Here is a 71,315-nt window from a genome sequence, read left to right as displayed (position 1 = left end):
CTAAAACAAGCAACAGCAACAAAAATATCCTAATTCTAGGATTCACTGCCCAAACTATGATGTGTTATTTAAAGCTAATATCTCAATTTCCTTGGCAAGTTAAACCTTGCTTTGAAGAGCCTTGCAAGCCTCCCAAGTGTCCACGTTTACATTTTAGTGCCACGTAGATATAACTTCTGGGAGACCAGCGCTCTGGGATTGCTTCTTTATTCAGAGATTTAACAGCTTTTTAAAAAATGTCCCATACTTCCTGAGAAGGAACAAGCTGTTGTCTTCTCTTCATGTCAGCTTCAGTACTCTGACGCCACTTCCCCCTCGTGAAGGCTGACCCACATGTGTGAGGTAGCAGCAACCTGCCTCTGCCTCATCTGAGGCTGTTCACCCAGCAAGATGGAATAAAAATGCAGCCATAGTCTCTCTGGCACATGTCCTTCCATGTGTTGGACATTCTAGAGCCACTTGTGGTGAGTATGAAATCACACCTCACTGTCCACACCTTTAAGATGGTCAGTGGGTAGTTCTGACTCATAGTTCTCATTGGTCTGCTGGATGTAGGTCTCTGTCTTGTCTTAAGATGTTACTTTGCCATAACATTTTGATCAGTTTAGCTGAGTCAAAGTCACAGTACTGACTCTCAGGTAGATTGCACAGCCCACAGCGCTCATGATATTTTAGCTGTTTGCTTCTTTACAAAACCTTGAATGTTTCACCTACATGCATGTATGTGACCATGTGTGTGCCTGTCAAACCCCCTGGAACTGGGTTATTGCTAGTCGTGAGCTATCATATGGGGTTTGGGAATTGAACCTGGGACCTTCAAGAGCAACAGATGTTCTCGGTCTCTGTGCCACCTCTCCAGCCCTGATAGCATGCTTCTTTATCACACTGTAACTATGGCTGTGGGAAAAGTTCCAGGTATATTGGCAAACCTGAACAATACTGCATGACCATGTTTTTGTTCTAATTTAGCCAAGAACCTAATTTTGGGGGGCTTCTCTAAAGCAGTTTAGATGATGTGTGGTGGTGGGACACCCAAAATTTGTTAGCCGGGTTTCCTCAGACAGGGGCTGCAGTGTGTTTACTGCCTGGAAGAAGCGGAAGCCCAGGAGACACACCGTGGCCAGTGTGTTTTCTTTGCTGTTTTAGCCTCTGTTGCAGGACAGATTCCCACTTTCCTGTTTTATGTCTGCTGCTTCATTACTAAGTTGCTAAGATGTGTCTGTATTCCTTACCTTCCCTGTTACCCTGAATTTACACCATGACAAAGCAACTTAACCAAGAGGATGAACTTAAGGCTGCTTCTAGTCAGGAAGCAGAGAAGAATGGAAGGTGTGGCTCAGCCCCTTTCTCTCTTACATAGTCAGACTCTCAGCCAGAGAATGGTGTCCCCCACTGTGGCTAGGTCTTCCCACCTCAAAGAAAGGAACCAGGACAATTCACCCCTCCCCTCTGTCCATTCACCCATTCCAGAGGCCCACCTTCCAGGAGATTCTAGATTCTATTAAGTCAGTGGTTAATACTAACCTCCAGAGTCCATCTCTGTATTCAAAACCAGCTCTTGGATTTCTTAGTTTTCTTCTTTGTCTTTTCATTGATTTCCTTTGTTGCTGGCTTTGTTTTGAGACCTGATCTCACTTTGGAACTCAGACTGGCCTGGAACTGACTCTGCTGCCCAGGCTGCACTTGAACTAGCAGTCATTCCTCCTGCGTTGTTCTCTTGAGTACTGGGTTGTAAGGTATGAGCCAACATGCTCACCACTTTTCATTAGTTTATATGATTCTCACTTATTCATTTCTTTCTCCTCGAGTTTGTTCTATTCTTTTTAATATACAAAGTATTTTAGATAGTTTTTTTTTTGCAATACTAGAAATTGAACTTGGGGTTTTGTGCATGCTAGGCAAGTGTTATTCCATTGTTAAACTACATCCCTAGCCCTTATTTTACTTTTTAATTTTCAGACAGGGTCTCATTATGTGCTGCCCAGCCTGGCCTTGAACTCCTGAGTGCAATTAATCCTCCCTATCTCAGCTCCCAAGTGGCTGAATAACTAGGACTACAGATGTGGCAAGAGGCCTGGCTTGCGTATCCAACAGTGTGTAATTGTTCCTGCTAACTGTGACCCCACTCAGGCAGTTCATGCCATCCTGGGATTTCTGTTGTGCTTGGGTTTAGCAAGTGAGGATGAGGGAGAAGGAGGAGGGGTGTCCTGTCCCAAGTCTTCTTAACCGAGTCTTAGCAGATGACTTTTCTCTATCCAGAAGTCACCAGCAGCTGTAGCAGGAGGAAGGGCTCTGAGTTGCTTGTTCCCAGCAGAACTCACATTTGCACATGTATGTGCATCAAGTGTGTGCAGAGCCCACGAGGTCAGAAGAGGCATTAGATCCTCTGGGATGGTTATGAGCTGCTTCATGGATGCCAGTAACCTAACGTGGGTCCTCTGGAGCAGCAGACAGTGCTCTTAACTGCTGAGCCTCTCTCTCCATTCCTTTGTGTTTGTATTTCATTGATGACAATTAGAAAGGATGGGGGACTTTGATCCTCTCCTGCAGGAGAAGATAGATACACGCTGGCACACGGCCTGTGATGATAACACTGGCTGTTCCAAACACTATCCTTTCTCCCCCTCAGCTAGGTTCTTCTGCATGTTAGTCTTTTAATCTCAGAAGATAAGTTGATGGCATAGGCCTATAATGCTTATATTCAATGTCAAATATCTTAAGTCTCAAAATTGGCCATTTATTCTCTGTACTAGGAGAATAGGGCGCTGGCTTCCTTTCTGTGACCAGGGAACTTTCTTGGTGGCTCTGCCTGCCATTACATCTCCTGTTGCAGTTAGGTTGCCATTTAACTTTTTTTTGTTGTTGTTGTTAATTTTCGGACGGACGAAGTATCCCTTTGATGTTGCCGCTATTTGAGCTGAGGCAGGGTCTCATTTATCTGGGAGCTGGCCTCAAATTTGCTATGTGGCGCTGGATGACCTTGAACTCTGATCTTTAGTCTTTACCTCCCAAATGGTGTGATTCCAGGCTTGTCCAGCACACTGGTTTACATGATGCTGCGGCAGGAACCTATTTCTTTGTTTAATACCTTCTAGGTCAAGGCTGGGGATGGCTTGCAAAGAAGGTGGAAACTCCCTGTATTCATATTTAGAGGCAAAAAACAAACCAATAAACAAAACCCCCTTAAACCAAAAAACATTGTCAAAACGAAAACCTCACTCTCTCCCGTTATACAGTACTTTTTCTAGAACGAAAGCAGCATTAATGAAGTGTTTGTTTTTGCATTTGGCTCAGCTGTGTGCTGAAATTCTTACTGTAATGTCAGTATTCACTATGCGTCTTGCTAAGCAGTCTGTCAGTTGTCTGACTTTGTCCTGTGACAATGGAGACAATGGGAGTGCCTTTTAGGTCTATTAATCCTCACTGTCCCCTTCCCCCAAGCTGTATAAGCCTTGAAGGACTGAGAAGCATATTAATGTGGTCAATTATCGGTGAATTTATTTTCCCTCCTGATTTTCCAGTGTGGGTTTATATACACGTCCCAACACTAAGTTATCTGATATATAATTATTCAATTTTTGTTACTGGATTTATTTTCTTTGGGGGGCAGGGTTACACTTTGTCACACAACAGTCCTCTGCCTCAGCCTCCTTATTCCAGGGATTAGAGGTACGACCCATATGGCTCTTTTGTCTTTTTAGAGAGAGAATTCTGCTGTCTATTCCAGACTGGCTTTGAACTAACTATTGCTATTCCTCCTGATTGATGGGAAGACAGGCCTGTGCCACCATGTCCAACCAATGCTGTAGCTCAGACTTTAGCTTCGCATTCATCCAGCTGATCATTTGTAATCACATGCTCTGACTTCTCTGTGCTCGCTGTGGGCTTTGCCTCTCACACCCTCCGTGTCATGGGCCCTTCTCATGAATACCTTCAAAGCTGCAGCTGCAGTACCGCCTTGGAGGCCCCAGCTCCACTGCTGTCCTGGCGAGGAAGGGGTGTGAGAGGACACGGCAGAAAACGCTCTGGCCTTTTGATGAGTGGCTGCCTCATCATGGCGGGAAGGTGGCTGAGGGAAGAGGACGGTTCTCCCTTCTGCTCAGGAGCTGTGTCTTCGCTGAGTGAAGAAAGATGAATGTTCTCTCAGATGCTGTTCCTGCCCCTCTTTCCATCTCTGTGTCTTGTGGTAGGATCTTCTGTTTGTCGTTTGGCTCTAAGGTAAAGACCAGCCCTTACTCTTGGAGTTTTGATGAGTTGTGCTCTCAGTGGGTTTTGACTGAAAAATTTATGCAAAGGGGGTGGGTCATGGACTGTCATGCAGAACCCATCCTACCTGGAATTTCTTGGACCATTTGAGAGATTCTATCTCTGTGTTCTCACAAATTGGAAGGGTCTCTAAGCAATGCTTATTTTGTTTTTAATTTTTTATTTTATTTTATTTTATTTCTAGTTACACGTACATCTATGTGTGGGTATGTGCACATGTGTCTTGGTGCAGCTGGAGGTCAGAGCTGTCATATTCACCTGGAGCTGGAGTCACAAGTTATTTTTCAGCCACCTGACATGGATGCTGGGAATTGAACTTGGATCCTCTGCAAGAATGTTCAAGCTCTTAACCACTGAGCCATCTCTCCACCCCCTGTAGTGCTTACCCTTTTAAAAGTTAAGTTACAGAAACATCTGGAATCAGAGACCAAGCTTTGCACTTGGATGTGTCAGCCCCCGGGGTTCAGCACTGCCACTTCCTGGCTATGCACCTGATTGAGCTTTTGAAAGTCTGGGCATGGGCCTTAGTTTCCTTGAGTTCCATTCAAAGACCTCTATTCCAGCAAAGCTGGGATTCTTGACTTTGCCACAGAAGAAAATTTCAGGGTGAACCATTTTTAGTAGAGTTGGAGTTTCTTAAGAGATTCTCAACATGAACTTAATTACAAGTGTGATGGGGAGAGAGGTCCTTAGGAAAAGGACAATACACACCCGGCTGTGGGTGTGGGCTTCTCAAAAGACCGTCTTAGCAGTAACTGCAGGATTTCGGAGGTTTTGGGAATTACATTGTTCAAAGGGTTTCTAAGGTCCTCATCCTAATTTTATCTCCTTTTCTACCCTTTCAATAAGTGAGGCTTTAGAGTGACCCTGGAGATCCCTTGGATAAGACTGCAATTTGATAAGACAAAACCATGGGTCACAGGTCTGGAGATGAGTCTCAGTGGTTAGAGCATGTACTGCTCTTGTAGAGGACCTGAATTCAGCTCCCAGGACTCACGTTGGGCAGCTCACAACTGCCTGTAACCTCAGTTTCAGGGAGATTGGAAGCCTCTGGCCTCCATGGGCATCTACTCACATACACATGCCATCCCTTCCACATACACAAAGTTTAAAATAAAATGAATCTTTAAAAAAAAAAAAAGAATTAATGGGTCACATGGGATGCACGGAGGAGGGGGTAAGATATGTCATTGACTGTAAACTGATTCCTCTGATACTAACATGGAGGGGATACTACCGGAAGATCATGTATACTTAGGCCTTAAGTATATGGTTCATGGATGAACATTCTTTGAATGAAGCATCTGCACGAGAAGGCATTTTGTCTCCAGCAACCTTTGCAGCATATGTTGATGGTGCTGGAGTTTTTGACTCTCAATTGGAGACTGAGGGGCCCTTTTCCCTTCTTCTGCTCCCCTTAATACTCTCCCCCTCTTTCTCTCTGAACATAGCTGTCTAAACACAAAGGGAAACATGAAGGAACAATAAAGACTGGCAGTAAGGATAGAGACAACCTTGGACTGGCTAGCTGGGACCTGATATCTTTGGGCCTGGAGAAGTTAGGAGCTGTAGCCAGGATCCTCAGGGAGATAGAGTCAGAGCAGGAGACTTTGGGGAGTGTGACTATTTCAAGCCAGAACAAGATATGGTATCATGGGCCTCTCTCTCTCTCTCTCCTGAATTAATTATATATAGTACTATATTATAGTATATTATATATGCTTATGTTTATAAGCATCTGCCTTGGGTAGTTTTATAGTTTTATGTCAACTTAACACAAGTTAAAGTAATCCAAGAGGAAGGAACCTTGATTAAGAAAATGTCTCCCAGAGATCAGGTTGTACACAAGCCTGAAAGGTGTTTTCTTAATTTGTGACTGACGGGACAGAGCCTAGCCCTTTGGGTTCTGCCATTCCTGAACTGGTGGTCCTGGATTCTACAAGGAAGCAGGGTAAGCGAGCCATATAGAACAAGCCCATAAGCAGCATCCCTCCATGGCCTCTGCGTCAGCTCCTGCCTCCAGGTTCCTGCCCTCAGTGCTTTTGATGATGAACAGCGATGTGGAGCTGAGAATGAAATATAAACTCTTTGCTCCCAAGTTGCTTTTGGTCATGGTGTTTCATTACAGCAATAGTAGCCCTAAGTAGGACAGCCATCCTAGGAGACTATTGACCCTGTGCATCTTCAAAGTCATGTTAAGTAGTCGTGTGTGTGTGTGTGTGTGTGTGTGTGTTTGTGTGTGTGTGTGTGTCTAGACCAGGAGTCTTGCTCAATCAGTCTCCACTTTTTATTTATTGTGGCAGGGTCTGCGACTGAACCTGGAGCTCACAGTTGCAGCTGGCCTAGCTGGCTGGTTTGCCCAGGGCTGGATGCCCGTTCCTGTTTCCCAAGTTCTGAGATCTCAAGTCCAGGCCTCGTGCTTGCAGTGCCAATGCTCATCTACAGAGACATTCCTCAGCCCTCACTTGTTTTAAAAAATAAAGAATATAGCAAAGTAGATTTTTGAAAATAAAGACTGCATTAATAAGATTTTCATAACTGGTCAACTTGTAGAAGGTATACATTAGGCACAGTGGTCTTTAGAAACGCCATGGGAATGTGGCAGCAGACTTCAGAAAACTGCCATGCTTGCATCATAAAGCCAGAAGGACGTTTTGCAAAGACGCTTAAAGATGCTGGGCTGGCCCAGGCGAGTGGCATTCTCTGTCTTCTTGGCTGGCGCTATATATAACGTAATACGTGAGTGAGCCCCAGGGAAATGGCTGTTGTCTTATTTGTTCAGTCGCTCTGCCCCCCACCAGTCCAGCTGCACCTGGGCCTCTGCCCTCAGACTCTCTGTTCATGATTTCCTACTGTCCACTTCCTTGCCAGCAGAGGCCCTCAGCATCTGTTTGGATATCCTCCATCTCCACTCACTGCCCCTGGCTGTTTGGACACCTACTTGGCTTTACCCCTGTGCCCTGTGCAGGCCCCACCTGCTGGGGGAGGAGGGCCATGCCTGTCTTGTGTGGTGGCAAGTGGGAGAGTGGAGAGAAGACAGGGAGGGGAGGTGGCTAGGGAAAGGAGAAACTGGGTGAGTTCTCAACATCTGCTTCCCTGTGTTGAGGTTGCCAGGATGACCAAGTGAGAGGAGAAGGGAGGTAGGGACAGGCCCCAGGCTGGACACAGGGCTTGGAAGAGGGTAAAGCTGGGGGAAGGCCTGTGGAATAACTCGAGTGAGAAATAAAAAGAGGGTTTTCAAAAGCCCTGCCTGCCTTCTGTTCCTGAGGGTACTGTAACTGTTTTAGCAAAGGATTCAAGTCTTTAAAATTTGGGATTGCAGAAACTGTGTTCCCATGACAACGCCATCCTCTCAGGATTGATCTAGGTGCATGTCTGTCTAATTAAAGTCTAGTCCTACTAGACAAAGAGTCATTTTCTTTTCCATTAATCATTATGTAAATTTCTTCCCAAACCCTGCTGCCAACAGGAAGACCCCTCCTTTCCCTGCTCAGGTGTCTCTCTGACTTCTTGGCACTGACATAAAAAGGTGATTTGTACTGTCCTTATTAGGAAGAAAAACAAAGTAGCTATGGTATGCGACAAATATGCTTGAGATTCCAGAGATGAATCTTCTCTCTCTCTCAGAATCACTTGAAAATTTTGAATCAACTCTCCTCCCTCCCTTTTCTTACTATCTCATGGAACCCCAACAAGCTTTTTTTTTTTTTTTTTTTTTTTTTTTTTGGCTTTTGAGACTGGGTCTTTCTATGTAGCCTTGACAGGACTAGAATTTGATATGTAGACCAAGCTAACCTAGAACTCATAGAGATCCTGCTGCCTGCCTCTACCTAAAAGTCTGGAGAGTTCTGGGATTAGAGGTAAACCCCACCGTGCCAGGATATACCTAAACTTTTTTGATGTAGCGGATAGTGATCTTGAACTTCTGATCTCCTGCCTCCACTTCTCTGGTACTGGGATTATAGGCATGTGCCACCACATAAAATTTGTGTGACATTCTAGGGACTAAACCCAGCACTTCATGGATTTTAGGCGAGCACTCTACTGATCTACTCCCCTAACTCCAAATTCTGAATACTTTTGCAGACAATTTTTCATTGTATAAAATAATATTTGATCCACTCATGGATCCTAGACAAACCCAGTCAGCCCCTAGTTACTAAGCTGTAACAGGCTGTTCTTCCAAGGCTGCATAGTGTGGAAAATGAGTCGGCATGGGATTCTTCAGAGCTCTTGGCCTGAAAAGGAAGATGCAATATGTTTCAAAATGGTCCTGACGCAGGACTGAGGGTCTGGAAGTGAGAGAGACATACATTGACTCTGGCTATTGAGGGTCAAGTACAGATACATGGCACTGAATGATGGAGGAGTGCTGAGTAGCTGTACCTTCTAGACCATGTCTAAGCATGGACCCTACAATCCTGACGCTGGTCACTGATGGAAATGAGCTTAAATGGTATAGCACTGTGGATGCCCCTAGGGTTCATTGTATGAAGCCAAGACCTGACAAGGCAACTCTCACAGCCGCTTTAAGGTCTTTCCTGTGCCTGCTGTCATGAGCACATTCCCGCTCCTGGCTGCCAGCAGCTGGCTGACCCCTGCCTTTCCCTCCACCCTTTCCATTCTGCCCCTCCCTCACTTGTTATTAATGGCATTGGGTTTTCTCTCCTTTCCTCTTATATCTTCCATTTCTCCCGAGTCTCTGAGAATCTCTCATAGGGGAGTGTTTTGATCCCAAAGATCTCTCCCAGCCACACCCTCCCTCCCACACAGCAGTGGGTTCAGCCCACTGGTGGATGCTGTGGCTAAGGCTCCCATTTGGGAAGTGTGAGGCAGGTGTCTGGAGCAAGAGAGCGCTGGGCCAGCACTTCCTGGTAACTCAGGTCAAGCTATTGTCCTTGTTTCCAGACTCTTGCCTTCTGTGTAAAGACATTCGTTTCCCCTGGGCTTATCTGTGTGCAGCCTATGTACATGACTGCTGGTTGGCTCGGGCTCTCACGGGAGCTCCTGTCCCAGCAATATGCCAGGGCTTTGCTAGAGAAAGGATCTCAGAGTACAGGGTGTGTTGGGGAAGAGATGGCGGGCTCCATTGGGAGGGGTAGGCGGCGGCTCTGTGGAGGCCAGGCCCAGGCTTTCTAATTCTAGAGCTAAGAGCAGACTGGTTTCCTTGACAACGGAGCTGAAGTCTGCTCATCTGCTGCTTGTGGTAGGCTTTTGTGTGTCTACTATGGAAAGCTCTGGGACTTGGGGACAAGAAAGGCAATCCTTTCTTATTCGTTCAGTCAGCCATTTCTGGAGATGTGCCAAGCCTTTTGTATTAACAATATTTAAACCCTTCTCAGGTGGCCCAGGGACATCAGTTATATAATCTGCTCATTGGGAGTCGAGGCATAGACTTTTGTTTCTTCCTAGCACATTGCCTCTGATCCTGACTGTTTTGCTTTTGTTTTTGTTTTTTACCATGCCAGCCATACTTTTTGGTACCATGCTTTTCAGTGCCACTCAAATGAACTAACCTCTCCCTGCCATGCTCAAAGCTAAGCCAAAAGCACCGTTCTCTTCCCGGGCTGACAATAGTATGTGTGACCAACATTTGGCAAGCTGGCATAGGCTCACACCTGCACTTGTCAGAGGGTAATCCTCAGACAATGCTTAGGGGGCCAAACCTTCCTTTTGATACAAGCCAGAAGTGCAGGCACAATGCTAACCCATCAGCAGGGCAGCAAGGGGGCCCGCACATCTTGGGTAGTGACTTGGTGTTTAATTCATGGGTGCCTTCCCTTCCTATGCATTATTAAATCCTCTTTCAGAAACATTCAGGGATCACAGGAGGAGGCAGCCAGCGGAGATTTCATATTGCCTACAATAGCAGCATCTGCTTCAGGGAAATATTCCACCAACTGGGAGCCTGTGGCAAGTCTTGAGGAGATGGCCCCAGGCCCCAGGCTCAGACCCTGTTTGTCTATGCATGTCATGTTTCTTTGCATCTGTGTCAGTGTAGTGGATTTCTGAATACCAAATGACACAGATGGGAACTGTGACTGGGAGTGACTGTGACGAAATGGGAAAGTCATTAGTGGGAGACAGTGGCTTCAGACAAATGTATCAACCGCAGTGTGCACACCAGACCAGAACATCAGTCCACTCAGAGAGCTTGCTTCTTGTGACAGTCACAGCTCCAGGGCTCAAGTGTGTTTCACACATTACTAGGGGTTGGATGATAGGCATCTAAAACCCTCACGCATAATTCCTTTGTCTCCCTCACATTCCAGAGAGCTGCTGACTTTCCCAGACAAACACTGGACTTATTAACCTAGAGGAGGCTTTAGTTGGCAGAACTCTCTGTCTGGAGGAGATCTCTCAACCCTGGGGCTCTGCTGCTCTGTCTAGACAGGATTCTGCTCCCTTTCCCTCCTTCACCTCCCCAAGAGCCATCTGAGGATGACTCTATCAGGTAATCAGGGACCTGGTTCCCAGTTGCCTGTATGTCCTATGCTTTTCCCCTTTTGACACAAGCCTCCAGTTGTCTGCTTGGTGCCTGGATCTGTGAGGCACATGTATACCCAGGGACCAGAGAGTGCTTTCGGGTTCATGAGTGTGAGACCTCCACTGGTTCAGCTCCTTGTCAAATCCTATGCCTCTCAGCTAGATTCGTGGTGGTTCTGGAAATTATATAGATTTGTGTGCTAGTGGTCCCTGGATAAACCTGCAAGCAAATGTTTTTGCAAACTGTAAAGACCCAAAGGCTTCACTTTTCATGTGTGTGTATGTACTGGTTCAGAACAAGGTTACACATAACACCCTGCTCTCCTGTCCTACAGAACTGTGATTGCCTTTCTGTGGCCTGCATCTTGTCAACCCTGTGAGACAGAAAGAGGAACAAGACAGAAAATATCAATTCAGGGTATTGGTCTAACAGAATATTAGCAGTTTCATTTGGCCTATGTTGATTCAAAAATGAGGAGTTGAGAACCTTCCAAGAAGGTTTGTGCTGTATCTTCCAGTGTGGAATCTCTGAACCTTAAGGCTGGTGGTGCCTAGGGAAGGTGGTCACACTGCCCACCAGGACACATGTCAACTGGCCATTGATGAGACACTGCCTAATGAAGAGAGCCACTCAGGACAGCAGAATAAGCTCAGCAGATCCTGTCTGGGGGATCTTCCTGCAGAGGCCCATCCATAACTCCAGCAAGAGAGACTACAAATGTGTGAATGCATTGGACGGGTGATCTGGGGAACAGCAATATGATTAGAGGGGCCTCAAGACACCCCTTCCTCATCTGTCCCATCAGGTCATTTCCCAGTGAGCACACTCTGGTGCCAGCAGACCTGAACACACCGTGGGGATCAATGTCAGCTGTGCTCTGCTCCCTGAGAACTTCTAGTCTGAACTCAGTGACAGCCCCTCTCATTCTCAGCTGCTTTAGGACTTTCAGTGCAGATGTTCCAGCCACATTCTCATGTTTGCATCTGTATCCTGCCTTCTGCCCAGATCTCCTCCCACGATGAGGAGCTCTGTTGAAATGAGAGTAGGTGTGTAGGTGTGGGTGGTCGCAGCCTGTCCCAGTAGGTGAAGCAGATGGAACGTTCATCTTTGGTGCTCATCAAATTCTAATGAGCCCATTTTCTCCAGGGTCCCCTGTTCCATTACAGTAAGGAGGCCTCAAAAAAATCAGTAGCCCTCCTATACACAAAGAACAGAGAAGCAGAGAGGGAATTCAGAGAAACTTCACATTTTACGATAGCTTTTGGCTATTAACCCAATTAAAAAAAATGGGGTACTGATCTGAACAGAGAATCTCAACTGAAGAAGTTCAAATGGCCAAAAGACACTTAAGGTCATGCTCAACCTCCTTAGCAATCAGGGAAATGCAAATCAAAACAACTTTGAGATACCATCTTACACCTGTCAGAATGGCTAAAATCAAAAACACCAATGATAACCTTTGCTGGAGAGGATGTGGAGTAAAGGGAACACTCATCCATTGCTGGTGAGAATGCAAACTTGTGCAACCACTTTGGAAATCAGTGTGGCGGTTTCTTAGGAAATTTGGGATCAACCTACCCCAGGATCCAGCAATACCACTCCTGGGAATATACCCAAGAGATGCCCTACCATACTACAAAAGCATTTGTTCAATTTGTTCATAGCAGCATTATTTGTAATATCCAGATCCTGGAAACAACCTAGATGCCCCTCAATGGAAGAATGGATAAAGAAAGTGTGGAATATATACGCATTAGAGTACTACTCAGTGGTAAAAAACAATGACATCTTGAATTTTGCATGCAAATGGAAGGAAATAGAAAACACCATCCTGAGTGAGGTAACCCAGACCCAAAAAGATGAATATGAACCTTCATCTGACGTTGGATGGAGATAGAGACAGAGATCCACATTGGAGCACTGGACTGAGCTCCCAAGGTCCAAATGAGGAGCAGATGGAGGGAGAACATGAGCAAGGAAGTCAGGACTGTGAGGGGTGCGTCCATTCACCAAGACAGTGGGACTGATCTAATGGGAGCTCACCAAGGCCAACTGGACTGGGACTGATGGAGCATATGATCAAACCAGACTCTCTGAACATGGCTGACAAGGAGGGCTGACTGAGAAGCCAAGGACAATGGCACTGGGTTTTGATTCTACTGTATGTACTGGCTTTGTGGGAACCTAGTCTGTTTGGATCCTCACCTTCCTAGACCTGGATGGATTGGGGAGGAACTTGAACTTCCCACAGGGCAGGGAACCCTGACTGCTCCTTGTACTGGAGGGGGGGGGGGGAGGAGAAGGGAAATGGGAGGAGGGGAGGAGGTGAAAATTTGTAAAATTATATAATTTAATTTAAAAAAAGAAAGAAAAAAATATTAAAAAAAAAAACAGTAAGGAGGCCTTTATCCCCTTCCATGTGTCTCCCTAGCTATGACCTGCTCGATATGGGTCTCCTGTCACCCTGACATCATCAGAACCTTAGGAAGAACACTATCTAATTGGGTCACATTGATGTCAGACGGATGAGCAAATGTCTGGCCAAGTCTCCCTAGGGCACTGACTACTATAGCAAGGAGCTGTGTTAGCCAAATAAACCTCTTCATGCTCAAACCTCAGGCAGAGGGGAAGGGGTTGTAGTGACTTCATGATGTGCACAGGAGTAGGGCCTGAGGCAACACAGATTCACGCTTTGCTTGCTGCCTCCTGGGGAGTTTTGTTGAGGGGCTTTCACTCTGGAAACACTTGACCTTGCCCTGCTGCCAGAAAGGAGGAGTCAGCAAACTTGTAGTTCATTAAGAAAAGAATTTAACAGAAATTTAAGTGTGGGGGGTAGAGAGGTGCTCAGGAAAGGATGAGACATACTCCAGTGTGTGGGGCTTCTCAAGAGTCTTCTACAGTAGCCAAACAATATCCCTGGAGATAATTCTGGTGGCTTCCAAAGTTACACTGTTCAATGTATGTCTCAGAAGCTTTTCTCCACCTCCTCCCCTTATGCCTTCCCCTCCTCCTCCACCTCCTCCTTCACCTCTCCTCCACTACCTCCTCCACCTCCTGCTTCACCACCTCCTCCTTCACCACCTCCTCTACTACCACCTCCACCTCCTCCTCCACTACCTCCTCTACCTCCTCCCTCATTACCTCCTCCACTATCTCCTCCACCACTCCTCCCCCTCTTCCTTTACCACCTCCTCTACCTTCTCCAACTCCACCACCTCCTTCACCTCCTCCACCCCTTCTCCATCTCCTCCACCTCCTCCTTTTAGTAAATGATATTACAGGATGATTCCTGAAGTACATTCAATAGGATTAGAATCTGAGAGGGTAAAAACATGGGTCACAGGGGACATTTTTTTTTTACCATAAATAAGGATTCTCATCTTGCTTGTCAGACTCGTTGAAAATTATAGGTTTATGTCTGAGAGAGGAGTAAGCTATACTGAAGGTCACAGATGCTTAGGCCTTAAGCATGCTCGCTGCTGTTTTAATGTTCTTATTTAAAATACCTTCTGTAAAAGGAATACTTTCTCTGTGTAGGAGCCCTTCACAGCAAAGTTTGTTAATCATACTGGGTACTGGGGTCATTGACTCTCTGTGGAGAGATTGTTTCATCCAGATTTTAGCATCAAGAGCTCCTTTCCCTTCCTATATCCCTTCCTTTCCCCGAGTCTTTAATCCTTTCTCTGTGTGGTGGCTTGGATGAGAAAGGTCCGTTCCCCACCGCCACCTCGTAGACAAAGGTATCTGAACACTTGATCCCCTGTTGGTGGTGCTGTTCTTGTCTGTTCAGGAGATGTCACCTTCCAAGAGGAAGTACTTCACTGGGGCTGAGGAGGACTTTGAGAGCCTCATGCTGTTTCCCATTCATTCTCCGCTTCCTGCTTGCATTTGAGGATGCGACTTCTCAGGTTCTCGCTCCAGCCATCATGCCTGCCACACTCCCCTGCCATGGCAGACTCTGGAATTCTACGCCCAAGTAAACCTTTCCTTCTTTATGTGGCCTTTGGTCATGGTGTTTATCACTCCAACAGAAAGTAACCAAGACACTCAATGAGATTTGGAATGATGCTCACTACTGGACCTGTGGTCAGCTTGCCTGTCTGAGCCATGATGCCTTCTGCCCTCAGAGTGTATGTGTGTGCTCCTGTGTGCGTGCATGTGCATGTGCGTGTGTGTACTTGTTCTCATTAGTGGCTGTTTAACTTACACATATTCTTGTGGTTGTCTTGACTATGGTACCACAGTGGGGCCTGCCTTGAAGAGCATCAGTATCCAAAGACCTGATGTGATGTACTTACATGTCACCCACAACTTCGGGGAGTCACACTTGACTTTGAACATCACTTTGTTCACATAATAGGGAACACAGAGTTATTTCACATTTTCCATCCCAGGGCTACTATTCAGAAAAGAAATAGGATTTTTTTGACACTATCTTCCACTGGTTACAAATGGTAGCAATTGCCTGTGGGACTCTTGAGAAATTATGAAGTGTTAATTAGCAGAAGCACTGTGTACTTAAAATGCACGGGATTTTTAAATAACTATGGAATCAAACCTACTTTTCAACGTTCTAAGACCATCTGGTCTGAAAATCTGAGGACTTAAATTCTGCTGCATATATTAAGAAATATATCTGGGGCCTTCTGGAAATGGTTGTTTTATAGCATGTTTTTACTTCTCTGGATGTGGAAACAGGCCTGGCAGCTGGCCATGGACTGGTGATGGTTATGTCCTGGCAAGCTTGGTTTGCTGCTCGTGTCTGGAAGCCTATTTAGAGGACTAAATGACAGGGATCCTGGCTGAGACAGTGCAGGATGGAAGCAAGATGTTGTCATGGGAGGCTCTGTCCCAGGAGGTCACACTGACACCACTGCTGTGGATTTTTGAAGATGGGCATGAGTGACTGGAGAAACTCATGGCAGCGAGTTAAGGTCTTGTCTTTCTTGGATATGAAATGGGAAATGTAGGGTTTCTTATACATCTTTTTTTTATTTTCAAAATGCATTACATGGATAAAATGTATCTTGGTCATATTCACCCCATTTCCTCCCTCCAACTCCCCTCTGCCTCCCAACACATCTCCCTCACAAATTCGTGTCCTTTAAAAAAATACCCGAGTCCTATTTGTTGATGCTTGTATGCACATAGGTATAGACTCATCCACTGGGGCATGGCCAGCCTATCAGTGGACACCCCACTATGAAAGAGAATCTCCCTCTCCTAGCAGCCATCAACTGCCGATAGCCCCTCAGCTAGTGGTGGGGCCCTGGGAGCCCTGCCATGATCAGTGTTGGATTTTTAGCTAGATTGGTCTTGGCCAGGAGGCCACAGCTGCTGTGAACTGATGCCCAACATCAATGTTATTCAACAGTCTCATCCTCAGCAAGTCTGAGGTTTATGAGTCTGCATTAACCACGGCCCACTGGTGAGAGCTGAGTCTGCATTAACCACTGCATACTGCAGGAAGAAGCTTCTCTGACCCAGGTAGAGAGACACATAAATTGTAAATATTTAGAAGATAGTTTGACAGTGAGTATTTAGCAAAAGACATCAATAAGTTCTGTCATAGAGCCCATGACTTCCCTCTGGCCATGGTTTGTTGACCGTATTTGCAATACCAGGCGTAAATTCCCTTTAGGGTGATGGCTCCCAGTGGACCAGAGCTGGCCCTGTTCTGTCGGCTTTGTGGTCATCGTGGCTATGGACGGTGAAACTTTCTAGATGACTTTGTGAAGATTTTAGATATCACCATGTGTGTGGAATGTCCTGGGAGGATGGAGAAAACAGTCCAGGGGAAAGTGAGCCATGCAGGTCTGCACCACTGCCCGTTCCTGTTCCCACTTTCAAGGGGTAAAGCACAAACTATGACAAGGCTGAGGCCGCTCACTCCATCTCAACCTGCAGCCCGTATATCAGTGGCTGTCCTCCCCATCCAGCACGCGTGCCCAGATGCTGAGAGGCCAAGGTACAGTTCTAGTCTTCTTGGATCAACGTCCTTGCTTATTTTTTCTCTTTTTAAAAGTTACATTTGTTTATTTGTGTGTGTTCTTGAAGGTGTGTGGGGGCGTGTGGGATCAGAGGATAACTTGCTGGAGTCAATTCTCTCCTGCCGCCATATGGGTCCTGGGGATTGAATTCAGGTCATCAGGCTCAGGTGGCAGCTGCCTTGACCTGTGAGCCATCTCAGTGGGCCAAGTGCTTTCACTTTTAAAAACATTAAGATAATTGACTTAATAATGTAGGCTCCTAATTCTCCCAGGAATTCCTCAGGCCTCCAAGAACCAGGGACACAGAAGTTCTTTTAAATTTTTTCCTATAAAAACCAAAAACAAGCCTAGTGAGACTATAAAAGCCTAAACAGAGTGTCACAGTTCAGGATGACCGTTCTAACTGTACAGAGTGCCACAGTTAGGATCACTGTTCTAACTGTACAGAGAGCCATGCTTCAGTATAACCATTCTAACTGTACAGAGTGCCATGCTTCAGTATAACTGTTCTAACTGTACAGAGTGCCACAGTTCAGTATAACCGTTCTAACTGTACAGAGTGCCACAGTTAGGATCACTGTTCTAACTGTACAGAGTGCCACAGTTAGGATCACTGTTCTAACTGTACAGAGTGCCATGCTTCAGTATAACTGTTCTAACTGTACAGAGTACTACAGTTCAGGATGACCGTTCTAACTGTACAGAGTACCACACTTCAGGATGACTGATCTAACTGTACAGAGTACCATACTTCAGGATGACTGTTCTAACTATATAGAGTGCCATGCTTCAGGATGGTCGTTCTAACTATATAGATATTTGCTGAGATGTATAGAGTTTGGAACAGGCACATGTTTGAGTGGCTTCCTTCCTCTTGCTGTGTGATGTTTTCATCTGTGAGTTCATTATGGCCAAGTGATTCTATATAAAAGAAAGGAACAGAACAAGCTGGCTCTTGATTGACCTGCTCAAGGGTGATGAACTAGAGCTGTCAGGACCCATTAGCACTGCCTGGGTGAGCTTCTCTTCAGTTCAGAAACACTGACTGAGCCCAGGGACAAATGCCACCAAAGGTCAGCGACTTTCATCCACTGCTAAAGCCAGAGCTTCCATGCACTGAAACCGTGGCCCAGAATCGTGGTTGTTTAGATCCGTAGTGATGCTTAGTCTCCATGTTCTCTGCTGTGGCTGCACTCTGGGTCTGTTTTACTGGCACCAGGAAGTACACCAGCTTTGTGAATGTGCACGCCACAGCAGTACTCTGCCACGGTGTCTGTTACTTTCCTCTTTGCCGTGACAAAAGCCACGAAGAAAAGGTAAGGTTTACTTTGACTCACAGTCTGCCAGGGGCAGGGAAGTCATGTGGCAAGGACCTGAAGCTGCTGGCCATACTGTGTCACAGTCAGGGAGCAGAGAGTGCTGGTGCTCACTCCTCTCTCCTTTTTATACAACCTGGGAGCCCAGGCCATAGAATGGTACCGCTCAGTTAGAGTGGGTCTTCCCAGCTCATTAACATAAGGTGAGACCCACACAGAGGCCTTTCTCCTTAGCAATTCTAAATCCAGTCACATTAGTAATCAATACTGATGATTACAGCCTCCGTGGTCTCATGACCTTTTCCTCTCAGTGTAAAATAGCTCCCCACTAAGGACTTTAGTGATGGTATTTTTAGGGTCCAGCTCAGTAATTAAGGGTAATCTCATCACAAGACCTTTAACTTAATTGCTAAGACTTTACCATATGAGGCAATGTTCACAGGACTGGATGAGCCCACAAAAGCTGTGTACGAATGTAAGAGTCAGGGAGGCAGCAGACACAGGTGCCTTGACTGTGCGCAGCTTTAATGGAAAGCTGACAGCTAATTCTCTTTTTCCTTACGAAGAGGTCACCCAGAAGAATAGGTAAATGTTCCCCCTTCAATAGCCACCATGTGGAAATGAGACCCACAGTGACAGAGGGACTTGTCCAAGGTCCTACAACTGCTGGGTCCCTCACATCCACAGTCCTGGAGAGCTGGAGCAAGACTCAGCTCTTGGTGGAGCAGGCACCAGGGAGAATAAACATGTTTATTCCATTCCAGTAACTTCCACTTCTCACCATGGCACACGTTCCCATGAACAGCAATTGATGGCGTGAAACCATGCAGCTCACACCTGCTACGTGGGCAGCTCACACCTGCTATTGCTGTGAAGAGATACCATGAGCACAGCAACTCTAATAAAGGAGAACTTATAATTGAGACTGACTTACAGTTTCAGAGGTTTAGTCCATTATCGTCGTGGCAGGAAACATGGCGGCATGCAGACAGACACGGTGCAGGAGGAGGTAGTTGAGAGTTCTACATCTTGATCCACAGGCAGCAGAAGGAGACTGTATACCACACTGGGCATAACTTGAACATATGAGGCCTCAAAACCCACCCCCACAGTGACACACTTTCTTCAGCAAGGCCACACCTCCTAATAGTGCCATTCCCTATGGGCTTATGGAGACCATTTTCTTTCAAACCACCACATAGTTAACGTGTGTCTGTCTCTTGGCTAATCCTTTTCCTCTATGCTGTACTTCATACTAACACACTTCATTTGTGTCTACTCCTGTGTGTAACCCCTCCCGAAATTTATCTCACAAGCTCTGCCCTCCTTTTGTATGGTAAGAGATGGGGTTTACTTACCTAGTCCTCTCTTTTTTAATCCCACAAAAGCCTCAGGTTTGTTTGTCATTTACACCTTTGTTTTTCTCATGCTTAAAAATCTCACCCCTCACTTGACTCCAAAGAGCCAGGAGTCCCAGGGCACAAATGTGTCAGGAGCTGGGTGGGCATAGCCTTTTATACCTACAATGTGTCCAGACTATAGGGACAGGGATGAGCTAGAAGCCCCACAGCCCATCCTAGAGTTCACCAGCAAACAGCATTGCCGCTGGCCCCATCTTCAGCTACTCTAGCAGAATTTTAGAGACTGGGTCATTTATGAAGAATAGAGGTTGTAATACTTAATACTGATTGTCAACTTGACAGGATGTAGACAGGCCTTGAGCGTGCCTGTGGAGGCTTATCTGACTGGGTTAACTGAAGTGGGAAGACTCACCTAAAGCCAGAAACAAATATTCCCTAGACTGGGTTTCCTGTACTGCATAAAAAGGAGATAGCAAGCTGGAGCCTAGCACTCATCTCTCTTTGCTTCCTGAGTTTGGATGCCATATGACCAGCTGCCTCAAGCTCCTGCCATCATGCCTTCCCCGCCATTGTGGACTGTACCCTCACATTATGAGCCAAAGTAAGCCCATCCTTTCTTCAGGAGCTTTGGTCAGGGTATTTATCACGGCAACAGGAACTATATAGCTGATGGTTCTAGAGGCAAAGTCTATGGACATCCTACATCAAGGAAGCACACACAGGCAGACAGATCAGCCTCACACATTCTTTGGATCAGAACCAGCTCTGGAGATCATGACCTAAACTAAGCCAGTCATGAGCATCTTGCCTTCCTGACCCAATAATCTCCTGGAGGCCAAGCCTCTTAACGCTATTGCCATGGCAATTAAGTCTTAACACGGGAAAGGGACATTCTGACAACGGCACATCTCAGAAGGGAAGGTGGAAGACCATTAAGATGCACTGCATCCCCAAACCTGTGTCCTTAGTACAGAAGTCTGGGCAGTGATTTGTTTTATATTTTAAATAGTTAAATTGTCAGTAATCTTCACTGGGGATGATTTAACAGTAGCCTCTAGACTTAAGCTTGATTGAGTCCATAGTTGTCAGGCTCTGTGCAAAGCCAGAGCTTTCTGTATAATCGTATGAGGACTGCCCCTGCCCACAGTGTACAAATGAAGAAACTGAGGTTAGGAAAAGTAAGCCATTTGGGCCAGTGAGCTGTCTCAGTGGACAAAAGCATTTGCCACAAATGACCTGACTTTGTCCCACAGAATCCATATGGTGGAAGGAGAGAACTGACTCTCCGACTGACCTCCACACATGGTGCACGTGTGCGAGCGCACACACACACACACACACACACACACACACGCATGCATGCGCATGCACACACATGCACCGGGAAGGATGTAGGAAAGCGATGGAAAGAGAGGAAGAGAAGAACTGAGATTCAATACTGAACTTAGCTACTATTTCCAGAGTTATTAGGGTCAGAGACTAAGCCCCAGGAGCCCTAACAAGTCGGACTCGGCCACGTGGCCTCAGTAAGTCATCAACCTTAGACAAGTTGTAGTCCGTTTCATAAATGACCCATCATAGTCTCTGCCTCAGTTTTTCCTACAAGGTGGTCTGACAAGTTGTAGGCACGGTGCAAACCCCCTTTCCAGAGGATAAACTCCTCTGGCTGACTTCATCCAGGCTTCCCATCTCACAGTGTGCTGTTCTTGGGGACCATTGTTTCAACAGTCTTCTAGCCAAAGAAAAGGTCTCCAGAGTATCCTCAGGATGGTCACGCTGTCACACTGATGCCAACAGGCAGACCCAGCATTTGCAATACTTTAGAATTGTTTACTACCCTCTAGTGCTCATTTTCTTTGCTCTTTCCCCAAAGTTGGAAATATGCAGGCCAGAAATGAATCCCAGAGAAATTTGGAATATTAACTGCCCCTACTGAACATCTGCTACATGCTGGTCTCCCCTCTACCCATCCCCATTTCTCTGGCTATTTCTCCCTCCCTCCCTCCCCCCTCTCGTGTGTGTGTGTGTGTGTGTGTGTGTGTGTGTGTGTGTGTATGAGAAAGAAGAGAAAGAGACAGACACACACACACACACAGAGGGGGGGGAGAGGGGGAGACGGGGAGAGGGGGAGGGGGGAGGGAGGGAGAAAGGAGGAGAGTGGGAGGAGGGAGGGGGGAGGGGGGAGAGGGGGAGGGAGGGAGAGGGGGAGAGGGGGAGCGGGTTAGGGAGGGAGGGAGGGAGAGAGGGAGAGAGGGGAGAGGGGGAGACGGGGAGAGGGGGAGGGGGGAGGAGGAGAGGGGGAGGGAGGGAGAGGGGGATGGAGGGAGGGAGGGAGGGGGAGGGAGGGAGAGGGGGGGAGGGGGGGAGGGGGAAGGGGGAGGGAGGGAGGGAGGGAGAGAGGGGGAGACGGGGAGAGGAGGAGGGCGTTAGGGAGGGAGGGAGGGAGGGGTTTAGGGAGGGAGGGGGAGGGAGGGAGGAGAACCCAGGGCCCTGTGCACTCCAGGTAGCTGTATCTCCAGCTCCTTTAGTGTTTCATCAGGTCATCGAATCAGAGATCAGGTGGTGGTGAAGTCTCCTCTCATCTCGCACTAGGCTCTCCTCACCTGCGACGCTGTGGTGCTGTTTTATAGAAGAGGAAGAGGCTTTCTCATCAGAAAGCAGACAAGCAAAACCTGTGTGGGAGCTGGGACATTAAGCCTGCCCATGCCCTTGACTTCAGGATGCAGTATTAGGCAGAAGCAAGCATTGACAGAGAGGCACCCATGCTTGCTTATAAGGCTGCTCAGGCCTCGTGGGCTGTTTTCTCTTTTGGCATCTCCTAATTTGTTCACCTGGCAAGGACATGCTCCCTACCATGGGGATATGATGACATTAATTTCTTTTTAGTGTATGTATTTGCACATGTGTAGGTATGTGTGGGCATGCTCAAGAGACCCAATATTGATGTTGGAAACCATCCTTAATCGCTCTTCCACCTCATTTATTGAAACAAGATCACTTAGTCAAATGTAGAGCACACTGATATGGCTTCTCACGATAGCCAGCTTGCTTTGGGGAATTTGTCTCTGTCTTTCAAGGCTTGAATTACATGTGGCTGACCACCCCACAAACACTAACATTTACTGGAATCTGGGAGTCTGAACATTGGTCCTCATGCTTGGGAGGTAAGTGCTTTTAACTCCCGAGCCATCTCCACAGCTCCAGCAACACTGACTTATAACTTGGGTTCCCAAACTTTATCTGTTCTAAGACACACTTCCCTTCATTTAAATAATCTGAGAATTGAGATGTGTCTTCTAACCAAAGGTAATTTATAACCCAGGGTGTTTCCTCTTTTAGGCTGTGGTTTAGATGAGCACGGTGGTGTTGATGGTTATTTTTAGAGCTTATCCTAATACCAGATTTGATGCCTCCCCTACATCCCATCCCTACCTCCAACCTCCGCTTCGGAGACTAGCTTCTGTGCCTGCCTGTGTGACTCACTCCTGTGTCATTCTCTGGAACAGGAGGTGTCCTGAGAGCGAGGCTGACTGGATCACAGCATCTGCCACTTGGTCCTCCTATCATGACCTCTCACTTCTTCCTTTTGTCGGTAGTTTTATGGCCTTTGGGGAAGTTAAGATGGAAGATGAGAGATCATATTTTAAGATTTGTGGCTTCAACTGGTTGTTTATTCCCTTGAATCTGCTGCTAGGAGCTCAATCCCCCCCCCATCACTATAAATGAGCTCAGTTTAATTGCAGTTTTTAAGCCAGGAGGGGGTGGGCTAGCTCACTCACACTTATGCTTTAAAGTCTCTAACCCAAGGTGGACTTGTTAGAGTAGAAATTGCCTGAGAGGTGGAAGGTTGAGATAATTGTGAACATCACATTCATTCCCTGAAGGGAAAGGTTGAGATAATTATGTGAATATCACACTCATATTCAGAAGTCATGTGGTTTTCTAGAAGCTATTTTCCCCCAAGGTTGCCTTAGGGGACTTGATTTTTACCTTATCTGAAATTATTGTAAAAGGAAAGCAAAAGTATCTTGAGGGGCATTGAGATGACTAGGAAAATATCAGTACCACAACAAGGAAGAGGACAAACAAGGACAAAGATCCCACACTTTAGTGTCCTAAAGGGACCCCACAGTCAGGCGGTAGTGGTGCATGCCTTTAATCCCAGCACTTGAAAGGCAGAGTCAGACAGATCTTTGAGAGTTTGAGGTCAGCCTGGTCTACAAGAGCTAGTTCCAGGACAGGCTCCAAAGCAACACAGAGAAATCCTGTCTCAGACCCCACAGTCAGTGTAGTGGGATGGAAGTAGAAGCCTAGATTTTACAGGCAATAGTCTCAGAGAAATAAAGGGAATTATGTAAGAGAAGGATGCCTGCTGAAACAGGCTCAGAAACTCTAATCAGTTACTCTGAGGTCTGCCTTCCATTTAGTAGGCTACATCCATTGCCCAGACTGTTTCCTCTGGTCCTCTGCATCCTGCAAGGAAGACTACTTTTGAGAAAGGATAAGGATAACACACCTGGATGCTTCATAAGTGTTAGGCAGGTTGAAAATGAGGACAAATAATTTTGGTCACAGTTGTCAAGGATTTATTCCATGGCTGGATGGACCCATTTCTTTGAGGCTGTGACAGCAGGGTACACCATGGTATGAGCCCATGATGAAGGAGACTGCCCGCCTCATGGCTGGGTGTAAAAAAGAGGACAATCCTCTTTAAGAGCACACCCCCATGATCTTAAAACCTTTCACCTCTTAAAGGTGTTTATATAATTTTCCCTTGTGTCCAATTGGTGAAAGCAAAACACCACCCATAGACACACCCTAATTAAAAAAATAATTTACCTCATGTATTAAATGAGTGTTTATTTCTACCTCTGGTGGCCAAGGGTGTTTGCTGTGTTCATGGTAGAAGACATCACGGGCAGCTGCCCCTGGGAACTCTTGGCTGGGAGCAGGAGGACATGAGACAGGACCTCAAGCAGCACTGTCACCTCAGACCAAACATAAGAATGCTGGGATGTTTGCACTTAGTCAGGTTGAATGTCTTGAAGGTGAACTTCACTGGGCTTTAGCACTCACGCCTGAATGCAAAGGATAGACAGGGTGACTACCTCCTAGGGCCTGGGTGGATGGCCAGACAGCAGAGGTGAGAGATGATGACTCGGAGGACACTGCCTCTGTAGCTATCTGCGTAGTTCCCAAGGTAGCAGAGCTTTTCCCGGGAGGGATCCTGGGTAGAAAGTCAGACCCAGCCAGTCTGCTCATTCCTCCCAGTCTCTGCAAACCCAGAGCTTCCTACAGGCCCCTTTTCCCCCTCATACACACATGAAAGCCTCTTGGTTTGGGGCTCAGTAGCAGTGCTACCTATCATGTGTGTTAAGGGCCAGTGTTGAAGCCTCGGTGTTGGAAATTGCATAGCTTCCATGCTGAGAACTGTTCTCTTCCACACCACCGAGGATGTAATGGCCCTCACCCTGAGAAGGTCTTCTGAGAGCAGGGACTGGGGATTCTGCTACTCATGTCTCCAGCAGTGGGACAGGGTCTGGCACATGGTGGGTATTTTGTGAGAGGAACTGCCTTTGAGTCCAGGTCCAGCAGATCCCAGAGCTACTTTAGTGACCCAGCAGGCACAATAGTATGTGTGGGTGATCTATGGCCACCCTGCAGCCCAGCTTGCCAAAGTGAGTACTAGAGCTGCTTCTCTGACCCCTGCCTCCTAATGGCCACTTCTTCCTAAGCTGGGGCCAGCTCAGTTCTGAGTCTGTTTGCCGGGAGCAGGAATCAGACCCTCCTCCCCAGGCTAGATGCTTCTGTTATGGATACAAGGCCTGGACTTTGGGGCCACTGGCTGATTACCATGTTCCTGTCACACCACCACCACCACTGCCACCACCATTCTAGTTGGCCTGTGGCATCTGCTCACCTTCATTGAGGCGGGGAGTGGGGGAGCAAAGAGACAACAAGTTGTCAATCAGATGTTTGGGAAAACCATGCTCTGTTTTGACCAGCTCAGAGTCCCAAAACTAGTCCCCAAGGCCTCAGTTCCCTGCCTGGAAAACCAAGATGCAGGCTCTTCATTGTGGGGCTGGAGAGAATGCCTGACTCAACCTCAGCAGCTGCTGAATTTCCCAGCTCCGTGCACTAAATGATATTTGTCATTAAAACCCAAGTCAAGACCTCAGCTCTCATAAATGTGAACCCAAAGGTTCCAGCACTCTGTCTCTACAAGCACTGACCAAGGTCTGTGTTCCAGCACTCTGTCTCTACAAGCACTGACCAAGGTCTGTTTCAAGTCAGGCCTGGCCTTCGTTTCCAGGCCTTGAATCAAGATGGCCAGTATGTGTCTGCATTCACATCTGTGTTTCACTGTGTTATATGCACCCTCATCTTCAATGAACAGAGCCTGACGATGGCTCCCTGAGTGGCAGAGAGATATCTCTCTCTCCCAGGTATCTTGTTCTGGTATCAGTTCCAGTTCCTGCTCACCCCGGCCCCTGAAAACTCACAACCAGTCCAAAAGCAGTGAGAAGACACAGAGTGAGTCTGCCCCGTGGCTGTCATTCACAGCAATGGGTGGATGGGAAACTTACCTACTAGCCTCTTAGGGCTGAGGTCCTTGGCCAGAAGCTTTCAACATCTCCTGGGCCTCTCTAGAAAGAGCATGCATCAGGAGTACCCATAAATCAGTACTTGGGTGCACCCACAGCAGGCAGCAGTGAAGAGCTTCTTCCAGTCAGCAGGGTTTCAGGAGACCGACATCAACTTTACCACTTCTTCCCTCCCTCCTCCTTTTCTTCTTCTTAAAGTCCTTTGGTCCTAAGTGGCCACAGTGGTTATTATATGAGGCAGAACATGGAAGAATGTGGAATCATGTGGTGTGAGGCACGGTGATAAGTGTCCCCATGATCCTGCCTTTATCTGAACATGGCAGGCAGGGTGTGGCTGAGTCTCTTGTTTAACTGCCCACATCTATTCTGTATAACAGCAGCAAGGCCACAGCGCTGCCTCTTCTACTTGTGGGATTCAAGGATGGAGGATAGGTGAGTGTGGGCTCTGATGCCATGTGTGAGGCTCGCAGCAAGAGCCTTTGGCTGCCTTGCCCATAACTGACCTGGAAGGGGGGCAGGGCTGAGCTTTCACGTATCTGAGCCTGTGGTAGAGGTGACCAGCCGGGTGAGGGCAGCTCATGGCTATTTAGGTTCTGTGTGCCAAGCCTATGACTGACTGTTCTGACCTGGAGACACCCCACTGAAGTGGCAGGAGACAGTCACCCACCTCTCAAGGCACACAAGGCTTAATCTTTGGATTTTTAGCAATGTCTTGCTATGTGTGTTCTCCCTGTGTCTGTTTTGTTCTTTCCAGCCTCAGGGAGCCAGCGCACCCTCCAGGGACCTCTGGGATTTGCTCTTAGTGAGACAGGGAGAAAAATGCCCTTGGCAGTGACTTGCAACAGAGTTATGACTCCAGCCTCCTAGGGCCTGGAGCTGTGGAGGGCAAAGATCTGGCCACAGCAGGAGGGGCATCCAGGGCTCCAGGGCTTCCCATGCAAACAGCAAGGGTCCAATGGGAGACAAAAGTGGGGTAAGGGGCTGTTGGAAAGTGAGAGGACTGTGGGTTGTGACACAGTGTGTGGTGTGGACATTACCTGCTTCTTGGACCCCTGGGGTCAGTGTTACATGTGAACTTGGGCTTGTTTGGTAGAATTAAGGATATGTTATTGTCAGTTCTGATGTCACACCTGAGACTTTCATCAAGTGCCTGCAGCTGGCCTTGCTCAAAGCTGACCTGGGATTCCAGGCAGCTGGGTCTGTGGCAGGGGTGACCAGCAGGGGAAGGACAGCTCATGACTATTTAGGCCATGTGTACAAAGCATATGACTGACTGACTGTCCTGGTCCAGAGACACCCACTGAAGTGGCAGGAAATCTGCTGAAGTCTGTTTCAGACTAGCCTGAGGGTCACTCTCTGGGCTGTACGTCAAAAGAGCACAGTGTTCCTAAGGTTGTGACTTAGTTCTCAGGATACCTGTCACCTTTCTCTGTAAGGAGCTGCCTGGCTTCTGTCCACTGTGTGCTCTGAGCTCCCTCAGGTCTTCCTTGTCCTTGGGGCCTGGGGGCCTGGATGAACCTGGTGATGCTTTGTTGAACTGATCCTGCTTTCCAGTGCGCCATTAGTCAAATGTTTGCTTAGTCACTTAGCATTTATCCAGCACCTACGTTATATCAGTCCTGTGCAACACCTAGAACAGAGAAACATCAAAAATGCAACGCCTTCCCCCCGCCAGGAACTCTGGGCAATGGCTGCAGCTGTTGGGTTGTGAGATGAATGAGAACAATAAGTGACAGCTGGATTGGACAGATTCCCCAGAAGGAAGACACTGGAGTCTCAGGAGGAGGTAGAGATGTTCCCAGAAGACCCCACAGTCCCCAGGAATTATGAGCAGCTTCAGAGCATGATGGGAATAGAGGGTTTTTGCAGGCATGACTTCTCTGTGTCTGTTGGATGTGTGCAACCCTTTAGATGGTCCACCTGCCCAGTCCTGACTGGCCCCATTTCTCCTTTGCATTCATGTGAAGTTATTTCCAGTCCTAGGCTCCCCCACTTTCCTGGGGTGTGGTATCCTTCAGGCTGTTTCTCCCTCCCCTTAGCATTTGTGACTGTTAGTGGAGCATTTGAGGAGGTCTTGGGCAGGAGTCCTTTCTCCTGGCACTGTACTCTGCTTCTCCCACTCCCAGAGCAATTGTAGTTGCTACCTCCTCTTCCTTCTCCCTCTCCTCCCTCTGCCTCTTCCTTCTCCTTTCTTACCTCTTCCCTTCCTCCTCTTCCAGTCTTCCTTGTCCCCTACTCCTTTTCTCCTTTCTTCTCTCTCCACTCTTCCTCCTCCTCTTTCTTTCTCTCCTCCTCTTTTTAGGCCCTTCTTTCTCCCTTCCTTCTTTCCTGTGCGCGTTGCCTCCTTCCTTTCCTCCCTTCTCCCTTAACATGCACCCAGAAAATAGGGTCTTAAAGAAAGCTTTATTCCAGTTATAAAGGCAACAGAAGCCTTTTAACCTACTGATAGTCGTGCCTAGCTTGAAAACAATCATCTCCAGATCATTTTTACGTGGATCCTAGCATCTGTGGCTTAGTCAGGTGAAGAGCTTCAGTGGCGGTAAGCATGGCATGGTACTGATGTCTGCCCTTTTGTTTGCAGTTCCCACTTGGCTGTGTGACGTGTGGCTGTGCCAGCCCTCCTAGTTGTGAAGACCCGGTACTGAAGACAGACATTGACAGGCCTGGTTCAGCCCACTGGTAAGTGGTCGGTGGCTCTTGACTGAGGGCGACACTCTAGTCTTTCCTCTGAACTCCCCTGTCTGACTAGGAACTACATAGAACATTGTCAGCTCCACACCAGGTCCCATCCCTAGGAGTGCAGAAGCCCTCTGCAGTATCCAGAGACACTAGCTTTGGGGAACCAATGTCAGCCAGTGCCCCCTCCTCCCTTATCAGCTGCTCCTGATGGTGGGACATCCTTTCTCATGCTCCCATGAAAATCTGAGTGTCTGCAGTCTCCCAATGCCCACTGGGGCTTAAACCCCAGCATACAGAGGGAGCTTAGTGCAAAGGGGTGGATCATTTGTCTTTTAATGGGACCCACCCTCTAGGAGGAAGGGAGAACCAGGGGGAGAGAGAATGAGAACATGAATATGAGAATGTGTATGCGTGTTTACGGTGTGGAGCAGAAGCTCTTAACTTCTAATTGTGTTCCATGTCTGTTCTTTCGGGGTGACCAGACTCTCCTGGGAGCTCGCTGAGGGCTCAGGGCACTCACCTTTTTTAAAGCACAAACTCTGGTTTCCTTAAAAGGAGCACATGATGAGTAACAAAAAAAATCTTTGGGACATTTAGCAAATTCCAGAGGAGTTTTGAATCTTGGGGTAGGAACTGGGGCAGCATCCCAGAATCTCACCTCCATCATGGCTAGCCCAGTGATCTCTGGGCTGATGCATCGTTTTCCTTTCTACGTCCCTTGTGTTAATAGAGTTCAAGACTGAATTGGCTTCTTGGGCTGAAACGCATCATTATGGTTACTTAGTGTGCACCTGCTTAGAAATGAATCCCTGCCTGTCCTCAGGAAGTTACTAATGAGAGATTACACCCCCTCAGAGACACCCAGAGTGACTAAAGACTTGATCACAATGGTTATGTACCATGTCTTAAGTGTTCACATAACAAACTTTACTATCCCTTAACTGATGCTCAGTGGTTAGGTGAACTGGCCAAAGTGGCATTGCTGAGATTTGAACCCAGATGGTTTTGTTTCAGCATTGCTACCTTTACCCACTGAGCCATCTTCAGGTAACTGCTCACCACCAGCACTGTGGAAGGGGATTGCAGAAAAGGTGTCCACTTTCACAGAATCCCAGTTCCATGGGGAGAGAGAGACATCCTCATGGGAGCACATCTGGAACCATGGACTGAGCCCTGAGCAGGGAAGATAGCCAGCGAGCTGCCAGATGTGGCAGGGCAGCTGCTCTGCAGTGGAGATGAGAGGACCAGTGTTTTTCTGCTAGACAGAATGGACCAGAGTCTGGAGAGCTTAGGACACACTGTGCTGGGCCACAGCACCCCAAGCCCAGGGAAGCAGGAAGCTTGGTGTTTCTGGAACTTGTAGTCTACAGTCCTAGGAAGGTGTGTTGGGGTATATGTAGTTCACATGTCCATGATCATACCAGAGGTATCCACGGAGCAGAGGTGCTTGCTTCTACTTTGAAAGCACCCAAGGCTCAGGGCTTTGAAAATGCTATGGAGATTGGTTTGCTACCGTGGTACCAGGTAGAGCAGTAGTAGCCAAGTGGGCAGGACCCATGGGAGAACTGGATACAACCCAGAAAATCTGCTGTCCTATGCCAGCCTTCATAACTCGGATGGGATGTGTCCTCTGCACCGGTTTTCCAGTTCTTTCTTACCTGCAAGGCCCAGGGATGAGCTGGATGGGGAGCAGAATGGAGGCACAGTGACCTCCAGGGCTGGGTAGGCAGGAAATTCCCTTGCCCCAGGACATCCAGATCCTCCATCCTTCTGTCTCTTCTACGTGGATCTGGCTCCACCTTCCACAACCATGTATGGTCTGAGCTGGAAGGAGCCCAGTGACCATTCTGTTCTCCCCTCAATGAGAGATGGATAAGGTGAGGCAAAGAGGAAAAGGGACCCCTATGCCCACGCAGGTGTCAAGGGTCAGAGCTGTTCAAAGTATAGGTGTCGGGCTTTAGTCCAGACCTACTCTCCAGAAATGGCTCCAGCCCTGGGACCCTCTCTCCATTTGAAGTATAAATGAGGCTCAGAGCAGCTATGGACAGGCCCAGTACAAAATCATAAACTTATTTAAAACACTGTGAGATTTTATTTTGCTTTTTTGGTGTAACTCAGTTGTGAGATTCTCAAGTTTGAAGTTTGTATATGACTGTGGCTTAGAATAGCCCAAGGTCAGATAGTGCTGATTCAGGTGAAATGGACCAATCTGCTCAGACAGCCCCAAGTTCTCTGCGTGTGACTTGCACCCTGCCAACTCTGTTTTCGAATTTTAAGATTTTTCTCTCCTCTCTCCCTTCCTTCTCCTCTCCATTCTTTCCTAACCCCATCTCTTGTTACCAAACATCTGCCCAGTAGGATCAGTCAGATGGTACCCATTGCAGGGCTTTTTAAAAAACAGGGTCTCATGTATCCCAGGCTGGACTTGAACTCTCTGTATGTAAGTAATGATTACTTTGATGCCTGAGTCTCCTGTTTCCACCTCCTGAATACTGGGATTGTGGAGGTATGTGCCCCCATGCCCTGTTTGTTTGTGGGGAGGGGGAAAAATTCAACTCCTGGAGCATGCTAGGCAAGAAGTCTCCCAACTGATCTATATCCTGATTCCTGGCAGTAGTGTTCTTTTGTGAATTTCTCGACCATAGGTTTTGAAGAGACCTACAAAAAATTATTTATATAATTTGTCCACGATGTTGGGGAGGAGCCCAGCCAGTGCCTAGATGTGCTAGGCAAGTGCTGTTCACTATGAACCACACTCCGGCCCGCTACAGTGAGGTCGGCCTTTTACTGAAGTGCTATGGGTACCACCGCAGCTTCTGCCCTGCTCTAAGGGCTCAGCACAGAGGACTCTGAAAGGTTTGCAGGCTATATTTCCACTCCACCCAGGAAGCTCCTCTAACACTCCCGTGTGACCACTTCAGCTGGACCCTGATTTGCTCAGCACCTGATGGTGCATTAGCAGCCCCTATGGGTCATCATCCCAGGAGGCAGCCTGCCTTCTCACCTGGAACTAGCCACAGGGCATGGTGGGTCACACCCTTTGCCTCTGAAACCAGCTGGCCACTAGGAGTACAGTCTGTGCTCACCCTGTCCCTCTTTTCTGCAGGGTTCCAGAAGTAAGTAGAAGCCCCAGCAGGAACATGAGTGAGGACACAGTCCCTGAGGCGGCCTCGCCCCCACCCTCTCAAGGGCAGCACTACTTTGACCGGTTCTCTGAGGATGACCCTGAATACCTGCGCCTTCGCAACCGTGCAGCTGACCTGCGGCAGGACTTCAACCTGATGGAGCAGAAGAAGAGGGTCACCATGATCCTGCAGAGCCCTGTGAGTGGGCAGGGCCTGGAGAGCTGGTTTTCCCGGTGACTCCTCTTCCCTCATTCAGGGTCTTGCCAGCTTAGGCCTGCTGAACAAGATGGGCCTGGCCATGTGGGTGTTCGATTGCCTCCCTAACCACTGGCCAAGGGCAAACTTGAGGGTATGCATAAACTCTGCTTCAGGACGTAGCAGAGATAAGACCCTTGCCCCAGCTTCCTCTGCCACATCTGAGCTTCTGTTTCCAGTCCTCCTTTCCTGCAACAGGCAGCAGATAGGACTATGTAAACAGAAAGATGGGTTGCCATGGGGCTGGCCTAGGGTGCCCTTGGCTGAGTAGCATAGAGTATCCTGCTCACTGTAGGGAGAGTAGAGTCTGAATGTCCAGCCAGGGTTGAGGAAGGGAGTTAAGAGGAAAAATGGGATAGGAGCCAAGCTGACCTAGACGTCTACAGACCTGGGTGGATTGGTGCCAGGATGCAGGGCCTCAGAGCTCATTCCCCAGGCAGGCAGTACACTGAAAGATGCATGGCTGAGGAGGTAAGAGTGCTGCTGGCCTCGGGATAGGAAAGAAGAGCAGGGGAGGGAGGAGGATAGGACACAGGCTGGGAGGTCCAAGGAGGAAGCTGACTTCTCCAGGGCCTTTTGGAACAGGGCATCCCATAGTCTATGGGCAGTTTTCACCAGGAGCGCACAGATGGCTCAGAGGAATGGGAAGGATTGGGCCTAGGGTCTTTGTGACACTGTCAGGATCCTGGAGGAAGACATCAGGTTCTTAAAGACCTTGGGGTGAGGTGACCCTCAGACATGCAGAGTCACCAGGAGGGATGGTGGAGTAGAGCATCACTAGCCGTGGTTAGTGGGTGAGGCAGGATATGGGGGTGCAGGAGCCTTGCTTCCTGGCCCCTGTTAAGAGGATCCTCAGTATCGTACAGCTTCCTGTTCCTCCCATGTTTCCTCCTACCACCTGGCCAGCAGCTAAGAAGTTCCCAGTGTAGGGAACTGAAAACCTGAGCTTAGCATAGTACATCACAGTGGAGGCACTGCAGACAGAAATCCTCCAGTCCTTCTCTGTCTCCTCCTATCCAAGCACTAAGAATGCCGAGAAACTGAGATATGTGAGGGAGCCCTGGATGTGCTAATGGGGAAGGAGGGTGGTATACTTTCTCGTTCAGTTAATCCTAACTACAGTGAAGTCCTATCATGTCTGGCATGGCCTTGGTCATCACTCATATAGAAGGGAGCTGGAATCTGGACTACCCCCACAGAAAATGGGGGCTTAGATCTACCCCCAGGGCATCCTTAATAACCTATACAGCAAACTGAGGGCCTAGTGAACCTTCTTCTGGGGAACTTTCAGGGTTCTTAGCCCTTACTGAAGAGCTGGAAGACCAGCCCCCTGGAGACCTACAGGAGCTGTTCTCTTGTGAGAAGCTACAGGACGGGAGTGGGTTGAGATCATCCCCTGTGAGGTGTTCAGGGACCAGCCCCCCCCCCCAGGGTTTTCTGTGCTCTCAGCTTCTAGGGATCTGCAGGGTCCTCAGTCCTCCTGTGAGGAGATGGGCACCAATCCCTATGGACCTGCTGGGCCTGCAGCCTCTTGTGAGGACCTGCTGGGCCCTCAGCTCTCCCTGAGGACTGGGCTCCAACCCCTCTGCCTGCTGCAGTCTTTCAGGGAAGAGCTGGAAGGTCTCATCCAGGAACAGATGAAGAAAGGCAACAATTCCTCCAACATCTGGGCGCTTCGACAGATCGCGGACTTCATGGCCAGCACCTCCCACGCAGTCTTCCCAGCTTCTTCCATGAGTATGTGGGTGTCTGGGTATATGCCAGGAGTGGGGGAGGAGGAATGAGGTAGGGAAGGGAGGAGGAAGCACCAGAAGCTGCTTGGTTGCTAGGCAATGGCCAAGCTGTCATTGCATTAGCAGGTCTGGGCAGAGAGATGCTTGGCTCTACTTCTGATGTTCCTGTGAATTAAAGACCCACAGGAGAATCGTCTGTGATGCCAGGAATGGGAAGGGTAGAGGCGACTTCAGGGAATGAGAAGAGATGAGTGGAGCCAGGAGACCAGCCAGAGTGGTGGCTACTGGGCAGTAGAGGAGCTATGGCTATGCGTGGGCTCCCTTCCTGGAATGTGCAGCTCTGTCCACAGCCTCGAAGCTGCCCTCGCTCCTTATGACTCAAATGTATAGGGTGATGGCTGGAGCTAAGGAAAACCCACTCGGCTAAAACCCACTCGGCTGTGTTCTGAGAACTCCAAAATTACTGTTAGCAATATTTTGATGTATCTTTCCAACTTTTTCTTTCAATATAGATAGCTTATTGAAAGAAAGAATGCAATCATATCACACATATAACTTTAATGGCATATCAACTCAATCTTTGCATCATAGATATGGTTCTGCAATATTTTTTTGTGGTTGCAAGCCATTGAGTTGTTCCCTATTAGACTTTTTGATCGTGTTCAGCTTTTTGATATTAGGGACTACAACGTGGTAAACATACTGGTAACTAAATTTGGTGCCATATGCACGACTATCTTTGAAAGATAAATTATAGTGAGAAAGTGATGAGATAGCTGAGCTGTCTTCCAAAGACAAATTTAAAAATTGCTAGAGGAATGCAAATATGTGTTTGAAGACATTATGCATAATGCAGATTGTGTCCCTTTGCCATCCTGGAGAAAGAGGTTGGGCCAACCTTGCTCTCAACAGAATGTGGTGGGCATTGCCCTTCCTCAACCTCTTCTTAGACTGCCACCATTTCCTTTCCCCCGAGGCAGGCTGTACCAAAAACTTCATCTGTAGTTTTTTTATTATAATAAAATGTATATCCATTTTATTTTAATACTTTTTATTTAAATTTTATTTAATACATTTTATTTAAATACTTTTCCAATTTTCCTATTACTATATTTTGTATAAGTTTTCAAATCTTTATAAATTAATGTTGCTTCCCTATGACATTTCAAATATTATTAGTTTTTTTCTAGTTTCTCCTTTGTCTTTTAACTTCGATCACAGCATCTTTCACGTTGTGTAGAGTATTTTCTCACAGAGCAGAACCCTCTGCTTTCCTTTGTGTCTTCTGCTCCTGGCCCCGTGCCTAGACAATAAGACAAAGGGCTGTAATTAGTCACCGATTATCTTAACCTTTTGTACACATGTAGTCTATAAAGTAATTTTGGAGTTATTTTGTCAAGCTCTATTCTCCTATACCTTAAAATGATCCTTTGGTGATTTTGATTGGGATTGATTTGGTAGAGGGATTGAAATTCATAATTTTTATTTTAGAATATAGCCTCCATGGGGGAGATGTGTGTGGTTGGCTCTTAGAACACTGTACCTAGCATGTGGGAGGTAATAACAATATTTTCAAGAATTGGTTTAGGATCTTCAGAAACAAGGTATGTTTTCTTCTTGTTCTATAATATCTACCAGGAAATCTTACTAGTTATTTCTATACGATTTGACTGTGTCTTAAGCCCAACCAGGAAATAATATATAACTTCATTGTCATAAATGACTCTTTATTCAATTTTTTTCTTGAGTACACATACATATTCTCCTGCTTTTAAAAACATGTTATTTATTCATTGTGTGTACACAAACATGTATGTGTGTGAGTATTTATGTGCTATAGCATGAGTATGGAGGTCAGAAGCCCCTACAGGAGTTGGTTCTCTCCTGCTACCATGTGAAGCCCTTGGTGGCAAGCACTTTTACCCTTGAGCCGTCTCACTGGCCCTGCATTTTGGATATAGACAATCAAACAATCGGCAAACATTGTCATTTTGCCTCCCTCTACCAGCATTTTGCCCTTGGTCTTATTTTTTTCTAGTTTTCTGGTTTTATCCCCTCAGGCTTTAGAACGATGTTTAATAATTTAGAGAATGGGCATCTTTGTCTCGCATCTGACTTTACTGGAATTCTTTAACCACAAAGTTTGAGATCATTATTCTTTATCATGTTGAGAAAATGTCTTTTACTTCTAGCCCATCATAGATCTTTCTCAGAAATAGAATTTGAGTTTTATAAAATGCATTTGGTGCATTGATTCCTTTTTATTCTCCCTTGAACAACTGTCACAATGAGTTATAGTGATAGTTCTCTAAATATTGGGCTCTTTTGAAATACACAAAATAAATCATCTCTGGTCTCTGGTGTGTGTGTGTGTGTGTGTGTGTGTGTGTGTGTACACAAGTTCCCATGTAAGCAAACAAGCACACATGCCTGTGAAGATCAGAGTTTAACCTTAGGATTTAGTCTTCAGGAGTAGCTCACCACATCTTTGAGGCAGAGTTCTCTCATAGCCTAAATCAGCTAGGCTGGCCGCTCTTCTCTAGTGCTCTTCCTGTCTCCACTCCCCAGTGCTGGATTTACAAATGTCTCCCAACATACTTGCCTTTTTTTTTAAGTGGGTTGTAGTGATGAGCAGAGGTCCTCCTGTTTGGGTGGCAAGTGCTTACCTACTAAGCCATCTCCTTGACCCTAATTTCTTCCTCTGATGCATTGTTTTAGAAATACTCTCCTGAGTTTTATTGTCAGAATTCTGTTAAGGATTAGTGTATACACATTCTCATGAGAGGTTGAGCAGTTCACTTCCAGGGCATTTAGCCATGACTTTATAACACAAACCAGGGAGATCCACCTTTGTCCTTCCCTGGTGGAGTTTAAACAAGGCAGGAATATCACCCTTGAAGGTTTGCAGCTCACTTGCAAAGTCGTCCAGATCTGGAAAATTTTCGGAGATTCTTGATGTTTACCTCCAATTTAGGGAATTTTAAATTTTTATTTTGCTGCTTTGTCATTAAATTTTGATCATATATTTTGTATGAAATTATCTATTTCAATGAATTCTCTTTAAAACCAAGTGACTTACAATATTCTTTTCCTTGCTGGCTTTTTGAGATGGCACCTGCTTGGCTCCTGCTGCAGAGTGCTCTCAGTTTGTCTTACTAAGCGACTTACATGTGCTTATTCATAGGTCATATACACTAGTTCTTGGGATTACTTACTGGTCTCAAATGCTTTGTATGTTCTAGGTAATCACTGTACCATCAAGCTATGTCCCAGCCTTTTGTGGGAAGAGGGGGAACAGTGTCTAGTCAAGTAGTTCTGACTGGTCAAGAGCTCTCTCCTCTCGCCTTCACCTCACAAGCACTGGGATTACAGGTGGACATTACCACGTCTGGCATACTTTAGTTTTGTACTTAATATTTCTCAACATTTCTGTCCTGGTTTCTTTCTATTGCTGTGATAAACACCTCAACCAAAAGCATTGGAGAGAAAAGGCTTTGTTTGGCTTACATGTCAGTTCTTCATTGATGGAAGTCAAGGTACGAACTCAAGCAGGGCAGGAACGTAGAAATATGAACTGAAGCAGAGGCCATGAAGGAGTGCTGCTTACTGGCTTGTTCAGCCTGCCTTCTTGAATAACCCAAGTGCACCAGCCCAGGGGTGGTCCCACCCACAATGGGCTGGGCCCTCCCACATCAATTATTAAGCAAGAAAATGTGCCCAAAGATTGCCTGTAGGTCAGTCTAATGGATACAATTCTCCAGATAAGGTTCCCTTTTTTTAGATATGTCTAGATTTGTATCTGGTGGACAAGTGCTAACCAGACCTTTTTCTATGGCTAATTTTTGTGAGTTTTTTCTATGATAAAATTAATTTGGTATATTTTCATATTTAGCTCAGTGCTGAAGACACTTGAGGCTGTGAACTTCTGAGCATCGCTTGGCTTCATGCAATGAACAGTTTGCAGCTGCTGCTTTGGTCCTGTTTACATTTGATAGTGCTTGGCACTGAACCACAGCTGTACACACGTCAAGCACATACCAAGCAGCAGCCCCAACTGACCTGATTTTTATCCCATGAGCTGTCTTTTCTCATTACTAAGAAGCTGAATGCTTGATTGTCTATAGATCTGTTATTGTCAGGCTTCATTGAATTAGAAAACATGTCCTGCTTAAGTTCCATGCCAAGGATTTAGTGAGAGCTTTATGCAACTTAATATAATTATTTTCAAATGATGTATGGGTAAGGGCAATCTCCAAGACACTCTATTTAATCTATATTTCCATTTTCATTAGATTTTGTCAAAAGTGAAGGTTGACTCATCCATTTCACTGCTGTTTGTTTCTCCTTGTACTTCATGTTCTGTTTGTTCTGAGATGGGGGTCTCACTGGGTAGCCTAGGCTGCCCTTAACTGTCCCACCTCAACATCCTGAGATCTGGAATTACAGAAGTGTGTCACCATACCCAACCAGTCTTTGAAAAATAACACTCATAATATAAACATCCACTGTTGCTGTAACTTCACTGTATAACCTTACTTCATAAAAAATGACCTGAAATGGCTGCCTTTGCCCAAGAGAAGATTATTTTTTCCAACTTCTAATTGGATAATAACAATAAGACCTTTACAATTTTTATTTAACCAGTGCATTTTTAAAAAGAAATTTTGATGTGTGTTCATGCTTGTGTGCATGTGTGTACATGTACACACCTAACATGGGTGCTAGGAATTGAGCTCTAGTCCCTGCAAGAGCAGTGTGCTGCCTGCCCTAACAGAAACAGATGTGTGCTTCTGGACACTGCAGCTGTCTGCCAGCCTTGGCTTGGGCCTGGCGAGTTGAGAATATTTCTCGCTGATGTTGATTTCTGTGTGCCCTGTTTCCAAGTCACAGAATAAGTTCTATCACAGGGTCCCTCAAAACAGGGTGGCAACCTTCTGAGTTGTAGCTTCTCTCCTAAAGCTAGCGCTCACATCTCTGCATATTCCCACTCAGAACCTTTATCTTGTGTTTACCCAGTGCCCCTGTTTAGGGTTTATGGCAACTTTGAAATTCCAAGTACACCTTGTTCATGGCTTTGTGGTTTTTTGTTTGTTTTGTTTTTTGTTGTTGTCATTGTTTGCTTGTTTGTTTCCCTGAGACAAAGTTTCATATAGCCCAGGCTGATCTTAAATTTAAACAAGATTTTCCTTGTAGCCCAGGATAATCTTGAGCTTCTGGTCCTCCTGCCTCCAGCTCCTAAGTGAATGCTAAAATTACAGATATGTACCATCATATTTTATGTAGTGCTAGTGATCAAACCTAGAGATGTGTGCATGTCGGGCAAGTGCTGTACCAGCCAAGGTATATTCCCAGTTCTTGGCATGGCTTTCTTCCCAAAGCAGCACCAGCTTCAATCAGCTGAGCAGAAGGCTCTAAGCCACAAATGGCCAATCTACAACCTTTCTTCCTCTAGGTGGGAGTTGAGGGCTGTTTAATCCTCTGGCAGGGAGTGTTTTGTACACAGTGGCAGCATCAGTCAGTGAGATCTAAGGGGGCATGGGACAAGTACCAAGCTGGCTGGTAGCGACTCCTGTCCTCAGGGAAATGTGCTGTCCTTTCCATCCCTGCAGACTTCTCCATGATGACACCCATCAATGACCTCCACACTGCTGACTCCCTGAACCTGGCCAAGGGGGAGAGGCTTATGCGGTGCAAGATCAGCAGTGTCTACCGTCTCCTGGACCTCTATGGCTGGGCGCAGCTCAGCGACACCTATGTCACGGTGAGGAGCAGGTACCCCCACAAAACCTGAAAGGAAGGCTTTTAACCCTCAGCGTGGCCAAGCACTGCTAGTGGCCCTTGAATAAAATCCACTCACTTCTTCCAAGATTGCTCATCACTGTGATCAACAGAATAAGCAACCTGCCCAGTGGGTACCCCTTTGGATGGGAGCCAGCTCCTGTATCCAGGGCTGTCCCTAAGTTTTGTATTTGCACAGCTTTAGTAAAGAGCAGACCTCTTTATCTCTCAGTGGAGGAGGGTTCACTGGAGAAAGTCTTGATGCAGTGAGTTCAGGGAGATGGGGATTTAAGCAGTGTCCTTAGAAGCATCTCTTCTTCCTCTCTGCTGGGCCCTGAGTTTCTTATCTCTCTTCCCCCAGATGAGAGTGAGCAAGGAGCAAGATCACTTCCTGATCAGCCCCAAAGGGGTTTCCTGCAGCGAGGTCACGGCATCCAGCCTGGTAAGTATAGCCAGCATCTCAGTACTGACTCTAACTAAGATGACAGGACCCATGTGACCCTGGAGGGACAGGTTCATCTCTGAATCAGAGCCTACTGTCCTGTTCCTTGTGGAACTCACACTCTCCCTGGGCAGAGAAGACATATAGACACAGTGGGTGCCTCAGGCATGATGGGATGGGGTGCAGGCAACAAACACAGTGGAGGGAGAAGGCAATGGGATGTGACCCGAGTCCTGGGTAGAGGTTAGAGCACATGTCCTGAGGAAAGTGTCCTTGGATGGGAACACATTGGAACAAGAGACTTGCAGTCTGGCTCAGCATTTGGAATCTGAAGGTGGAGGAAAGACAGTCTGTTTCCTTTGTTCATGGATTGCCCTGACAGATGTGGAAGCCAGCAGACATCAGAACAAATGCTCAGTTCTTTTTCTGTGATCTGTGAAAGAAATGTTGTGTGTGCATGCTTAGTGGGCCCGTGATCAGCTGGGCTGGCAACTGGTGTGGAGTATGAGTGTAGTCAGAGCCTGCTCGTTCATTTCCCGCCCACCTAGACCCCAAATAATTACACAGAAACTATATTGATTACAACACTGCTTGGCCAATTAGCTCATGCATATTTCTAGCTAACACTTACAGCTTGAATCAACACATTTCTATTAACCTATGTATTACCACGAGGCTTGTGGTTTACTGGTAGGGTTCTCTGGCATCTGTCCTTCAGCAGCTACATGGCATCTCTTTGACTCTGCCTTCTTTTCCCCTTTGCTTGAAATTCCCCCTTTTCTCTATTCTGCCCTGCCTTAAGTCAAAGCGGCTTTGTTCATTAACCAAAAGCAACAAATATACAGAGGAACTTCCCACACCATGTGAGGTGCTGTGAGAGTGGGCATTGTCTCTGAGGCAGAGGCATTTGGCATTTGGCTGTGGTAGGTTCAGAAGGGGTCTGACCCCAAGATGCAGGTTTGAAGGGGAATCATAGGCAGAAGGTGATCTGGGGTATGGACAGGTTTGTGGGGGTCACCAGCAGGCTGAGGTGATCTGGGGTATAGGTAGGCCACAGGTGACTATGTATGGATGTGCAGCTTATACCTCCAAAGGAGAATGTGGTTGCTGAGGCAGAAAGGAGAGGTAGAATCACCTGAGCTCCACTCCCCACAGCTGGCATCTTTTGTAAATTTGCACAGCAGCAGAATCCAAAGCAAGCCTGTGTCTCTGAAGCAGTCCTCAGAGTCCTTGCTTTTCCAGAGGCACTGGATGGACTACTCACTGGCCTATTATGTTGTGGAGATTCCTGGGACACAAGCCACAGGTCCAGCAATGAGATAAGCAATGAGCCAGAGAGGGGCCTTCCCAGAGAGGAAGTCTGACTGGGCCTCTTTGAGGAACTGGGGAATCAGATTGAGCACAAGCATGAGCTGGGGGAACTACTGTCACACCTAGCCAGCATCAGGCCACTCCAAACCAGTTCCGTTCTGTAAAACTCCCTCCATAGAGAGGTTTGCAGCAGTGGTCTGTTGGATGCTGCTCCTGTGCAGCTAAGCACATGGCACCAATAATGTGCCCGTCCCCACACCAAGATGTCACTGTTCTTTGGTCCCTCTTCTGTCTGTGGACTTTTGGGAATGGAGTATGGGGCCATTTGTGGACCTGCTTTGTGTGTTAGACTTGGGATGTCATGGGTGCTTCTACTGAGAGGGTCAAAGTTACAGTGATTTCTCTTTTTGGTTTTTCAAGACAGGATTTCTCTGTATAGCCCTAGTTGTTCTGGAATTAGCTCTGTAGACCAAGTTAGCTTCGAAGTCACAGAGATCCAATTGCCTCTGTCTCCTGAGTGCTGGGGTTAAATGTGTGCACCACCACTACCTGGTGATTTTTTTTTTAAAGAAACTAAAATCTAGCTTGTTAGTGAACAAGGTATAATTGTAATCAAGTGAACCTAGGGACACAGGGTGCCTGGGGACCAGACCACCAAGGTGTTAGGACTGAGGTTCTCAACCTGTGGGTCACAGCCCCTTTGCGGGGGGGGGGGGGGTCACATATCAGATACCCTGCATATCAGATATTTACATTACAACTCATAACAGTAGCAAAATAATTTTATGGTTGGGGATCACCACAACATGAGAAACTGTATTAAAGGGTGACACAGTGAGGAAGGTTGAGAACCATTATGTTAGAAGACCTTGCCTCAGAATTTGGGTTGTGCTAGGTGATTTGCATCTTTGAGGGGTGGACCTTGCAATGTGCTGGGAGGGTTGGTGGGGGCACTTTGAGGATGAAACATCTTCCCTTTTCTACTCAGGAGGCACTTTGTCTTATCAGTCACAAAAAGCCTTCCCTGACGTTGATGTTTTGTGAATCCATAGTTAAGTAGGAACACCATAGCCAGCCACAAGCATTATTCTTGACGTGTGCGTGTGCATGCACACACACATGTATGTATGTGTTTTCTCCCACCAACACTCACTATGTGTGTCTCTGTCTCTCTCCCTCGTTCTCCCTTGCCACCTCCTTTACACACATACTAAATGTAATGGTTTTTAGCCAAGCCACCTGCTAGTAGAGGGTAGAGAGCAGGCTAAGAAAGTGACTTCTTCCCATTGGTTCCTTAAATACTTCCCTTTTCCATGACTGGTAAAAGGTGTTCAGTATACCATTCTCTTTACCTTTGTGTACATTATGATGTTTCAAAAATAAGATGGCTCAGCTTAGACAGGCCATCCATTGGAAGTTTCTGTTGGCATCCAAGAGTCCTCTTAGCTGCTTCTAGAGGATTCTATCACTGACTCTCTTCTAGCTCATAATTGGAGTGGGCTTTGTGGGCCACAGCCTGGACACCATTTAGGAAAATGCTAAGCATGCTGAGTCCTCTCTGTGTTTAGATTCTATATTGGCAGCTCCTGAAGTAACGCACCATAAAGTCTGAGAAACTGCCCCACCACTTCCCCTACAGAATCACCACCACCTATCACCCCTGAAGAGTCACTGCAAGCAGGCCTCCATGTTGCTGTCCCCCAACACCAAGGCCAGCTATTACTCCTATCATCCTGGGTGGACATGGGCAGGGGACACATTGGGTCTGCCGCTCTGAGTCTGTTCTCTTCTTCACTGACCAGATCAAGGTGAACATTCTGGGAGAGGTGGTAGAGAAGGGTAGCAGTTGCTTCCCAGTGGACACCACAGGCTTCAGTCTGCACTCAGCCATCTATGCCGCCAGGCCCGACGTGCGGTGCGCCATCCACCTGCATACGCCTGCCACAGCTGCGGTGAGTGAGGCCTCCCAGCCCCGGAGCTCCACCCAGTGCCAGGCTCCCTGTGTCAGTCAGCCCAGAGCACCTGTTTCTCCTTGGGGAGATCATCATCTGGGATATAGCAATATCATCATTTTAAAATCCTGCAAGGGGGCAGAGAGATGGCTCAGGGCTTAAGGGCACTGGCCGCTCTTTCAGAGGACCTGGGTTTCATTCTCAGCACCCACACAGCCACTCACAATTATCTGTAACCCTGGTCCCAGGGAATTCGACACCCACTGCTCTGACCTCTGTAGGGACTGCGAGCATGTGATGCACACAGACATAAAGGCAAAACACACCCATGCATATGAAATAAAAATAAAATAATGATGAAAATATAGATTCTGGAATGATCTGGAACTCAGATCAAGAGTGAACTCTTGTGTGGAATCTTTACTCCAACCTTCTTTTCCCTCACCAGGGTCTTGGTGAGAGGCAAGGGCGAGGAAAGGGCTTTCACAGACCGCCCCCCCCCAACTCTGCTGTAGCCGCAGCTGGGAACTCAGCCAGGCAGCTGCACCTCTCAAGTGTCTGCCCAAGTCAGTGTTGTTGGGCTTCATGCTGCCCTGGTCCCCACATGACCCAGACCTTCAGAGGAAAGACCTTGGCACAGAAGAGTAAACTGATGGAAACCGAGTCTGCAGACTTTTCCTTAGCTCAGGGCAGCTGAGATCTGGGGAAGGGTCCAATAAACCTGGGCGAGAGTAGAGGGAACAATCACAGATCACAGGTAATAGTGAGGCCATCTCTCCACATGTACAGAGGACACTGCAGTGTCACAGATAAATGGCAGACACTGGGCATTGCCTTGGCCATCATCTTTTCCTGCTGACACCAGACCACATACCTGTAGGACAGATCACACGACACCAGCCTGTTGATCTCTAAGGGAAACACAGGGCATAGACTTCCCAGAATCAGGACCAAGACTCGATGCTGTGTTTGTGCTGAAGGTCTCTGCAGTCTTGGGTTGATTTGGGGCAGTGGGGCAAGATAGTAGGTCCTTCTGCACCTCACTATGCTTTGTTTTCAAGGAGAAATGGAGTAGAAGGCTGCATTTGTTTACTGTTCTGGTGCTGTGATAGCACGCCATAACCAGATAGCACACCATAACCAGATAGCACACCATAACCAGATAACATACCATAACCAGATAGCACACCATAACCAGAGAGCACACCATGGCCAGATAGCACACCATAACCAGATAACATACCATAACCAGATAGCACACCATGGCCAGATAGCACACCATAACCAGAGAGCACACCATGGCCAGATAGCACACCATAACCAGATAGCACACCATAACCAGATAGCACGCCATAACCAGATAGCACACCATAACCAGATAACATACCATAACCAGATAGCACACCATGGCCAGATAGCACACCATAGCCAGGACCAACAGGGAGGAATGGGTTTGTTCCATCTTTCAACTTGTAATTCATCATGCAGCAAAGTCAGGCAGGAACCCAGAGGAAGAACCTGGAAGCAGGAACTGGTGCAGAGGTTATGGAGGAGCTCTGCTATTGACTTGCTCCACGTGGCTTGCCCAGTCTACTTTCTTTATAGCAGTCAGGGCCACCAACCTAGGGGCAGCACCACCCACCACCCACAGTGAGCTGGGCACTCCTATATCAATCACCATTCAAGAAATAGCCCAAGCTTGCCCAAAAGCCATTCTGGTAGGAGAATTTTCTCAATTAATGTCCCCTCTTCTAAAATGGCTCCAGCTTGTGTTAAGAGTGGATATAAAACTAGCCAGCCCAGGAACCAGCACAGGTTTCTCTCATCCTTGCACTCATACTGCCCCAGGGCCATACTATGGGGGAAAACACGTCCACCACTCCTGCCTCCTCCCAGAGTCACAGACGACAGAGCTGGGGCTGGGTCGCAGGTCCCCCGTGGGCGTGCTCGCCCAGCAGTCCTCAGAGCTGCTGGGGTGATGTGCAAGTGTGATGGAAAGGCCACGGCCCTCACTGAGAGAGTGGGCCTGGGCGGTGTACAGTCTTCCTCCTGTGAGCAGGCCTGGCCTGCTGTGCTCCAAAGAGAGAGGGCCCGTGCACCCTGCGGCCTGGGCTGCAGGTGCCAGGTAACTATTGTTTCCCTGTAGGTGTCAGCTATGAAGTGTGGCCTCCTGCCTGTCTCCCATAATGCCCTGCTGGTGGGGGACATGGCCTACTATGACTTCAATGGGGAAATGGAGCAGGAAGCAGATCGAATCAATTTGCAGAAGTGCCTTGGACCGACCTGCAAGGTTTGTTTCTGGGAGGGGGCTGTGGAGTGGTATTGTCAAAAGCTGACATCACAAGACCAGGGAGATGGTTCAGAACGATAAAAAGCTGGCTGTACAAGGACCTGAGTTCCATCTCCAGTATCTACATAAAAAGCTGGGTGTGACCGGTATGTATCAGTGCTGGCAGGTGGACCCTTGGGACTTGTGTGGCCAATCAGTTTAACTGAATCAGTGAGCTCCAGATTTAATGCAACACCGTGTCTCAAAAAAAAAAATCAGGTGGAGAAGACTTGAGGAAGACGCCCAATGTTCACCTCTGATGTGCTCGGTCTCTCTGTCTCTGTCTCTGTCTCTCTGTCTCTGTCTCTGTCTCTCTCTCTCTCTCTCTCCCTCTCTCTCTCTCTCTCTCTCTCTCTCTCTCTCTCTCTCTCTCTCTCTCTCTCTGCCTCTCCCCCCCCCCGTCACACAGACAGAATTAACATCACAAAAGCAACATGTACTCATTGGAGAACGTTTGTTCTCTAGATAATTTTTAAGATTTGTGTGTGTGTGTGTGTGTGTGTGTGTGTGTGTGTGTGTGTGTGTATGTGGAGGCCAGGAGGGGTCATCAGATCCCCTGGAGCAGGAGTTGAAGGTGATTGTGAGCAGCCTGCTAGAAGTGCTCAGACCTGAGCTTGGGTCCTATGCAAGAGCAGGAGCACGCTTAGCCACTGGGCTGTCTCTCCAGCCTCCAAGTTTCATAGACTTTTTTTTTTTTTTAGAAAGAAAAGAATTGAAAACAAAAAAAAAAACCCACTTCTCCCCCATAGCTCTGAGATGTTGCGTTCTGTAAGGCTGTTCACATATATTTACAAAACTGCAACCAGGAAACCAATTCTCCTTCCCCTTAGCAATACACACTGAATGGCCTTCTTATGTGACTGTTTCTTCCATCACTCAGATTAGTAAATCATACCTTGTTGTATGAAAAGCTGGAATTTACCTGAGCAGACCTCTGTGGTTGAACCTTACAGGCTTTTCCTTCCCACCTCCTGGGTTCCTCTTAAGAAAAACAACACCAAGAGGGAATCTTCCAGCTAAGCCTCTGGGCTTAAGGAGGCTCCCTTAGACATGTCTAGGGGACATACTTGATAAGTCTGACTTCATATTGCCTGACTGCTTCCCACAAAGGTTGTCCCTTCTGCCCCTTTCCTCACATCTAATATATAGGCTATTTTTCTAAGTCTTCCCAAGTTGAGTGCTATATTAATTCATTAATATTAACTATGTTAATTCATTAATTACCAACTGGTATTGTTGCCTGGCTTACTTAAGTCTAAAACACTGTCTTCTGCTAGCGAAGAGTTGTGGTGCCATCTCAGACCAGAAAAGAGACGGAGTCTGAGCTGGCAGCTGTGTCACTTCTCCTGAGTCCCTGCCTCCCCATCTCCACCTTGTGGGAGGAGCCTGCTACTCTTCCCATCAACCCCAGGGTACCCTCAGCAGTGTGGGCTATGGCAATCTAAGAGAAGATGTTCCACATGCTTTTTCTGTTTCTGAGCTTGAGCCCTGAGCTCTTTCTAAGTCTTGGGCATGGAGAGGAAAGAACTCCAGCTGATCCTAGCAAAAGAGGACAAGATGCTCTGATTCCCGAGGCCTCAACCCTCTGCAGGGACCGAATGCATAGCTCTTCGCCTCAGCTCCCTCCTGCTTCACCTGGCTTCAAAGCTGCCGAGGGTAAAACCAACCATGAGTATTTCTTTCCGGGAAGGAAGGAAAGTCTTAATCGAGATCTAAACCTGTGTCTTGTCTCTTCACTCCCTTCACTCACTGTCCCTGCCAAATCAGAAACAGTTTCACCAGGGAGAGCCCCAGGTTCTAGTCCAAAGTCTGCATCCAGGGAGCCAAAGACTTTCCATTTCTCTGAACTTCTTGTTCCTCATTTGAAAAACTGACTAGAAGTGAACTGTAGCTGTCAGGGTCAAGTCTGTAGAGCAAAAGCCCGAGGTCCAGAGAGATAGCATATGGCTGCCTGTTCCTGCAGAGCCACCAAGAGTGTTATCCTCTTGGATTTGACCAAAGTTGACCAAGTCACAGGGCAGAAGGTCACTGTTGAGGTCCGAGTGCTACACCGAGCATCAGATGATTTTGCTGACTGCCTTTTCAGGCTTCTGAATTCTCTGAAGCCCAAACCATAGCAGTGCCCCCACAAAGTCACTGGAGCTGCACAGAATCGGTTTCAAATGCCCTTTTCTATTCCCTGCAGTTGGGTGCACTGGACTCAAACCACACTTAGATTAGCAGTGAGGTTCCTGATTACAGAGAAAAGGTGGGGAGTTGGGGGAGGGGCTCCAGGCTGGGTATAGACTTGATCTTGGTAAGATGAAAATCTCTTAGGAGGGAAGCTTTTTTAAGGTTGATTTTATTATACAATTTTATTTACTCATTTTAGTTGGTGTGCATGGGGCAGTGGGGTGGGGGATTAGTTCAGGCCTCCAAGACTCACACGGAATCCAGAGGAAGATCTGCAGTAGTCTATTCTCTCCTTCTGCCATGTCGGTCCCAGGGACTGAGCGAAGGTTTTCAGACTTGATGACTGGCACCTTTCCCCATGGAGCCATCTTGCTGGCCCAGAAGGGGAGTTCCAGAGGCTCGGACTTAATGGGCTCTTTCCTCCTCCACAGATCCTGGTGCTGAGAAACCATGGCATGGTCGCTCTGGGTGACACCGTGGAGGAGGCTTTCTATAAGGTCTTCCACCTGCAGGCTGCGTGTGAGGTGCAGGTACGCAAGGCACTCTGGCAAGAAAGCTCAGGATCTGGCTTTGATGGGGTCCCTGGGAACTGTGGGCCCTGCTAGCTTTCATTTGGGGTCCTGTGCACCTGACTTCCTGAGACTCTGCTTTGTCACCCTGCCAGTCACCACTTCCCTTCCGCCCCTGCAGTTTCCTGCTGGCAACGGATCCACATCCTGGAAAAATCCATCACACCATCTGACTGGTACTACTCATATCTAGGGGACCTGAGGCCAGGATGGGTAAACCATCACAGGCACACAAAAGCCCTACCACACCTGTGTCACCTAGGGTGGCTGGTACACCAAGCTGTACTGGGGGACACAGGAAAAGGTTGTTCTTGTTTTGCCAGGGAGTAGCATGGAATGGGGTTGGCTGTACATGGGCCAGGAGTATGGTCAGGCATGGAAAGAGGAGTGGACAGAGAGACAGTCAGTGTTGTCATAGCAACCAGAACAGCAAGATACCCCCAAGGGTATGTAGGGAGCAGTTTTCCCAGTCCCCTCACTGGGAAGGGACAGCTAGGTGGAGGTGTCAATGATAACGGTGCCCCTGGAGCAGCAGGGATGCTGGTATGGGCAGTTGTACAGTGCAGGTCAGTCAAGAGCATGCACTTTGTGGTGGACACATTGGTGGGGGTGGGGCTTACCCAGCCCTGGATAGACTTGTGAGCTGGTTGTCTCAGCTCCTTCACCTCCAGCCCTGGCTGGGTGTCCTTGAGGGCAGAGACGTGCCCTCTGTAAGCCTTTTTTCTTCATGTCAGCATGTGTCAAAGTTGCTGGGAGGAGTGGCCTCTCCAGGCTAGAAGGGGTAGTGGCACTGGTGTTAGGGCTTAGCTGGCAGATGCCGAGGCTGCAGCTCCAGAACAGCCCCACGTGATGCCATGCTGCCTTGTCTTGGTTGGCCTGGCAGAGCAGCACTGAAAGACATCGCCAACTTTCTCAGTGTCACTCGGGAAAAGGTGAGATCAGCGCAGCAGTGTGGGGGTGGAGGAGCCTATGATACCCTTGGGCTGTAGGGGCACGGTGCTGAGGCCATGGGAATAGAGCGAGGATCCCGAGAAACAGCAATGGTCAGACCCTGGCTCCAGGTCATGTCTCTGATGCGTTGCCTTCTCCTTAACTACAAATGCTGTCCCATGCTCGGGCCACTGACTGGCGTCAGAACCGGCTGAACCTCTACTATCTAGGGGAGACTGTCTTTCCTCACACTGGACTGTAAAGGGCTCCCTATCACACCTTTGCAGATACTTCTGTGAGAGAAGAGCACCCAGGAAAAGCTCCTCTCTGCAAAGCTATCCCAGCCCTCTGCAGACGGAGAACCCCTGCTGCGTCCCCACAGGTCCACAGTGGAGAGGCTTTCAGTTCAGACCCAGAAGTGATCCCTTTGCAGTTTAACATTCTGACCTGCAGCCATAGGTCAGAGCTGTTGGTCCTGTTCCCTAACAGCCTCCTGGCTGGTGTCACTTTCTGCACAGGTCTGACTTGCTGTGCCTTTGCCCACCCACATCCCTCTGGCAACCAACCCAGGAAAGTACCAGTGACTCTTTGTCAGTGTCAAGGATGGAGAGGCTTCTAGAGGGAGGGAGGAGGAATGGTCTAGATGTGGAAGGGCAAAAGCAGAGGATAAGGCACAAGCGAGTGCAGAAGCCACGGCCTGCAGCTACTGCAGGCTTGCTCTCGGGCAGCCAACTCTGGAGCTGTGTCCACATGGGCCCGGTGACCTTGGTGATCAGGTGAACATGATTATGGACTATGACCATGCCTGTGGCCCAAGCCCAAGCACCTTCTCAGCTCTCCAGGGCCCAGTGTTCTCTTTACCTATCGGTTTGGAGTTCTAGAAAAGTGGGTCATTGCTTGCTGAGAGGCAGATGGGAAGCACAGGCAGTTCTTCTCCATCTGCTACCCATCGCCATGGAAACTGCTGGAGGAAGAGATGGAAGGAGGCAGCTTGGGCAAAGCTGTGGGTGCTCTCTCCCTCCTTCCTCCTCCATTAACAGTCCCAGGGGAGGCCGCCTCTCATCCTCTGTTAACTTAGCAACAGCATCCATGTGGTGCTCCTGAGGCTCCAGAACATTCCAAATACTTTACAGTATTACCTTAAAAGACTCCTCATGAGGTCGCTAGGGCACTGCCATTTTTACTTGACAGAGGTGGAAGCTGAAGCACAAATACGGTGAACAGCTGCCCGAAGTCACATGGTGATGTAACACACCAGGCAGCATGGTACCCACACAGGCCTCCTCTTCAACACACCCTAGCACTGCCTCTCCAGAGCAGCAGGGGACAGTGGGGACAGTTAAAGACGTGCAGACATATATCTTGAGTAAAAAAGCACTGGAAAGTGTTGTGATGCCCTCTTTACCCAGAGTGTCATGGCTCATCTGAGGGAGTCTGAGGAACTCACCTCCAAGAAGTAGTTGGGGTCATGCATTGGTGCAGGAGAATGCCAGGAACTCAAGGTGCTGCCTGGATGCCTGCAGCTCATGCGTCTGCGTTTGTTTTATCTTTGGTCGAAACAAACACCGCTAAACCATAGCCCAGACTCCCAATCTATCCTGAAACATCAGGCACTGCAGGTTAGATCATCAGAGGGGCAGCTCTGGTGACTGATCACCCCAGCATGGGTGTATGGACATATAGCTTGAATAACAAGACTGTAGAAAAATCTTCTGGCTTCTCCTCTGCCCAGAGCATTCTTCTGGAGATCTATGGCACCTGCAGGAGGTTACACCTAAAGGCCTTTGGTCTAAGTATTCCTAGCAGGTGTTAGCGAGAGAGGGATCTTATGTTTCACACTGTCTTAGTTCACAACTTGGGGAGGAAAAGGGTTATCTCATCTTACAGCTCTCAGGTCACAGTCCATCACCAAGAGACATCAGGGAAGGAACTCAAGTCAGGATCCTGGAGGCAGGAACTGAAGCAGAGGCCTTGGAGGATGCTGCTTACTGGCTTATCCCCTCTGGCTTGCTCAACCTGCTTTCTTATACACCCCATGACCACCTGCCCACGGTTACCACTGCCCCAGTGGCCTGGGCCCTCCCACATCAGTCATTAATCAAGAAAGTACTCCACAAACTTGCCTGCAGCCCAATCTAATTGAGCTGAGTCACTTTCAAAATTGAGGTTCCCTCTTCCCAGAAGACTCTGACTTATATATCACATTGACTTAAAACTAACCGTCGCACACATACACATGAGGAATTTTACAAGTATTTATGGCCGTTTGCTTCAGATAGTTTCCTCTTGAAGAAATAACATATTACAGACAATAATTGAAGTTCCTGCAGGACACAGTGGCAGGCATCTTTAAATCTTGTTGAATAAATAAAATATTAGACATAATGATTGAAAATGCAGATTGACATGATAGCAGGCATCTTTAATCTTGGTAGATGTGGCGCCTGCACCACCTGGAGCCACAGTCAGGCAAGGGTCTGGAGATTACAGAACACACAGAGACACGGGCCACTCTTGAAACAAGATTGCCCATTTTATTGTGTTCCAGGGCAGCTTATATAGGGCTCTCCTTGACTAATGGCCACGCCCTAGCTCTCAGGATTTTTCAGCTACAAACCCACCAGAAACCACTCCCCTGCCATCAGAAACTCATGAGGGTCTCATGCTCAGAGCAGCTGCAAGCACAGGAAAACAAGCTGTTTACTCCAGCAGGCAAGAGGTCATAGAAAATTCAGGGTCTGAGGGTCCGCGGTCCCCAACAGGTAGAGGCAGGAAAATCAGGTTTTCAGAGCCAACCTATTACATAGCAAGTTCAAGGCCATATTGGACTACATGAGACCTTGTCTATAAAACAATGAATAGTCCCCTTTGGAATCTTTTCTAGCATTGTCTTCTCCAGAAATAATTACAATTCTGCAGTGCATCTTGGGTACCATTCCTTCTTCCCTGAGACATTATGTCCTAGGTACTGTTTAGTTCTTTGGGATGCTATATCCTAGGTACCTGTTTTGGTACCTAGGTGTGCTATATCCCAGATACCAGTTCAGTCCTCTGTGTGGTTTCATTTCTGGAGTTTAACATGTTATTTCTTCCACTCTGGGGTTCTCTAAGAACCGAGCCTGAGGAGGAATTACTTACACTTTGATCCATGACAGTGAGTGCACACCCAACAAGTGTCCAGCTATTTCCCTCCTGTTCCCTGGACCTTTCTGGGTCCTGAATTCTCCTTTGTGGCCCCACTGCTTCCTTGTGCAAACCACAGCATTTTGGGGGGCTTCATTCCCCTGTGACTAAGTGCTCTGATCTCTCTGTAGGTGTCGGCTCTGTCCAGCGCTGGAGGAACTGAGAACCTTATTCTCCTAGAGCAAGAGAAACACCGGCCACATGAGGTGGGCTCTGTGCAGTGGGCAGGCAGCACCTTTGGACCCATGCAGAAGAGCCGGCTGGGAGAACATGAATTTGAAGCCCTCATGAGGATGCTGGACAACTTAGTGAGTGTCTTGGTGCTGTCCTTCAGACCACTCCATGGAGGCTGAGCCCACAGAACCAGACAGCTCAAAACACTAGGACATACAAGAACTGCCTCTGTCATGGTTTGGTTGGTGAAAGCCTCTGAGTTTTTTCATTTGAACAATAGTTTTCTTCAGTACTCGCCTTTCCTCCCTGTGCTAAGCGCTGAGACATCCTCATGTCTGTCTGTGTTCTGCATGGGAAATCGCAGTTCAGCCAAGCCAGTGCCTCTCCTCACAGCACAGGCCGTCAGCATCGTCATTGAGTTGATCCTGCCCCACCCACTGTCGCAGCTCTAGGACTGACGGCCCCTCACACCCTAGCTTCCTTATTCCAAGCAGTAGCTTTACAGTACTTTGTTGCAGTGAATGAATGAGCCAGTCTCATAAGGAATTAGATTTCCATTTCATTAGAGGGTTCAAGCGGACAGCATCCCCCTTGCAGGAGCTAATGTTGGATGAGAAATGAAAGCAGTCTTTAGAACATTCCTGTTCAGCTCACCTTCCTCACCCTAGGTGTCATGTCAAGGTCATTGCAGTAATGAGTCCTTTCCCTCCCGTCATCCCTCCGCGTCCTTTGGCTAGGCTGACCTGAGGGAGCCTTTATAACGATGAAGCGTGCCTTCGGTGATGGAATTCCTGGCAACATCTGTGTGCTGAATCATTGCCCCTAGAGGAAGCACCAGGACTTTGTGAGTGGCTTCCTACAGGAATCCTTTGGAAGCTTTGAGAAGCAGAAGATTCCATTTAAAGTTTCAGAGAAGAGAGAAGGAGGGTACTAGGGCAGTCAGACTTCCCTGTGGATGTTTGAAAGGTGCTTTGAGTGAGCGAGGAACTTCAGCAGCTCTGTACAATGACCAAGCTGGGGCTTGTTCCTACCGTTCAAGGGAAATTTACTATCATAATTACTTTGACATTATTTTAAAGCTAATGTTTAAGATTAGCATACAAAGTAATGAGTTTCAACATGGCGTCTTCCTACATATGTATCATCCTACATTGTTCTCATTTCTCCCACCTCTCTCCCGTCCCCACCCATTACCCCTCTGTTGTTCCTCTTCCTTCCCTCAGCTCCCACTTCTGCTTTCCTGTGACATATATACACTACTCTCTGTACCTCGCTCCCTTAAGACCTCCTTCTCATTCATGATCCCCTTTCCAGTTCTATGACCTGCAAACACACACACACACACACGAACACATGAACATACATATAATTTTAAATCTAAGTTATTTTTATCTTTATTTTAGCTACTTTGGAAACATTGGATACTGAGGGTCTAACTCATTATAGAGTGAGTGTCTGGTTTGGCATGATAAGTTAGACCCAGCACTGTAAAATTATACATTATTATTATTATTATTATTATTATTATAGTAGAAAGAAATTTAAGCAGGACTCATCATTTTGTTAATTTTTTGTATGCTAGAGATCAAATGCAGGCTGTCACATGTACCAAGCCAGCGCTCTGCCGTGGAGCTCCCCCAGCCCTTCTTGTCCATGCTTTATCTTGAAGCAGAGCATCACTACTTTACCTAGCTGCCCTTGAGCTTGTCATGCTCCTGCCTCAGCTTCCTGAGCAACTGGAATAACAAGCCTGAATGACCAGGCCCATCTCAATTTAAAACCCCTGTGACCTTCGCCTGGCTTCTCGGGTGTCTGGTGGGCATTCAGGTGTGGGTCCCTCACCTCTACAACACCTGGTTCCGGTTCTGTCCTCCCAGGGCTACAGGACAGGCTACACATATCGCCACCCCTTTGTCCAAGAGAAAACCAAACACAAAAGTGAAGTGGAGATCCCAGCCACGGTCACTGCCTTTGTGTTCGAAGAGGACGGCGCCCCAGTCCCTGCCCTGCGCCAGCATGCCCAGAAGCAGCAGAAGGAGAAGACTCGTTGGCTTAACACACCCAACACCTACCTGCGGGTGAATGTGGCTGACGAGGTGCAGAGGAATATGGGCAGTCCACGGCCAAAGACCACGGTGAGAGGGAGAGGTCAGGCCAGCCTGGATGGGATGAGTTGGATTTGAAGGAAAGCAAATTGTGTAATTTTCTTCCTGGTTAATGTAGGCTGTGCTCAGGCCTTAGAGCCACTAACACCTCTTTCTTGCACCCCTGTATTGAGATTTAGGATGTGAGGGGCAGATTTCTCCAGAGGGCAACAGGACTGGGCTACTTCCATAAGCACAGATTTGAGAGAGACTAGGTTCTGTTTCTGACCCACAAAGAGAACAGCTCTGAGCGGCTTGCTGACCTTCCATGGTGGTGGGTGGGACACCCGCTGGCCTGTGGTCCGGCCTCCTTACTCACATGCCTTGTCTTGTCAGTGGATGAAAGCTGACGAGGTGGAAAAGTCCAGCAGTGGCATGCCCATACGGATCGAAAACCCAAACCAATTTGTGCCTCTCTACACTGACCCCCAAGAAGTGCTGGACATGAGGAACAAGGTGAGTCTGCTCTTCTCTCTTTTCTGAAGGATTCTGGGGTCCCAGAAGCACAAGCCAAGTTTCTAGGTTGGGGGAACTCACCCCTGATATGACACTGTCTGAGCTACAACCTGGGCTCAGTGCTTTGTGCTGGACTTACAAGGTCCTGTGGTCCTCTGTAACCCATTATGTAGCAGGGCACTTGCTTTACATAGTAGGTAGGTCTGAAAGACTTGTCCACAGAGTGGCCTTTTATGAGTTCAGTTTATGAGTTTGGCGGCTTGGGACCAGGTATAGAGTCAGCTCTCAGGATGGGCAGATTGTGTTAGAGCAAAGAGGACAGGCTGCTGACCATAGAGTACCTTGTCAGACCTGTCCCGGCCTCACTAGATGCAGGAGTGCCCATCCATGCTCTGACCCGTTCCTCTCCCCTTTCCACACAGATTCGAGAACAAAACCGACAAGACATAAAGTCTGCAGGGCCCCAGTCCCAACTCTTGGCCAGCGTCATCGCCGAGAAGAGCCGGAGCCCGGTACAGCAGACGCCACCCACAACTGAGGGGGAGGCATATCTGCCTCCTGGGGCTGGGCAGTGGGACCCCTGAGTCCTCAGGCCTGCTCACTCCATGATCTTAGGTGCCGGGCTCTTGCTGCATAGTGAAGGGCCACCACACAGGTGGCTGTGAGATCAGGGAGAACAATGTTGGTTCACTCCTGGGTGCAGGGGATAGGGAGCAGCCCATCTGCTCATGGGAAGGCCGCTGGCCGGCCCCACACCTCCCGCCAGTGGACTTCATGAGGTCCTCTCTCAGTGTCCTGCTGAGTTCTGGTGGACTCTGTTTCTGATCTCTGGATTTGATGTCATCTGACCAGAGCTCCAGGTCACAGGGAGAGAGGTGTGGGCAGGACTCTTGTGCCTGTGGGGTGGGAAGATGAGGAGTGTCCATACAAACCTAGTTGGAGTTAGAAAGCATGAAGTCGCTGTTTCTGTGTTTGGGATGGGATGGCATCTTGTCTAAGGCTTGGCAGCAGAGTGGCATTGCAATTCTGCCTTGTGGAGGTGGCATCATGGCTGTCTTTGGCTCTTGCAAAACCATAGCAAGTGGGAAGTGCCAGGGCTCATTTCTCTCTGTAGAGCATGTTAATGTGATGTGGTTGCAGATCAGGCAGCAGCAAGTTGTGCATTCACACCTGCTTCCCAACCCTCCCAACTCAGCCAAGTGGTGAATTGAAAACACCATAGGATCAAGGTTAGAAATGGCCTGTGATCCCAGAGGGGTGAAAGACCAGCACGGGGCAAGATTGTTCTAAAGCAGCTCTGCCCTTCTCAGCAAGAGCTCTCATTTGAGTCCCTCCCTCTCCTTGGCATCTGTCTTAGACTCACTACTCTGAGACTCATTGTCTCCCTTGTGAGTGAAGCCCATAGCTGTGACTGCCCTGTCTTACGTCCCCTGAGGCTTCACTCTGTGCTTCTCCTCCACAGAGAGCAAGCAACGCCTTGGATGGGCTGCAGAGAGGACACTGCAGGGAGAGGGCAGTGGGGTCTGTGGTTCAGTCCTCCCCTTGAGCAAGAGAGACTAGATGATTCTTGGAGCTTAAAAGTGTCTGCCTAGTCAGACCTCAAGTCAGGGACTGCACTGAAACGCAAAACAGAGGTTCTGCCAGTGCCCCTGCCAGGGCTTGCTGAGCAGGCAGCTGAAAATCCTCGAGGAAGGATCTGGTCTCTTGGTCACTCTAACTCAAGGACCCACTGCTTGGACTGAGAATGCTGCAGCCCCTGTGTCTTGTGTTTTCATGCTGTGTACTGTGGCTTGCACTGCTGTTGGGGGACAGGGAGGGGCAGCAGGGGTGGGGCCTGGCATGTTGCTTGCTCTAGCCAATGCTATGCTTGCTAGACTTTGTCTGACCGACTCTGGGCAATCAAATGTATGCACAGTCATGGCTTGGAAGTGTCCATAGATGGGATTGCAATAAAGGTGTGTCTTCTGCTTGGGAGCATCCTTTGATTTCATTTCAAGGGCAAAGGGTAAACCCTTATATTCACCAAGACAGTTACAAAGTCTAAGCTGGGGAAGATATAGCAATGGGGAGAATGAATGAACCCTACCCAAAGGCCCCCAAACTTGGTCCCAAGGAACTACATGCCACTTCCCTAGCAAGACATCTGATCACCACCTGAGTGTGAGAGAAGTTCCAGCTTGGGCCCCAGCACAGCGGTCAGAGAGCAACACACACTCTGGTTAACTTTCAGTCTACAGAGAGCCAGCTGATGTCCAAGGGCGATGCAGATACCAAAGACGAATCAGAGGAGACAGTGCCCAATCCCTTCAGCCAACTCACCGACCAGGAGCTGGAGGAATACAAGAAGGAGGTGGAGAGGAAGAAGCTAGAACAGGAGCAGGAAGGTAAACCGGTGCAAGCCATAGCTGCAGGACCTGCCAGCCCAGAGAGGAGAGCTCAGACTCCTCACTGTGGTCTGAGGTCCCAGTGAGGACCTTCTTGCCCCATCACCAAATAGCACCATTAGCAGAATATAGCTAGATATGACCCACCATCTCACAGATACACGGACAGGCACCTTTGTGACTCCACTGACCCTGCTCCACTGGATATGAAGGAGTTAATACTTGCAAAGTACTTAGAATTGTGCCTTTGATTAAGACAACGTCAGTAACAATGGGTTGGTGTTGGCTGCAATGAGACAGGTGTGACAGTAGCCAGGACTCCATCAGCTGACGGCACTCTCCTTGCTTCAGTAGCTGGAGTCCAACCAGTCCCTATGTGTTGAAACTGCTGATGTTTTGACTTGCTGGGTCATGCTTTTGTTCCCATCTGGGATAGCCTGAACCAAATCATCTACCCCACAGGCTCTACCTCAAATCCCTCTCTGAGTGAAAGGCATTCTCTCACTCTCCCGCTCCGCACAATGGAGCTGTTTCACCTTCTTGCTTCAAGATCACCTAAGCCTGAAACCCACTTAAACTAAGGTGTAACTTCCCTGAATGGGGGCCTCCACCACCACTTCTTCTCACCCAGAATTAGACATCTTTCCACGTACTGCTTTCCCTCTTGCTTAGTTCAAATGTGCCAGCTGGAAAAAGTAGAAAAAATGTGCTCGGGACTGTTTGGAAGGAAGGTGTGAGTTAGCTGAGTTAGCTAGCAAGCTAGCTATTGTGAACAGCTCTGGGTGTTCCTAAGGAGAGCCAGTAGTTGTGGGGGCTCTGCTTGCGTCTGTGGATGTGTTCTGTGGCTGGTCCTTTTCAGCCACACCTGCAGAGTCGGATGCTGGACTGGCCCACGGCATTCTCCTGCCACCTTACTTCCAGGAGTGAGACAGACAAGATGAATAACTCTGACTGCCCCCTCTTAGCTTCCCTGGGAACGAGCAGGGGTAAATCTGAGCTAAGGAGGGCCCAAAACCTCTCCAGCCAGAAGTGACGAAGTAGAAAAGCACTGGGTTTCACACTCGCCCCCCCCCCATGTCTCTCTGTGACTTCTGTGCTAAGGTGGGTTTCTGTTATTTTTCAGGGGAAAAGGACACAGCCACGGAAGAACGTGGATCACCTGTAAAATCCACCCCTGCGTCTCCAGCACAGAGTCCGACGAAGGCAGGGACCAAGAGCCCAGCGGTTTCTCCTTCCAAGGCTTCAGAGGGTGAGTGGAGCTGGCAGGCTTCAAAAGGCAGTTGGGAGTGGGTGGTTGGTCACACACTGTAGAGAGCTGTTGGTAGCTAGTAAGGGTTTGTAGGGGAGGGTGGCCTTGCTCCCACAGGAAACGCTTCCTCTTGGGCAGCTCTAGGCAGTCTGGGCAAGATTCAGTTTGTTTTACTAGTGAGGTATGCTGATGTGACCAGAGCCCTTCCAGGCAGAGATAAACGACTGACCCACAGCCTGCCCCTCCCCAGAAGACTAGTTGTCCTGTCTGGTCCTCAGGTGATGATGTGAGGAAGGATCTCTTTAAAATGAAAGCTCTGCTCTGCCAGGTCCAAGACTCTGCATTTCTCGGGGGCATGACTTGATGGTGGCACTGTCAGTCTTAAATGAACATTGGGATTCCCTGGTGAACTTAGGTGGTTCTGTGGCCTGGAGCCCACCCTCAGCATTTGTCCAGAGCACTTGGAAATGTAAACCATCTGAAAACAGTGTTATTAGAGAGACATGACTTTAGACAATAGAATTCTAGGCCCAACCAAACTGCTAATTTTAGTAGTTCAGAGACCCACTCTGTGTGTGTTTCCCTTGTTACAGTTCTCTTCTGTCTAAAGGGAGTGTTGGTGGCAGCATACTTTGAAGGAGTAAGGGAATAATTTGAACCTAGGAACTAACTGTGATTAAGGCATACTTGGTAACAATGCTGTCGTGGTCCCTCACCACCACCACGTTGCTCCACTGGGTGCCCTGAGAAACTCCACCAGAGTGCACCGTGAATGGCCTCTGCTGGGCTTCTGGGATCCCCATCCTAAGTGACAGGTCACATATGTGATTCTGGTAGCACCTCCACCCTGAGCTTCCTCTCCAAGCCAACCACTGCCTTGCACACAGGCCCAGCCTTGTTGGAGAAAACCCATCTGCTTGAGGCCACAGCCCCAAGTGGATGTCCCTCCCTCCTCTCTACTGGCTATATGTGTTCATTGTGTCTCATCGTGGTATGTTGTCAACTTGTCCACAATGTCTTCCTTTCTCTTCCCATTTGTGCCTTCATCAAAGGACTTTCCTCCGAGTCTGAATACTTATCTCTGTAGTAAGTATAGAGAGGCCACTTCCTACCTCACCTGGCACTCACAACAGGAAGGGAGAAGCTTTTCACAAGAAATCTGTTTCCCCCAAGGTTTTCTCCTTGGTTCTCACAGTCCCACCTTTGGAAAGTCTCTTAGATGTAAAATTCATGACCAATTCTACCTGTGCTGTGCATGCACTAGGCTTCCTGTAAGGGACTTGGACACACACACATACGGGGGGGGGGGGAGAAGGGAATGAGGAAGGGAGGGAGGGAGGGAGGGAGGGAGGGAGGGAGGGAGGGAGGGAGGGAAGGAGGGAGGGAGGGAGGGAACAAGTTCCACGAGAAGGAAGGGAGCTACAGGAGAGCATAATGGTCAACAGGAATTAATCCTTGGCCCCACTTTAGAGGTCCTCACCTCTAAGGAGCCTCTTCTAGAATTTTGAGCAGAGCCTGGATTCTCTCGGCCTCAGATGCCTTGTAGATTTGTGCAGAGGACCTGACCAGTGTCTGCCTATTAGCACATGTGTGCAGGCTGCAGGAAGGAAATGCAGGGAGAGCCTGAGAAGGGCTCATGGCAGAAGGACAAATCAAGAGATTCATCAGCTCCTGAGAGGCCTAGAAAACAGGAAGAACATGGATGGATAGAACAGCCATCCATTGGGTACCACACTCACTGTAACAAGAGTTCTGGTTCTGTCTGGTCCAAATCCACCCGCCTCCACTGCACTTGAGTTGTAGAATAACAAAAGCTATAGTTTTCTCTACAACTATAACTATAGTTGTAGAGTAACAAAAGTTTCAGTTTTATGTCCCACAGACAACTAGGAGCCTAACTACTTTACACAACATGACGTAGATGTGAGCTGCAGCATGGTGGGGCTGGGTAACCTGGATCAGCTCCTTGGAGCGGGCAGAATGGACTCTGGCACAGTAGCTGTGTTCCCACATGTGTCCTATCCATTAGATGAAGGGTAACTGTTTCCAGCCATCTGTCACTATGCTCCAGGTCCTCTCCTGCTGCGTCTCCTAATGTCAGTAGTCATCTATGTTCCCGAATCTGAATCTGTACTGACTGCAGCCCCATAGACTAAGCTGCAAAGAAATAGCTCCTGTTTCATGTCAGATGTTCACAGATTAATCCATTATTTCAAATAAGCCACCCAAAACACTTCAAAGGGCTGGGGAAATGGCACAGTGGATATAAGTGCTTGCTGCACAGACATGTGAAACCCAACCAGGCATGGGAGTCCCTGTAATCCCAGAACTCAAGAGGCAAAGTTAGAGGAACCCCAGGACAAACTGACTAGCTGCTCTAGCCAATTGATGAGCTCTGGATTCAATTGAGAGACCTTAATAAAATGGAGATCCATCAAAGAATACAGCTGACATCAGCTATGGGCCTCCAAGAGTGAGTGTGTGTTAGGAGAAAATGAGCAATTTTGCAGTGTGCTCACATAAATCCATTTTTATTAAGGGTTGTGCTCTTTGATTTGTGAGAACTTACTAGTCCTTGATGTTGTCAGCCTCCAAGACTTGGGCAGGTTAGTTCTGTAGCATCAGATCACTATGCAATCATGGCCCACAGTGAGCTAGTTCTTCTGTGCATTGGCTAGAGTTGACTGGGCTTAGCTCAACAGCTCTTCAGTCCTGTGTGACATCAGCCAAGACCACACATAATCAGCTATGAGCATGAGTAGGCCAGGACTTCCAAGACAGTGTGCACACATATCTGGTGCTTCAGTAGGTACTGGAAGAAACAGGGCTCAGTGGGGACACTGGGGTGACTGAATTGGGTCTCTGTCTCTGTGTCTCACTCTTGCTCTTCCTACCCTCCACATTTTCCATTGGTGTCATTTGACTTTATCCATGGTGGCCTATGTCTCCCAAAGCTGTCAGGCAGAAGTTTCTAGACCCTCTTAGGTCTTTGGCCTGAGCCCACATCTGCAATACTTCCCTGCATTCTGATTGCTACAAGAGCTGTGGAGCCAAAAGGGGCTGCACGAGTCTGTCAATACCAAGAGGCTCTGCACACTAGGATCTGAGCTATTACACATGCCAACAGGATGTCTAGTCCTTGGAGGAACTTTGACTCTTAGCCAAGGTGAGCTAGTGAAAGGAGCATATTCTGAACCCAAGTGTCCCGTTGTGTAGTCAATGGTCCTTTTATGTCAAAATGGCCTGATGACTAGATAAAAACAGGAATTTAGAGAGGTGGGGATGTGGCTCAGTGGTAGAGTACTTACCTGACATGTGTGAGGCACACACACACACACATACACAAACACACACACACACACACACACACACTTTGTGCCTACCATTTGCTTCAGGGCCAAACACGGAGACAGACTGCATTTGCACAGCTGAGTCTGGATCATTCTTTCAGACACTGATGCTCTGGAATTTAAATGAGGACAGAATCTGGTGCAGAGCTCTGCTGGCCAGTCTCCTGCTCCCAGAGCCTCCCAAGGCTGTTCTGCTTGCTTGCCCTCTGCTCCCTGCTCTGCACTTTGAGTGCCTCGTGGACCAGCATGATACTCGGGTGCTGAGTCAGCACTGATCATGAATGATACTCTCCCCAGCCTTTAATGAGCCTTTCTTCAGCTTCTGCATGCAATGGTGAAGAGCATTCTTTTCTTTATGGACATATAAACCATGCATGGCAGTCACCAGTCCTGCATGCTCTTGGGATATTGGCTAGTCTAGTTGACATTAAGTTCAGAAGCACCTTCCCAAACTCACTTCAGGCCATCCCCTTATCTCCCTTGTTGTTGCTGTCTAAGTGACAGGCCAGGCCAAAAGCCATGTGTCTGACCCAGGTTGGAAAGATGAGCATGTTCCTGAAAAGGCCAGGTATCCTCTATGGAACCTGCATCTGGCCTCGCACAGAGAAAGGCTCAGTTATGTTGCTGATGACCTGGAGATGGCTGCACAGAAATAAGAGAGAGTTTGTGTTCTGACGGCATGTGGCAATGTAAATGAGCACCCCACGTTGGGGTTAGAGGAAGATCAAGCATTCAAACAAATCTATTGTATAATGTTGATTTGGGGGGTACAGAGAGGAGAGAAGGGCCTTCCCCAGATAGTAGAACCTGGGAGACAGGGATGGGTCAAGGGACTGATGGTGAAGAAGACCAAGTCAAAGGTAGAGAGGGAGGACCATGTCCCAACAGATGTATGGCATTGAGGTGCACTGCCGGGTCCAGCCCTGGGAACACACAAGGAGGTGAGGGGACCAGAGCTCGGGCTACAGGAGTCAGGGCTGTGGGTGTTGACAGACTCCAGTCTGGAAAGTGGAACGAACGGAAGGCAGTGGCCAGTCTCCAGTACTAAAAGGGAACCCACGCTCAGGCAGGTCTGGAAAGAACTTTGTCATGATGGATTGAGAAGGAATGAAAGGCCTCACTGTAAGGTGTTGCCAGGTTGTTGAGCCAGCCTGTTTTGACTGCCCCAAGCTCACTCCATCCACAATCCACACAGACTGTAGTCACAAGCCACTCTGCAGTGTGGACTCTACTTCTGCAGAGTAGAATGCTTCCCATTCCCATATAGCAGAGCATGTGCCAGTTCTTCTGATGGTGATGCTCGTACTCAGAGGTACCCAGGATCCCACCACACACACTCACACACACACACACACCATACACGTGCATATATACACAATCTACACCACACTCAAATGCTCACCTCTCACACACCTCCCAGTTATGCTCAGCAGACACAGTACACTTGTATACATACCAACAGGCCTCTCACCCATGGATGGGAAACATGTGGAGGCAGAAGCCAGGACCTGATCCCACACTGTGTCCCTCTCCCGTTCTGAACTGTGAAATGGGGAGGAGGGAGCCAGACAGTCTTTAAGTCACTTCCTCCATTTCAGTGTCTGCGGCATTATAGTTCCCCTCCTTCCTCTTTACACAGAGGTTTCAAAACCTACATAGCTGGGGAGAAGAGACAGCAAGGGACCTTAGTACCTGGGGCTAAGCATGCTGCCTTTGAGTTTGGAGCCTAGTGATCCTGAGCCCTGGCAGCCACTAGAATGAAAGGACCCCTTTGGACTGTTGAGTGTATTATGGAAATGCTGGATCCCTCCTGTTTCTCCTCTCTGCCCCCTGGGGAGACACTGGTTCCCCATGTTCCCTGCTGCTGTGGAGGTATGAAGACCTGTGATCATCATGTTTTGATTGGTACAGCTGGGCTGCTTATCACAATGCTTGCACCGAGACGACCAGGACATGCAGCCCACAGCTTCTCTCCTCCCTTGCGTGTGCCGCCTCATTCTCATTCAATGCCTGAATTAATTAAGTGCTTGTTCAGAAACCAACTTGTGTTTCCATGTGTAGACAAGAACCCAGAGCATCACCTGCCCAGGATGTGTTCCCCAAGGCAGGTGGTGTGAGGTGAGAACGCCATCCCTCCTCTGTTCCAGGACCCTTGTTCCTACCCCACGCCAGCCTGCCCACCCTTGACTCCAGACCTCCCCTAGAAGTGGTTCTGTTGACCCCTTGAACACTCGCCTTCATGAAATCTTATAGCCCGGGTCTTCTGGTCTTTTCCTAGATGCCAAGAAGACAGAAGACAGCGAAGCCACCACGGAACCTGAGCCAACAAAACAGGAAGGGGTGGTGGTGAACGGGAAGGAGGAGGAGCCGAGTGCAGAAGAGGTCCTCAGCAAAGAACTGGGCCAGATGACCACCAATGCTGACACTGATGGTGACAGCTACAAGGACAAAACCGAGTCAGTTACGAGTGGCCCCTTGTCCCCAGAGGGCTCGCCCTCCAAATCACCCTCCAAAAAGAAAAAGAAATTCCGAACCCCCTCCTTCCTGAAGAAGAGCAAGAAGAAGGAGAAGGTGGAATCTTGATCTGAGGCTCCCGCTGCACCCCTGCCCTCCTTCCCTGCCCTCCTTCCAACTCTGCCCCTGGAGCACAGGGCCAACAAGGGACAGAGAAGGACCTGGGATCACACTCAGAGGGGAGCTTAGAGCCGGCCTTCCCAGAGCAGCCAGGTGTCTGACCCACAGTCACGGTTGGTGGCAGAGCCTGCCCTAAAGTTGAGCTTCCTGACTCCCATGGTCAATGCTCTGTCCTCTGTTTAACACTGCCTAGTCCTGGGCTGCCTTTGTCAGGACACCACCTGCCAGCCTGAGCCCAGGGCAGGAAAGCCGAGCACCAGGCATGGTCACAAGTGCTCGCGGGCCAAGGCTTCCTCTGAGTAACTCCATCTCTTCCCAGGACACCTGCCTCTTGTTAATGGAGCTGTCTCCACAGCAAGAAGCCATGCTTCTTCTCTTCCATTTTGGGTCCCTTCCCCCTGCTCAAAGTAACCAGACAAACTGACCTGCTCCCCCCCTCCCAACAGAAATTAATCTTCTATCCCCAGGCTGATGGCTTAACTTGTACTTTTCCAAACACTAATCCTGAGCTTTTGACATGGAACCCATTGAGTGATGGATGGAAGAACCCTAAGAACTGACAGATAGAAGGCAAGCCTAGTCAGCTTAATGAGTGGACAGAGAGCCATCAATCTAAGAGCTAGGATCCTGGCCTGTCTATATTGTGCATCTCACGGGCTGCAAAATTAAACCCAACTGTAACATAAGAAAAAGTCTCAGGCGCAGGGCAGGAATTCAAGGACATCTAAATCTTGTGCTGGCATTGAGTTATGCGAGGAAGGTCAAATGCCGCTTTGGCTGCAGGGCTGCACCTGGCAGTCAGGTGTCCTTCGGCCTATGGCCCAAGAGCCCTCGCCCAGAGACCAGAGCATCTTACTCTGGGCATCTTGACCTTCGTTCTTTGGGGCCCAACTCTGAGTCACAGAAGGCACAGCAGAGGACAGTCAGAAATGAGTCTGTCTGCATTGATTCTCTCACTGACTCTCAGAGACATGCCTGGCATTCCCAACCCCTTCACTCTCTCGCACCCCAGACTTGGTGATAGGCACCGCTGTTATGTTAAAAGCCAGCACCGGTTTTCCATATCCTCCCAAGGAGTCCTGTTGGCTAAGAGCACTTCTGGCTCTAAGACAATCCATCTTCTTAAAGCACAGCATCTTCAAGGAGCATTTCTCCTTTTGTCCTGATCACTGTAGAGGTATTTTTGAAACCCTCTGACCCGTTATTTTCACTCTACACACGTGCTGTCTACAGACACCACACAGGCTTTACCCTCTGTCATCCTGATCCCTCCCATTTTTTCTGATAAGGTAACTGAACCCCTTCAGGGATAACTGACTTGCTGAGCAAGACCTGAAGGCTGGGTTTGAACCCAGGTCAGTCTGAGCCGAGTGCTGGCTCTTCCAAGCTGCGGTGAGTGGACAGTGGCTTTGACCCATTAGCCATTTCTGCAACTGGTCTTGGCTGTGTGGCTTTAGCACTTGCGATGATGTTAGATCACCTGTTGACCCCCTAAGTGATGCGGTCAGCTCCTGCTGACCAGGGGTAGTGGTAAGATCTATGCCTTTGACCACAGAGAGCTGAACCTATGGCTGCAGCAGGAAATCCCACCACCCTTGGCTGTCATCTCTTGAGCAGATCTGAGAACCTAGTGCCAAAATGTGGTTGCTTCCCAGGTCCTGTGTTTGCTCTGCTTTCTGCCTGGGTCAAGTCTAATGACAGACAACCCAGTGCCCCTGCCTGAATGCTCAGAAGCTTCTATCTTCCTATAGGAGCTGCCTTCTTAGAAATAATTTTCACATTTATTCATTCATTTTCTCTGAATAGTTATTAACCATCCACTCATGTGAGACACTTTAAAAAAAAAAAACAGAGGTGGCGTTTGTGTGAGCTGGTGCTCAGGATGAAATCTGTTGTCTCTGCCAGACATGCTCCCTCTTTTATCTTTATGACAGTGAGCTTTGCTAAGGTTCAGATGTCAGAGCTTTGCTGTAGTGTCATCATTGGAGTCAAAGTCATGGTTTAGCTCATACTCGCCCATCTGTTTATTCCTTGTATGTCCAGAAAACGCGCATCTATGAGCATCTGAGACACGCAGACAAGTTACAGAGCAGGCAGGGTATGCAGAGAGCCAGGACAGCAGCGACTGACCTGTGATGGGCACGGGGAAGCCTTCAGGAAAATTGATGACTGCATTACTTTTAAAATGAGAGGAACTTTTGGGGGATGAGTCAGCAGAGGTGGACAGATGTGGGAGCATAGGATTCCACATTCTGTCTTTCTGGGCCTCATGGTATTGTCCTAGTGTTACGTGAAAGGTGACAGAAGTGATTACATCCCAGGTGGGCAAGACTTGTAGACAGTGTGGGAGATCTGGATTTTACCATGTCCTGGACAAGAGGACTGTTAATTAGGGTAGAATCGTTAATAGAAGTGCACTGTAGAGTCCCTTTGGTGGTGGCTGTGAGGGGTGTGTGTGAGGCTGCCGGCTGACCTCGTGCTGTATTCCCCCCCACTGCTGCAGTGAGTTTCTAGCTCAGAATTCCTTTCCTGGAATTCTTGGAGCAAAAACCCCTGAAGTCCTTTAGCAAGCTAATGATGCTAGGTTCACCGCCTCGGGCCCTATTTTTCTTTGGGATGAGATCATGGGAGTATAAAGACATTTCGTCGATTTCTTTCTTCCTTTGTACATAAAGGATGTGATGTGCACAGCTCTGAGACTGTAGAAACGGCTGTGCAGGCCAGACAGGGCATTTCTCTGGCTCTGTGTAAGAGTCTATTCAAGTTTCACTGATGAGAAGGGGTGTTTACCAGGCATCAGCTTGTTTCCCACGGAGCCACTGGAATTGCTCCTGAGAGGAGTGTTGGTGCCACCGTGTGACCAGCAGAGCGGCTTCTTGACCTGTTTCCACAAACGGGTGCACAGGACTAGCACAGAGAGAGGCGACCCTGGCTCCTGCGATGTCACACACTGGGAGCGGTTGTGATCTGTGAGGGCTACCCATTTTGTGTGACCATCCCCAAAACTGGCAGGGCCGGGAGGGAGACCTGCCCAGAGATGCTCTGGTTCTTATCAGCTGACCCAAGGCCTGGTCCCTCTTGAGCCATGGCAAGGGTCAGCTGCTACTTGATGATGAGTGTGAAGTCCTTGCTCTGTGGACAGAGGATGTGAGGGGCATGGATGAGGACCACAGGTCTCTCATAAACCCTTTGTAAGGCGCTGCTCTGAACCCTCCAGTCACGGAGGCCATACCTGAACCGAGCCCCTATGGGATGACAACATGGAAGATGGCAGGCGTCTGGCCTTGTGATAACAGGGCCACAGCTCCTGTTGGTGTGAGCAGGAAATGCTGTAATGGCTCTGAAAGAACCGTTCACCCCTGAGTGTCCAAGTTAGGCCTATGTTTGCTTAGGGACAGGACATAACCCTGTGGAGGCCACTGTGCCAGGCCTTTTCATAAGTGTTAGTTTTATGTCTTAGTTCTAGGCCAAAGGTAATAAGTTCTTGACAGCTGAATGGGACTATTGAAACACTCACCCCTTGCTCATTTTATACATGTGGCCCCACAGATACCCCAGCTCCTGGCATAGTTACCATCCACTGTGGCCAGAGAGGGCCTAAGGCTTCTTACATTTCTTGCCACTAAGACCAATTAAACTCTCCATGACCCCCCTATTCTCCCCCCCCCCATATAATTCAGAAACTGTGAGAAGTTAAGTGAAATGTTAGCCGTCTGCTCTCTACGCCCATGGACAGGACAGGGCACCTCCCAGCTCACAGGACAGGTAATAGGACGTCATGCCTGTGCCACGAGTGGTCTGAAACATGTGATTTCATAGAGAACAAAAGGCCCAGAGGCAACTGAAATCCTTGAACACGTCCATTTGTTTTCTGTGTGCACATCCTCTTCCTCCAATGTGAAGAGGCAGCCACAGTGACTGTCTGCATGTGACTGCGTCCCAGAGCCCTGTCCAACCAGGATACGGTGCTCTTCCTGTCAGAAGTGAGGCCACATAGAGAGCTCTGTTCCCAAGGCTCTTGACTCCCTCTGCCCTCACTGGGGAAGCCACCTTGTCCAGAGGTCTGTGGGGATTTCACACAGTGGGATATCCTTCAGCGGACAAAGCACCTTTCCTTGTTTCTGCCCTGGCAGTGCCCCAGAGGGCTGCTTTCCATGGGGACAGTTAGCAAGACTCAGTGCTGGATGTCCCTAGAAGTATGGAAGTCTTGTCCTACCTCCTTCATATATGGGTGACATTAGGATTTGCCAAATTGACTTTTGTGGCAGTTGTCTTCAGGATTCTCCCACAAGTTGAGTCATCCCCTTGAAGACTTGCGGCCAGAGATAAAGGAGGTTCATGATGCTGGGAGGGTTCAGGTGTCTGATAAGGCAGAATCTTCCATGGGCCCCCAACTCCTTCCTCACCCTCTCTGTCCCAAGCACCTGGTGAGGCTGGACCCTGAGGATACTTCCCTTGTCTGTTGGGCAGAGATGACATCACCAGAACTCAAGGAATGTTGGGAAGGACTAAACACTTCTCTCCTGAAAACCAACCTGTGGCCCCTTTAACATGAATCAGAGTGGCAGCTGGACCTAAGCCAGGGGGTCTCACTTGGGAAATGCCACAGACCCTTATGTGATAACAATACATTTGGGGAAGCTCCAGACCCCCATATCAGTGCCATCTTGTGTCTGTGGGTCTTACTGTGTTGGTGACTCAGCACAAGATTGCCCTGTCTGTAAATCCCTCAAACTGCTAAAGGTCATGAGTCCAAGGGTTAAGCAAAGTAGGTGAAACAGGCACCTAGCAGGACCCATGGGGTGCAGGGTCCCAGAAACCCAGGCCGGCCAGGGAGTGGGGTGTCTCGTGAGTGGTACTGTGGGTGGTGGTGGTGAAATGTCTGTTGGACAATCGTCACATGAGAATATGACTTATTGTCTTCCCTTGTATATAGGCTGTCTGTGTTTGGCTTTTCCTAGTACTGTGAGGTTTTGAAGAGGGATTCCGTGTAACACTCTGTGCTGTGACATGCTGCCCTCCCCCAAGATCACACATCATCCCCACAAACGGTTCTGCCTTTCTCTATGCTAACACATTGAGCCACTAATGTGCAGTTGGATGGTTAGGCTCTTGGGTTTTATTTTGCAATTTTATATATATATAATATACATATATAATATATATTTATGGGTTGGTTTTATATGGTTTTCTGTTTGAATCTATGAGCAACAAAGCTTCCCTTTGATTTTCATGAGAACTTTCCAAAGGCCTTTTTCTGCTTTGGTATCTGACTGTGTTTGGGGTGGACCCTGTCCATGGGTTTCTCTGTGTGTGCTGTTATTTCACCTGCAGACCTTACCCTAGTAAACCAGATGTGCTTGACTTCCCAATGTGTGTGACCCATCTCTGTCAGTTCCTTGGGGCTCCTGGGGAGGTAGAAGTAAAAAAGGGGGCCCATGTATAGAAATGTGGGTCACACAGGGAACATTAGCTTTTTTTCACATGTAGAAAGATGAACATGGTTTTGCTGAGTTCTGGTGAGGGAAGGTCAAGAAGCAGAGTCCTCTGCACAGAGGGCCAGCACAGCTGTGGAGGCTGCATTGCAGCAGATAAGAGAGGCACAGCAGAGAAGGCTATCCCTGCATTTGCAGGTGTGGAGGCCAGAATGGAGGCAGATGTTAGACCAGCAGCAGCTTAGGGAGAGAGAAGTCACTCCAGAAGAAGAAAGGATGCGAGCTTGGGGTGGAGAGTGGAAGAGGAAAAGCTCCTTCTGCCCTCGCCTACTTCTGTATTTAAAAAATGTACAGAAGAGAGACTGGTGACATGGGGGGTCCTTCTGTACATGTGTTGCTTTTGTTGGTTAATGAATAATAAATCAGTTTTGGCCTGTGATAGGGCAGAGTAGAACTAGGTGAGAAAACTAACCTGAATGCTGGGAGAAAGTAGGCAGAGTCAGGAAGATGCCGTGTAGCTGCCAGAGGCGAAAGATGTGAGCTGTCAGATGGAACCTTGCCGGTAGGCCACAAGCCTCATGGTAAACTATAAAATAGTAGAAATGGGTTAATTTAAGATGGAAGAGCTAACCAATAAGAAACTAGTGGACAAGCAGTGATTTAATTAATACAGTTTCTGTGTAGTTATTTCAAATCTGGGTGACCAGGAATGAACAATCATGCCTCTGCCAACAAACGGCAGAGATGGCTCAGTTGGTAAAGTGCTCACCATACAAGAACAAGGACCTGGGTATGGCTGGATGTGTCCGGAACCCTAGCATTGGGAAGGAAGAGATGGATTATTGGGGCTCAGTGGCCGGCCAGTCTAACTGAATCAGTGAGCTCCAGGTTCAATGAGAGGCACTGTCTCAAAAAAGAAGAAGAAGAAGAAGAAGAAGAAGAAGAAGAAGAAGAAGAAGAAGAAGAAGAAGGAGGAGGAGGAGGAGGAGGAGGAGGAGGAGGAGGA

General features: G+C 48.2%; 1 protein-coding gene across 2 annotated transcripts; it reads left to right on the top strand.

Annotated features, from left to right (window-relative positions):
* Positions 1 to 31,844: 31,844 nt before the first annotated feature.
* On the top strand, positions 31,845 to 64,823 carry Add2 (adducin 2). Of its 2 annotated transcripts, none has more exons than XM_038319160.1 (14): positions 31,845 to 32,027; positions 33,683 to 33,821; positions 39,427 to 39,578; positions 39,957 to 40,037; positions 43,151 to 43,300; positions 45,447 to 45,590; positions 48,233 to 48,331; positions 52,615 to 52,791; positions 54,535 to 54,792; positions 55,138 to 55,257; positions 55,680 to 55,769; positions 57,488 to 57,641; positions 58,765 to 58,890; positions 64,519 to 64,823. In XM_038319160.1, the coding sequence occupies exons 1-14, from the start codon at positions 31,845 to 31,847 to the stop codon at positions 64,821 to 64,823; spliced, it is 2,178 nt and encodes a 725-aa protein (XP_038175088.1). The 2 variants fall into 2 exon arrangements, with proteins under 2 accessions (XP_038175088.1, XP_038175090.1); XM_038319162.1 differs by lacking the exon at positions 58,765 to 58,890 and adding an exon at positions 60,711 to 60,736 and having other exon boundaries at positions 31,971 to 32,027; positions 57,515 to 57,641; positions 64,575 to 64,823.
* Positions 64,824 to 71,315: the final 6,492 nt, after the last annotated feature.

The sequence above is a fragment of the Arvicola amphibius genome, chromosome 2 (genome assembly GCF_903992535.2).
Source record: "Arvicola amphibius chromosome 2, mArvAmp1.2, whole genome shotgun sequence".
Lineage (NCBI taxonomy): Eukaryota > Metazoa > Chordata > Mammalia > Rodentia > Cricetidae > Arvicola > Arvicola amphibius.
Note: the sequence above shows the minus strand (reverse complement) of the source record. Positions and strands in the feature narration are given on the sequence as shown.

Excerpts from the sequence above, each read along its gene's own strand:
- Add2 (XM_038319160.1), top strand. The coding sequence starts at position 31,845 with ATGAGTGAGGACACAGTCCCTGAGGCGGCCTCGCCCCCACCCTCTCAA. Across the intron at positions 52,792-54,534 it reads TGAGGATGCTGGACAACTTA|GGCTACAGGACAGGCTACAC; the intron begins GTGAGTGTCTTG and ends CTGTCCTCCCAG. Across the intron at positions 55,258-55,679 it reads TGCTGGACATGAGGAACAAG|ATTCGAGAACAAAACCGACA; the intron begins GTGAGTCTGCTC and ends CTTTCCACACAG.